The sequence below is a fragment of the Zonotrichia leucophrys genome, chromosome 3 (genome assembly GCF_028769735.1).
Source record: "Zonotrichia leucophrys gambelii isolate GWCS_2022_RI chromosome 3, RI_Zleu_2.0, whole genome shotgun sequence".
Lineage (NCBI taxonomy): Eukaryota > Metazoa > Chordata > Aves > Passeriformes > Passerellidae > Zonotrichia > Zonotrichia leucophrys.
Window position 1 is genome coordinate 33,243,701 of NC_088172.1, and position 55,804 is coordinate 33,299,504.

A 55,804-nucleotide genomic window follows, 5' to 3' on the forward strand; every position below is an offset into this window, starting at 1 on the left:
TTGCATATTTGAAGATAACTTGCAGTGGTTGGAATGTACTTTAAGCACCAAAATGTACTTTAAGTACCAAAAAGATTTGGAGTACTCAGAGATTGTGAGAAGTGTTTGCAGCGGATTGGCATCTGGGAACAAATGGAATTTTTTGTTATCATGGAAGATATCAAGATTATTTCCAACCCTTAGTAGACTCCTGTGAAGTCTGGTTACAGAGCATACAAATATGTATGCAAATAGATATTTCTATTTATATATATATATGTATGTATATATGGATTAGAGGTGCACTCTTCATGGGAATGCTGAGGTGGCAGCACGTTACTGCTTTTCCCAAGATCTCCAAAGAGTGCTGTGCCTGCCTCTTGTGCAGTGATGAGGGAAGTTTTCCTCTTCAAGGAACAGGGAAACTTATTTCACAGGTACATGGCTTTGTTCAGCTGCACCCCTATTCTCTTCCCCTCAGGTGAATGCTCCATCAGCCTGTTTGGCTGGAATGACCTTCCCTTAACCTTTCTGGCTGAAACTATTCTCTTGAACATGGAATAATTAAGTGTAGATATCTGCTTGCATTGCTACAATAAATAATTATAAATCTGCATTCCCATCCAGCATTCCTTTTCTCAGTGCTGCCATAATGCCATTTACATTTGGATTGTTTTTCACCAATATACCAGTATCATCCCCAGTATTAAATTATCATCTAGCAGCAGAGGTTATTCCCTTTCCTGCTGATTTTAAATGCACAAAGAAAAAAACCCTCTTTATAATTGTGCTGAGAAGCCAGTGTCATTAAAGCCATACAGAGCCTGCACTTTGGTAAGATCTAAATCTAACCTTGCTCAGCAGAGAGGAAAGGAAGAAGAAACAGAAATCATCACCCATCTGCTGGGTGGGGGTGAAGTTCACAGATGCCCCTGTTCTCCCAGCTTATCTCAACTACACATCACACCTCTTCTTGTTTTTTCATGCATTTTCCTTTATGAGCACCAACAGATTGTAATTCAACACATTTCTGTAAAAAAAATAGACATTATGGCAGAGATAATATGCAGTACACATGGGAGTTAATTAATTACATATTTTTCCAAATATTTCTCTGGGGTAATCTCAGGATTTTTTTGTTTTCAGAACTTAAAGCCTGGGTAATGTGAAGGTTCTGTGGCGCCTGTATCCTTAGAGACTTTTGAAAATCTGTCTGGAAAAATCCTGTAGGCAATCTTGTCTAGATCTGAAGCTGGCCCTGCTCTTTGCAGGGCTCAGGTTGAAATCTCCAGTGCTTGTTACCAAGAGCTTTTTGCAATAATTCTCTGGAACTCTGATTCAGAAATTGACATCTGAAGACAAAAGTCATGCCTCCATATAAAGTATGCTCTGTTATATCACAAAGACCCTGGAATACCTTTGATTGGTTTATTTCCCCAAAAAGGGGAGGAAAGCCCCTTGGAATGTGAATTGCAGCCGTTGCATCTGTATTGTTGTAAAGCCCATTGTAACACACGAGGAAGGACAAACAGTAGCATTTTACCAGATGTGATTACACAGACAACTTTATTATTTGCAGTTAACTGTACAGGAAGGACAAATGTAATTATTCATCCATTATGAGGTTTCTTTTGCTTTTTATATTTTCTTGCACATAATGTCTGGCAAGTTGTAAGTAGCACCAATTTTCCAACCTCTTCTACGCTTTCCAAGTTAAGATTCTTCACCCCTGCATTCACAGAGGGTTCAAGTGGTGTTACTCAAGACTGACTTCAACAGAAAGGGAGAGTAACTGCAGCAGCCTTCTCAGGTGCACACAGATAATCCAAGTGTCATTTTCCCCTGAAGAGTGAAAACTTTTCCCTGGGAAGGGTGTTTCTGTGGATGACATACCACTCCCTGAATGAACACACAGAGCACCACAGCACATGCAGGAAAATAAATGTGGTGGATATACTCTGGATGGGAGAAACCTCTGACCAAGAGTGACCATGGTGCAGGAATCAACTTGTTTCTTTTGTTCCCTCCCTACAGAAGATGTTTCTTATCAGGCAGTCGGGGGATGAATGGAAATAAAATGACAGGGAATGGGTATGTGAGCTGTTTTCCTAAAAGCAGCCAAAGTAATTTATTATATGAAATTTAGAAGATAAAAAAAGACAGTCAGAGGAAGCCAGAGGTTTTTTAACAGCAATTGCAAATCTTTTCTTTCCTTGCCCACATGTCTCAGTAGAGAACAGAGCACATTTTAACAGCTCCCTCATTAAAGATGGTTGTTCAATGCAGAGAGAAGGTTATGCAAGTCAGGGCAGATGTGAAGCGTCGTGCAGCTCTGAGAAGGAATACTTTGGAGCTACACTTTCATTGTGTGATTTCTTCATGAAAAAACCCCAAAAGCAAAACTTCAGAATACTGAAATAAAACATCTGATCTTGTTCTACCTGAAGAAGCTATAATGGAGAGTCAAAATTTAAATTAAATAATCCCAGGGAGCTTGGAAATGAAGCATCAAAATTGCAAGGTGAAAAGTTTCTGAACCACAGGAGCTAGCCAGAACTTGTTGCGTTCCTGAGTGATAAACACAAAGTTCAGCTGGTCTTTCATGGAAAAAATATAGTAAATTTCCCTCCTGGGGGTTATATTTGCCCAGCCTTTTCAGGCTGCATTATCACTCACTGTAATCTATTTAACTTCCATTCATGAGTCACTCTGACACTACACTGCTTTGCAGCTCTGTAAACAATACAAAAACTGAGCTCCTAGCTACAAATAAGAAAGGAATTTTGAATATAATGTTTTTAATCAATGAAACATATTGACACATGACTATACTGTTGTCAGTCATACTTCCATTTAAGTTAAAAGGAATAAGAGCAAGCCAATATTTGATAATTATTTCACAAATGTACTGCATAATCTCTGAAGACTAAGTCCTAACAGATATTAAACAAAGTGATTCTACATAGTGATTCTATGATTTGCAGCACCTTTAATAATTTGCTACGATAAAACTTCCAATGAAAAAAATGTATACTAACATAATAAAACACACTTTAAAGGTAAGCATAGTGTATATAGTATATGAGAAGGTAATATATACTTTATTAAAAATGTTTTGCCATTATTTAAAGTTAGAAATAAAAGAGTCATGTAACATTCATTCATGTTACAGATTCAATATTATTATAAGCAATAAATAACAATAATAATATATTATTAAAGTTAAGGCAACAAGGAAGAACAACAGTCTAAACTGAGAATTAAATGAAGGCACATTTATATACTATAAAGTTGGAATGTGCATTTGAGAGTGGCAAGCTCCCATCATTGAGCTCCTACCCCAGTGGGCAGTGAAGTCTTTTTAAAAGATGTAGTCCAGATCCCCAGTCCTGGGGTGTGAGACTTCCAGAAAGAAACAAAACTATCCAAAAGTAGATTTGGTCTGAACTCAGAGTCTGATCTCCAGGGCTGTCCCCTGTGCTCCTGCAGGAGATGCCAGCCTCTCCCTGCACTCAAAGACAAGCAGGCACAGGGATCCCATGGCTCCTTCCACACCTGGGCTCTGCACTGCTCTTCTTGGTGCACAATTCCTGGGAAAATGCCTGCTTGATTGGAAAATACCTGCTTGATTTCAACAAAACTTACCCAAGTAACCCTGGCTTTGCAGAATGCTCAGGCATATTTGGCTGGTAATGGTTTTTCTGTGTCAGTAACAAAGTGACAAATCACAACAGTGCATTGTTTTGCCAAAGGAAAAGGTTTAGGAAAAAACCATGAAAATTTTGCCCAGGTGCTGTGTCTATAGGAGCACCCAAGGCTATTTTTTGCACCAAGAGAATGCATTTGAACTTCCTTCCTAGTGCCCAGATGGGTCCTTGCACGCAACCTGCTGGGTTCCTCCTGCAGTTCTAGGTAGGCAAGTTATTTATTACTTCCTCTCCTGAACTGCTGGGAGCCTGATTATACACTGCTGATGTTTGCTTTCTCAGTTCAACACTTGGCTGCACTTCCAAAAGAGGTCCTGTTTGTTAATGGTCAAAACGATCTCTGTGTCAGTCTCTATTCACAGCTAGAAACAATGCAGCAGTGGGGTAGAGATCTCTTGACATGAAATGTGACAGTGACCTTGGAAGTCCTGCCTCAATCCTGCCTTCACATGTACCATAAAATGCAGTATCCTTCATAACTGTTACACAATATATAAAATAAAGCAGTCTAGACATTGTCAGAGCACTATTAATGGTACACCTTGCACCTTTACTCTCTGAGGTCCTAAAAACCACCACTCTGCAAACCTGTGCTGACTGAATGTCACGGACCAAGCCCATCAGCAGCTGATTATCCCACTAACCCAGACAAACAGCAGGTTAGCAATAAATAATAAATAATAGGCTGTTATTTGCTGTTGTGACATCAGATGTCATTTCTAGAGCAGCTCACCCCTTGCCATGCTCAGTGTGTTAGATGAAAGGAGGAGGAGAAGGAGGACAAAGAGCTCCCAGCTCTGCTTCCAGTGCTGAGGCAAGGAGCCCTCCTGGGAACTGTGAGGCTTCTCCAGGCTGGAGGAAGGTCTGGACCATATCATAACAGCTCATAGGCCATGAAATTTTACACAGAGGGTGTGTGTGATTCACTCCTGGGTATTGCCATACCCCCAGTGCAATCTCACCGGAGACTGCAAAAGGAGAAGGCTCAGGGAAGGAGATGAGCACTTCATAAAATCCCATGGATGACAACACTCATGGATCAGTTCCAGAAGGCTTTGAAGGAAGCACTTGGGCTGCCTGGAGCCTGGTGCTTGCCTGTCTTTCCAGGCAGGTTTTGCAACTTCCTGGGAACCAAGTTCTGCCAAGGCTGGATGGTTCCTGACATCCACTCTGGGCGCCCTTTGGGCTGTGTTTTTGCAAACTGGCCTGGCTGCAGCACAGGCACCCCAGGGGCCTGAACCCCACTGGGATTAGACAAAGATTCATTATTTGTCACAAGAAATAGCATAAAATGTGATCTCAGGTCTGCCATCTCCCTCCCTTCTTCTGCATGGTGGTTTGGAAGCCCAGGCTGGAGCAATCTCCTGTGTATTTATCCCCTTCTGCCCCAAATCCCACAGCTGCTCATGCAGAGCCCCCAGGGCCCCTTGCCTGCCCAAACCTTCCTGTTGCTCACTCCTTGGACCACAGAAACTCTGCTGGGGAACCAGCTCCTGCCCTGGGGCACCACCCGTCCTCATGGCTGAGATCCCAGCATGAGCAGGGGTGGAGCAGTGGTCCCAGAAAACTCTGCCTTACTGGGATGTGCCTCAAGCTGGTGCTGAAGAGATGGAATTAGACTCATAGAATAATCTGAGCTGATAAGGAGCCACAAGGATTATCTAGTCCAGCTCCTGGCCCTGCACAGGGCCAACACAAGAGTCACACCATGTCCTGAGAGAGTTGTCCAAACTCTTCTTGAACTCTGGAAGTTCAAATCCCTCTGAGTTGTGGAAGGATGGAAGTACATGAAAAAATAAATTTATTTCCTCTTTGCTGCCTTACTAAAAGTGTCTGGGCAAACATTTCACCCCTCAGGCTTGTTGTCACTCTTTTCTGAAATTCTGAGCCTTCCCACCTGCTGAACACTCATCTATCTGCTGGCACACCACAGATTGAAGGCACATCTTTTTCTGCTTGCGCATATTGAGGGGGAAAATTCCATTTGTTGAAAGATGCTTATTGAAAGATGTTTAACTGAGTTTTGTGAAAGAAAAACCTCTTCCAAACAATGCTGCTGGAAAGGTGAGCCTTGCATTTATTATGGAAGATACAAGGGCAGATAAGCAAGCCCAGCATGTGTTTAGCAATCTGGCCGCTAAAGCAAAGTACAAATAAAAAGTCCCTCAACAGCCACCACAGAAGCCAGTGGACTGCCTTTTTTAAAAAAGAAAATCTATCTTTGCCTTAAAAATTCCCTCAATGCTCCCTTGATCCCTCTGGCTTCAGGTGGCTGGCAATGCTCCTGAGCTCCTGGGCCAGGATGGAAGTGTCCTGGCTCCCAGGGGAAGGAGGGGCGGAGGGGACTCCAGTGGGAGCCTGTGCGACCCCCCAGCTGCTGCCCCACCATCACAGCAAGGGACAGGGCACTGCAGTGCTCCCTGACCTGCTCTAGCACGGACTCAGCTTTCATGAATCCAGGCACTGAATGAAAGGATGGCTCTGGGGCTTTGTGTTCCCAGCATTTATCCCTGGTGTGCTTGTCCTCTGCCAAGGCATGGAACAAGTGTGCTCACCCCAGTTTCTTCATCATGTCTGTAGGCTGGAAATAATTTACACTTAATATTTTTTTAAATCCCCAATTTCATATTGTCCTAGTTTTGGCCAAGCCATGAGGAGGGTGGAGCCTGGAGCTGTGTGGGCACCTCTGGGCTGTTATTCTGCACCACTCACATCACTGAAGGGGGTAGAACTATGGAATTCTCACTTCCAACAAGAAGGGGTGATGGCTTGCAGTGAGGAAGGAAAAGGTCCATGCAGAGGGTCTTGGGGACAATTTTTTTCTTGTCTCAGGAGCTATTTGGCACAGGCTCAGGTCAGTGAGTCAGTGACAATATTTTCTGTGTGAAAATAGCTCTCTTTTTGTATACTTTTGTTATTAATATTGTTGCTGTTGCTGTCACTGTTTGTTTTCTTATCCTATTGCTGTTTCTAGTGAATTGTCCTGAGCTCAGCTCAGAATTTTTACCTTTTGTCTGTCTCTGTCTTGGGATGGGAGAAGGGAGCAGCTCCATGGGGCTCAATTTCCAGCTTAAACCATGATGCACATTTACAAGTTTCTTCAATTTTAAAACCACTTCACAGAGTGTACCCAGGTTTTGCCTCTCTCTTCAATCTCCATTAATAAATAAAATCAGCCAGGGACCATTTGCTTGCTCTGGGGCAGAGCAGCCCAGTACAGCTCCCATGCACATGGCTGAGCTCTGTTCCTGCCCCATCCACTCTGGCTGAGGCAGAACCAACAACAGGGGAAAAAATCATCATCCTGTGGTGTTCCCTGGCTGGCTCAGGGTGCTGTTGGAACAGTGCTAGGCAGTACCAGCCAGCAGTGATGGGCTCCATGCTAACAGCTGGACATGCTTGTCATGTGTGCCTGTGGCTGAACCCCCACTCCAGCCTCATTTTATGGACCAGTATAGATGTACCTGGGGAGAATTCATTCATTCATCCCAGTTTTGTTCTCTAAATACTGATGCCTTCTGTAGCATATGCTCCTAAATAGCATGGATGGGAAAAAAGAGTTGACAATTTTATTTAATTTATATAATGATTTATCTCATTAATTTTCAACTCAGGAACTTCATGGCTGTGGCCGAGCAGGGTGTCAAGCTGTGCAAACGTGGCCTGTAAAAGCTTAAGAACTGCATGTGCAAAGGTGAGAAAGTCAGAAGAAATACAGAGGCAGATGGCTCAGGGGACAGAGCACACTCAGAGTACAAGGTCGAGGAAAACCTGACAAAACAAAAATAATTCCGAAATGTAACACCCACACAGCCACTCATGCTTACACCATAGAGAATCATAGACAATTTTAAAAATTTTCCTAAGTGATCTTGTCAACATCCTGGAGAATGAGAAAGTTAATCTGCATCCTCCCATGGTCAAGGACCACAAGGGTTTCTTCAACAGGACTAGATAAATGTGATACATTTTCAGGAAGAAATAAAGCCCCCAAAGACCATCACTTTGCTATTTATTCTTCACTAACACCTGGATGTCTTGGATCGCTTCAGCCACGGTGTGAATGGGAGTGTGGTTTTCCAGGCAATCCCTGCACAGCCAAAGCCCAAGGGCAGGTTCCTATGGTGACTGAGCACTGTAAAGCTTTTTGCCTGGCTCTTAGGAAGTGCTTTGCAAAGGAGGAATGAAACACTACTCTGCTTAAAACCTTTTCCACAGGATTTATTCACCTGTGGCCTGGAAAGCAATTAACCAGCTGCATTGCTCCTGGGGCAAGTGATAGGCACTTGCAGCCTTGAGTGTGTCTCTATCAGTTCTTAGGTGTAACCATTTTTAGGACTCAGGAATTGCTAGAGCTGAAACCTTGGAGATGTCTGCATAATTCTTTTCCACAAAAAAGATGGCCTTATTGAACTTATTATTATGGATGACATCTCACATGGCAAATACATAAGTAGATGTATACATTTGATGTCATCCATAATAAGGATGTATGTATTTGCCATGTATACAAATGTATACATGGCAAATACATACATCCTTATTATGGATGACATCTCACATGGCAAATACATTGTACACTGGTGGTAAAGCAGGTATTAATGTAGTTTATTTAATTTTCTAGCAAAAACAATGAAGAGTCAGGTTACACTTCACGTAATTCACAATGTATGCCATTGAATTCTGAGCTCTGTGCAAGTGAAAAAAATTACCATTTCTAACCTGGTCATACTAGTTTGAACTGCAAGATGTCAGTATTTTAGCCTCAGAATTCAACATTAAACTTTTCATTTATCAGCTAAAATGAGGGTTACCACATCTGCCAGAGGAGGTGAGAGATGAGTTTCCCCTGTGGGTTCCCCAGGAATCGCACACCCTGTCAAACTCCTGCTTTCCAGGAGGATGCTCAGGAGCCATCTGGAGACTGCAGGAGCTCCGTGTGCTGCCCTAAGCTGCCACAAACACATCACTCCTGGTCGATCACTGCTGTCACAGGCCGTGTCACCTCCGGGTGCCAAACACTGCAGGACCCACCTGGGGCCGGCACTGCCCCTCTGTTTGCAGCTGCTGCTGCTGCTGCACACAAACGTGCCCGCAGGTTCTCGCTGACCTTTCCAAATCGCTCCTGTCACTCCCTGTTAGGAGTCTTCTGAGCACTGACAGGAAAAACAAGTCACCCTGTGAGCAGCGGGACTAATTGGTCGTTTCCTGTGCTCGGAGCGTTCCTTACAAAGCTCTTTCTCTCTTCATTCAGTTCTCTAACACGGGCTGAACTCGGCAGCCTCTCCCTCAGTCAGGCACTAATGGACTCTGCTTTCTTTTCCTATTTCTGTGAAACCCGTGGAAAATAAAGACCTTTGCAACAGCTTCCTCCTGTGCTAACAGTCCTGTGAATGAAGGGTTTGTGTAGGTGTTGTACCTGACTCAGCTTATCAACACCGGCTTATCACAAATGTCAGGGTCTCTTCCCTAGGAAGAGAGTATTGCTTAATCATGGTCATTTGATCCATTTTGCCATACTTCTAATCTTGGTCAGTGTAGGAGGACCTCTCAAAGGTCTCCTGTACCTAACAAGCACACACAGTGTTCTTCTAATGTCAGCAGCCAGGAGTGCATGGAAGAGCTGCTAAATGTACTAGAATCCTGAAATGGTTACAGATGTCCTGCAAATTATTGCTGCTGAAATTTGATTGCGTGTAAATCTATTTTGCACATAGAATCACAGAATGGTTTGGGTTGGCTGTAATGAGATCTAGTTACACACAGATACTCTCCTGTCATTGGCAGGGACACCTTCCACTATCTTCCACTACCTCAGGTTGCTCAAAGCCCCATCCAGCCTGGCCTTGAACACTTTTATGGATAGGGCATCCACAGCTCCTCTGCACAACGCATTCCAGTGTTTCCTTACAGGAAAGAATTTCTTCTTAACATCTAACCTAAACCTACCCTCTCTCAGTGTAAAGCCATGCCCCCTTGTCCAATCACTCCACACCCTTGTAAAAGGTCCCTCTTCAGCTCTCTTGAAGCCCTTTTTGGTACTGGAAGGTGCTCTAAGATCTCCCCAGGGCCTTCTCCTTGCTGGTTATTTTGACATGCTTACAGTCCAGCTGGCTCTTCCCCCTGGACTGCCTTTCTATCAGGAGGGCAGGCACACATGAAGATCCATCAGCCGGCTTTTGCCTCCTGAGTTCTGTTCTCTGGGAAGGAAAGAAAAGCCCAGGCTTCAGCAATTCAGACATTCAGAACTGGTGTTGTATTTCACCATGATTCTTGCTCCTGAAGGATTTTGGGCAGCCCTTTGGCCTTCCTCCCTTGCATAAGCAGAACCATGCAAGAACAACAGGAACTTGAGAACCTGCACAGGACAGGCTCCTTCAGCCTGAGCTCTGTGGACTTCAAAAGCCACATGGTGACATTGACCACAGGACAGACAGACAGACAGGAAATTCCACCAACCACAGTGGCTGCTGGCATGAGGTCCTGCTCCTGCCCCCTCAGCAGATTCCTTCCTGCCTGTTGCTGATTCACCACCACCAGTTGCTCACATCTTCATGCACTCTCCTGCCTGGTGGCCCTGGGAAGCCACTCCAGAGGAGGAGCTCCATCCTGAACTTCAGTTATTGTTTTTTCTTTTTCCTTTAGTCACATACTCTTTGTTTTGCAAACGTTATTGTAAAACTATTTCACTTTTTAGCAACAAAATCGTCAAGTACTGGCAGATGCTGGTGGTATGGGATGTTTCCCAACAAGTGAGCATCAGCTATGTCTGAATGGGGTCAGACCTCACACCACAGGTGATGCTCCCTGGGTACATGAAACAGCACAAGGCTTCAACCAAAGAAGCCAAAGGAAAAGCACTGCAAGCAGAGTATGACTGATCTCTGAGAAAGAAATGTTGCATTTCTTTCTCTTGGTTCTGGCCTGTCACAATTGATATTTAGTAATTTCTTAAGAAAAGAAAATGACATTTGGTTCAGGTTTAGTAAGTTCCATGAAAATTTTGTCCTGGTGTTTATACCTTCAACTGTGTATTTATAAGATCTTCCTTGTTATCTATGTGTCTCATGTAAGCACCAGTCAGAGTTTAGCTGAACTTCTTTGTAAACATAAATATGATTTTCAATCCCCTCACAAACTTTCATTCTCTGAGGTCACACAGGATGGGGCTCCTGAGAGATGCCTCATTCTGGACAAAGCCATCCATCCCTAGGGATGACCAAGCACCTCAGCAGTGATGCAGGCAGGAGGCAGGGCAGGAGGATAACTCCACCAAAACCCAGCTGCTGGTTTCACCCTGACCACAGATGTGGGACTGATAACTGAAGAATAATCCTTGTAGAAATAGGCACTCATGGCCTTTTTTGCTTCAGAAAAAAAGATTTAGGATTGAGCACAGATTTAGGATTATATTTAGGATTGAGCACCGATTCTATCAAACAAATTTATTTTAGCAGGTATGTGCATCCATACAGAGTTTTGCTGTAAGATTGTAAAAACTTTCCAGCCTTCTCTCTACCAACTTTTCAATCACTACAGTAAGGCAACATTTTTTTCCCTTAATAGAGAAAGATATTAAAATACAGTTGATGACCTTGGTGGAGAACAGCATTCCCACATGCAAGATCCAAAGTGGATTAGTTGTGTGTCAGAGAATCACAGAATATCAGGTTGGGAGGGACCTGAATGTTCATCTGGTCCAACCTTTCTTGGCAAAAGCCTGGTCTAGGCAAGATGTCCCTCTACTCTGTTGAGCCAAATCTCAGAAGTGTCCAGTGCTGAGGAACTCACCACTTCCCTGGGGAGATTATTCCCATGGCTTGCCTAGACTGTAACACATCAGCCTCTCTATGAGGAGGCTGTGGGAAACTGTATCAAAAGCCTCTGAGAAATCTAGGTAAACAATGTCCACTGCTCTCCCCACATCAACCAGGCAGGTTACTTTATTGTAGAAGGCAATCAGGTTTGTCAAGCACGATTTGCCTGTGGTGAATCTGTGCTGGCTTTGCCCAATCATGTTTCATCTGACTTGTGATAGCCCCCAGGAGGATTCACTCCATAACTTTCCCAGGGACTGAAGTAAGACTGATAGGCCTCTAATTTCCTGGGTCCTTCTTTAAGCCTTTCTTGAAGATGGGGGTGACCTAAACCTTCTTCTAGTCTTTTGGGATGTCCTTCAATTTTCATGACTTCTCAAAGATCACAGACCTCAACCCTGACATCAGCCAGGTCTCTGCACACCCTCAGGTGGATGTTGCCAGGGTCCATCCATGTGCAGAGGCCAAGCTCCTGTAATTGTTCACAGACCAGCCCTTCCTTCGCCACCTGTGGGCCTGTGCTTGCCTCAGCCTGGATTTTTGTTCTGAAGGTGAGGGTCCAGCAGTGCTGGTAAAGACAGGAGTGAAGAAAGTGTTGAGAACCTCTGTTTTTCCAGCGTTATTGGTGACTAATTCAGCTTTCCTGTTGGACAGCAGGCCAACATTTTCTGTCTGTTTCCTCTTCTTGTTTAAATACATGGAGAACTCTTTCTTGCAGGTTTTGACAGCAGCTTCTCTTGTCCATGGGCAGTCTGTCCCCATGCTGCTAATAGGAAGTGCAAAGAACAGCCCAGCCCTCAGAATGTGACCATGCTCTTTCTCTTGCAGGGGCAAGAGGCACATGGGATTTAGAGACCCTCAGCTCTGCCACCATCTCCAGACTGCAGGGACCAGCCTTCAGTTGCTTTTCTTTACTGTGTAGTGCCAGAACTTCTGAAAACATGTATTAGTTCTCTGTAATAAACAAGAGAATATTTGGGTCCAATATTGTCATTAGGATTCAAGTGGTGAGGGAAGGCAGGGGGACAGGAAAAAGTTTAAACATTCCTGAAACTTCAGCATGCTTTTCAGCCCCCCTTGAGTCCTTGTGTACCTGAAGAAAACCACAGCACAGAAGGTTGTGCAGCTGCCTCTGGAGGGGAAATGCCAGCAGTGTGAAGATTGCACCATGGTGTTTCTCATTGCTTCTCCTCATTTAACGTGGATGAAAGCAGGGGAAAGGAGCTGGAGGACTGATGGGAAGACAAGCAAACTTCTCAAGAGGCAGTGCTGAGATAACATGCAAAGTGCCCTAACTGGCCAAGTGATTGTGTTGTGCAGGATTTAGTTTCCCATTTATGAAACTGGGGATCAGTGTAGGAACCCTCTGCATGGAATAATTTCAGTTTTTTGGGGTTTTTTTCCTGTAAGTTGTTTCCTAGATTAATATTAATGCCTCCATGCTCGAGGAGAAGTTAAAGTTTGTGCTGCCTCATGCAGAGAAAACATGAGGAGCCCCAGGTAACCTTCTATTCCTGCAGGTAGGGAAGGGGAGGCAAGGTCTGAAATGTGCTACTGGGGTAGCAGGAACACAAGCTGGAGCAGGCACTAGAGGCAGTGGGGCTTGGTAAGGAGGGAAATGAGCTCAATGCATAGAAAACACACCCTTTCCCAGAATAATACAACTTCTCTCAGTATGGTATTATGTAAGTTCCTACCCCAGCCTAAATTCCCTTTCCAGGCAGGAGCCAGGGTGAGGACATGGCTTCAGAAATCCTAATGGAATCACAGAAACTGGCTGAGGATTCCCAGCTTCAGTTCCCAAACACAGGGACATCACTTTCAGAAACACCAGGGAGCTGGACTGCCTTGTTCCCAGTGCCCAGTTCTCCTTGATATATTCAACAGGCATCTAAAGGAACCTCACTTCTTTATGTGAAAGGGACTTTGTTGGTTGCTGACTTGCAATGGGACATGTGACACAGGCCTGAAGCAAATCAGTAAACACAAAATTTTCTCTTGAGAAGTCAAGGGTGGGGCAGAGGACATGGTAATTACATGTTCTCCGTGAGTGCTGCTTTTCTGTGTTTGCTCAAAGCAGCTTTGGAGAAAGCATTCCTAATTGTGTATTTCTCATTTGCATTGCCTTTTTGTTCCCCTCAAAAAACAAATAATCCCTTTAAGAAGGTTTGTCATCCTTTGCATGGAATCCAACAGCAGTGAGGGGACAACAGAACACATGGCTGGTGGTGATGATCTGGGATGCTCTCCTGGAAACTTTGACTTGTGTCAATCCCAGCAATATTCAGAGGCCAAAGCTCTATGCAGAGTGGCTCTAACAAGTCACATGTTCCTAGGAGTATGCTGCTGTCCTTTTTCTCCTTCTTCTCTAAGCTCTCCAGCTTTACTACCTCTGAGAAGGTGTGAAGAGCAGGACTTGGAAACTGAATGCAGGATCTATACTTTGCTGAGAACTATGCAGAATGGGAAATGTTGAGAGAAGGACAACAGTGATGAATGGGGACATCCTGTTGAGCAAAAAGCAAGGCAACTTGCCACAGTGTTTAGTTCTCATCTTGGCAATGAGCAAGGGTGCCCTTGCTCCTCCCAGACCAAAAGCTTCTAGCCCTAAGTCATCTTTTGACATCATCTGCTTAGCCTCAGGTAGCACTGGAATCCTTTGGCTTATCACTGAAACCCCTTCCCCTGCCTGGACCTGCTGGTTTGGAGACAATGGCTGACTTGGCTCTACCTGCAAGACCTCTGTCCACCATGGCCCATGGAAGTGGAGAAGGTAGGGGAGTGCCAGAGGAAAAGCGACAATGCACCTCAACAGCAAAATGAACGTGCCCATGAGCAGTCTGTTGCACAATTCTGGAGCAAAATGGAACAGAAACCCACCTCTTTGGAAAGCAGCAGCAGCCTCAAAGGGCTCAGTGTTTGGCTGTGATTTTCCCATAGATGTGTTTTTACAGCTGTGGTTAATGTGTGACTAATCTTCACTGTGCAGTAACCACACGACCACTCCTTGGAGCGGCGCGAGCGCACGGCGGCTTTGGGTCAGAAGTAGAGATGGTAACATCTGAAAAGAATCCTTAAAGCTGACAACACTGCTGAGCAGGGCTCTAATCATTTATGTCATCCCTGAGAAACTTGCAGCCAGGCTCCAATGTGTGTATATATATATATATATATATATCTGTATGAAAAAAGACAAACCATCTCCTAAGAACAATAAACAGTTCAAAGGCTTGTGTTCTCAGGCAGCTGCTATCAAACATTAACTGCACTGTTTGAGCAGGAAGAACAGACTCAAACAGCACTTTCAAGAGCATTTGCAAACTCTCTTTTCCTCCAGTAGTACTCTTATAGCAATAATAATAATCAAGTCACATCTACAGTCTGAACAAAAGGTAGGTAATATTGCTCTGAAACAGCCATATTCATATTTTTCTCTGTGCCACCCTGAGAACAATAAAATTCCTAAAAGTTCTTGAACCATTGCTCTGTATTAAGAAGACTGAACACTCAACTGTTTCATCAAGCTATTCATAAAGGCAGCTTGAGGCCTGCATGTTCTGAATGAGGAATGACATCAGGGCTGTGTGCTGCATGTGGCTGCACATACAGTCCCACTCTCTTTGTGCCAGTCCCTGAAGGGCTGCCAGGCCCAGGTGTCCATTCAGGTGGGCTTTGAAGGCCTCTGACCATGACTGGCATGACTGCTGATTGCCTGCAAAGTCAGCTTTTCAGATCTTCTCCAGGTATGGACAGATAAGCAATTAGGTGGGCCATCTGCTCCCTTGTTTAGATACGTGCCAACTTTTTTTTTTTTTTTTTTTCTTTATTTTGAGGGATTCTAGTCTGGTTGAGGGCGTTGTTAAAATACAGCAATGTTCTTTAATGGCCTTTTGAAATTATATTTCAGACTCAATTCTGATTGGCTTGATTTTGTTCTGCACAGACATCCCAAGCTTCAACACTTTTAAGCTTTCCTCAGCTAAGGTTTTGTGTAAGGCAGTGTGTGTGTGTGTGTGTGTGTCTGCTAGAATAATAAACTCTGTGATTCCTTGTGGTCACACAGTGTCCCACACTGGCACCCAGCACATCCCTAAGCACAGCAGCAGGCTCATGAACAGCATGTGCTCATGCTAAGGGGGCATCCGGAGAAGCAGCCCCTTGCTCTCAGCATGTACTACTTCCAAATCTGATGGGAGTCAGGTGCCAGAAGGAAGAGGGATCTTATGCACAACCTGCATTTCTCAGCTCCTGCTGAGTTTCTGCTGGCACTCAAACCCTGTCCATTCAGGAGGAGATGCAACCTGGTTTGCCACATGAAGGAGCAGCTGTCCAGTCTCCTAAGGCACATGTTCTTAGGCTTTGTTTAGAGGGAGAAATGCACTGGTGGCATCAGGATAAGTTTCTTCCAGGCTGTCCCACTCCTTTCCTCAATGTCCCTGCCCTCACCTCAGTCACTTCAGCAGCCCCAGCTCTGTGTACAGGAGGAATCCAGCTGGTTCCTGCTTATGGCTTCCAGAGGTAAGGCAGGTGAGATAGGTTTTCGTGGTGGATTTTTCGAGGCTTGGAGGTTTGTGATTGTTTTTCTCTGCATGCTATTTTCAAATGCATTTCATATTAGAGGGGTACCACATTTTGGGGACCCCTGGCCTTGTGGCACATTTTAAGCATACCACTCTCTCCCACACAGGTTCTCAGGGGCCAGGAATGCTTTGATGGTTGGCTCAGGCAAGTAGGGGTTTATGCTGAGGACATTTTTATACAACAGTGTTACGTGGCTTTGGTTAAACTGGAACAGCTGTGCTCTGGGGCCTAGGATGTGTCCAAATCCTAATATTTATTTTTAAATCACACCTATTTATCCTTTGCTCTATGTCATTTTAAAGTAGCATTTTTTACTTTTAAAAGCACTTAATATTTTCTGACTTTTTAAAGTTTAGTGATTCAGTGATTTCCCTTCCCTTGTTCCTATTTTAATTTCTCATTAGCACATAGTTGTGTGTCCATGCAGATGCATACACGTAATCACATGTACATGTATACGTGTGTGTGCACAAAGCAGAGTACATTGGTACAAATGACCCTCTGTTATCATCTCAAAGAATGCTCCAGAAAGCTGTCCATCTGCTTTTCCATGCTGAAGGAGGAGAGTAATAAACCAGAGTAAATTTAAAAAACAAACCAAACCAACCAAACAACTAAAAAGAAAAAAAAAAAAAAAACACCACCAACAAAAAAACACCCAAAAAACAACTGGCTAAGAAAGAGGAAGGGTTTTTAACTGGTCCCTGTGCTCTTTGCACAGACTATTGGCTGAAAGACATCCTACTGGCTCAGGAACATTTTATACTGTAATTTTCCTGAGCATCTGGCTGTATATTCAGTACATTTGGATCTTTCCCCTTCACCATTAATGGAATGATTCTCCAAGTTTTAAATTTTTTTTAATGTTTGTACTTGCCAATTAATTTTTTTCCTTTCTTCTTGTTCCCATATTATTCTTTTGCCTAACTTGCTCATCACCATCCCTGATACTGACCTTTACCACGACAAGCATGCATACAGCAACAGTACAACCTGTCAGCCTGTGTTTTCCTGAGCTGGACAAACAAAATACCATTAGTTTACTGTGGGAAAAGACTCTGTTCTCCCACATAATCTTAATGTTTTTCTTCTGTTCCTTGCCAACATGAGTTAACCCCAGACCATGTAGGTGATGGTAAGCAAAGGGCTTGCCAGTTCTTTGTATAATGATACCCATGATGCCAACAATTCCCTCTACTTGCTGGAAGTATTTGCTGGCTACTACATCCTGTATTATTTTTTCCTTTCTTACAGCTACATAATTACACATAATTATTCTAAAATTGACTAATTCACCTAGCCTTTTCTTCCCCTTTTATTCCCAGGTTAGAGCAGAAATTCCTTTTGTTTTCCCCTTCATGCCTGACCTTATCATGTTGAAGTTGACCCTAAATGTTACTTGTCAGAATATTAATGTATCCTTCATACTCTAAACTGTCTAGGGTGCCCAAATTCCCAACAGCAAATGTAATTCTGTGTATTTCCTTCTATGTCAGACAGTATTTAGAAAGATGTCCCCAAAATGAGGTCTTTTCTCCCTGCTAACTCTCTGCCTTGCATAGTCTGCTGTTCCTTAGCTGACTTCTCACCACTTTACAATTCTTCCACTAATCCCTAGCTTCCTCCTTTTGATTATTCATTTTCTGTGTGGCACTGATAAATTGCTTTGGTGAAATTCAATTAGAAAAGATTGCCTTTGACTGAAAAAAACCTGCAATCAAAAAGCAAGATATCAGATTAGTCAGGCACAAACTACTTTTGGTGAATCTATTTTTTGCTGTATATGATCCTCCTACCTTTTAATTTCTCTGTCCATCAGATCCTTTTGTAAGACCCTGCATACTGCTGAGGCTGCACCTTTTCCTTTCCTCTTTCCTTAGTGAAGACACTGCGTTTCATTTTCTGCAGTAAAATTGCTGTCCTCTAACTTGACAAACTTATTAAAAATTCTGTCCATCAGGCTTGCAGTTTTATGACCTAAACACTGCCCCAGAATGTTAAGTAACTATTTGGTTTTGAGCCTCTACCTTACCTCTTGCATATTTAAAAGCCTGGATTTTTTGTTGTTTCGCAGCTCTCAAATGGAGCGAATTTCACCCTGCACCTTCATTCCACTACTCATTTTCATCAACATACACACTAGTCCTGATGAAGACTCAGATAAGGCATTTATGAAATGCCTGACATAGTTTTTCTTCTCAGCACCCCTGTAGAGTGGTCCTCTTTTTTCTCCTGTTCTCTATTTCAATTACAAGATTACACAGCCTTTTAGATTTGCTTTAGCTTCCTTTATAGGCTCTAATACAACCTGACAAAGTGAGAATTGTGAAAAGTCCTCCTTCTCTCATAGTTTGCCTTCTTTGACATTCAGTGCATTTACACCCTCCAGCTCATTTTTCCAGAACAAAGAAGGGGTCAAATTTTTCTGCCAGCCACATTCTTTGCATCTCACTTGTGAACAAGAGCAAATGTGATAATTGCTCCAGCATGGATGAAGAAGAAAGTCAGGAAGCACAGTGAACAGAAATGTGACTCAGGAAAACCCAGGCAAACCTGTGCCAAAGCAGGAGGCAGACCAGCCCTCCTGTAAATAATTCTCTCTTGGTACAACAAAATTTCTCTGAAGTGCACACTGAGGATCAGACAAGTGTTGCACTTGCAAGGATTTTCACACAGGAATTTCTCACTTCCCTTAGCACTTCATTTTATTCCCTCCCTGCTGCTTTAACTTCAGATATTATCACTGACTAGAAAAGGGGAAGCAAAAGTCTTGGTAGCCCCTAAGGAAGCGAATTCACAGCTGGTAGGGCCCTGCAATGCAGACCAGCCAACTCTGATCTTACACAAGTCTAGCCAGTTTAAGGACTGGCAAAGTTGGCATGAAGTTAAAAAGCACTTTTCAGCTGTATTTAACTATGGAAACAAGTCTTCTAAATTCAACCCTTCAATCCTTTTGCCTGGATTCAAAACTTTCTGATTTCCAAGATTCCTCCAAATGTTTAGGTTTTTTCTGTAAACATAGCCCCCCATAGTTCCAGTGGAAGCACACTAAAAATACAGTGGCCAGTTTACAGAACAAAAAATAAGTTTCTTGCAGTTCAAAACATTTACAAAGTAAATAATTGCAAAGCTGCAGTAAGATCCACCCAGACAGACGGCAGCTCCTGATTTCCCTCCTTTGTGAAGGGAATAATTTTCCTCTACTCCTGCAATGCTCCATCTCCTCCCACACAAGCCATAGCACCCCAGAGTAATTGATGTTGCACAGCAGAATGCTGAGGACAGGCCTGCTCTGTTCTCCTTCCTTGGGGGTACAATCTCCAATTCATCTTGGAAAGCCAGTTTTAGGGAAGGCTTGGGGCTGCCCTCCTACAGTCCTCAGTGCTCTCAAACTCCTGAGGGCAGAAGATGAGGAGGTGGAGGAAGCCCTGTGGAAGATTTGAAACTTTTGTCACCATTTGGGGATGGTGACATTCTGCACAAGGAGAGGTCCCAAAATCAGCATGAAATGTTGCAGGGCTCTAACAAAGCCATTTCATTCTGCTCTCCACTGGAGCCCATTTGTATCCCACACCAGTGCCTCCAGCCAGAGCAGCTCACTGCAACCAGGACACTCAGGGCAGGCAGGGTGGGAGAGAAGGCAGGCCACATTCTGACCCTTCCAGTGCTGAACTGAATCTCTGTGTTTCTAGCCCCAAAATTCACAGTTCTGTAACCCAAATTCCTTAAAGACATAGGCAGTCTTAAAAACAACGTCTACTTTTTGATGTATTATATACAACAATGTTCACAGACAGACTGTGTCAGACACATTCTTGCCAAAATGCCATTTATTGCAGTATACCTTTACATGGCATAGAGATAACCCAATGTTGCATCTTCTGTCAGAACTCATATTTCATTTGTACCACTTAAATAACACAGAATGTCATGTTTGTTTCACAAACTGTCAGTTAAGACTACCAAAATATACAGTTTTTTTCCTTTCCCCCTAACAAGGTTGTGAGGTACAACTGATTTTTTCTACTTTATCTTCCTGTGCTTTACAAGAACCTTTTCATAGATAGACCTATCAAACATTTCTACATTCCTATACAAAGCAAAGAATTACAGCTGAAATTAACACCATCTGGTCATTGCATTAACCTATAAAAATTCATTCAGTAAAAAAAAAAAAAAAAAAAAACCCAAAATAAAAAAAACAACTGAAAACAGAACAACCCTAACAAAAAACCATAACGGTTGTTGCAGTTTTACTTAAAAAAACAGCCAGCTACACATATGCACAAGTTTTCCATGTGCATAAAGAAGAGTTTGGAACCATTTTGGGGTTTTTTTCTTATGTTTGCAGCAAAGGCACCAATTTTAGCTGCATGGCAGCTCAGGAGTGTTTTATACTTCATTTAAATTACACAGGTTTTTAAGTTTGTCTGTTAACGTGCAACATTTGTACCAATTGTTGCAATATTGTCCAATGTACTCTGATCATTCCCTCTGGCTCGACAGTACAAATATTTACATCAGTTGTAAACACTCCTCCACCCACCCCATACCTTCTGCACTGAGTGACGAGGAACTGAAGTGGCAAGAAGCTACCCAAAGGCAGAGCAGAAGTAAGGCTTGTACAGAACACCACACTTGTGTTCGCACAGTTTGAGATGCTCTGGAGAACTCCAGACCCCCAATGAGGCCCCAGTGCCTGACATCTGACAGCACACTCACCACACACAGCTTCAGGCATCCAGACTGTGCTCAGGGGGTGCTTTTCTGCCCTTACTAGACTGACATCCCTGGAGGGGCTTCTCTCCAAAGTGCAGGAACAGCTCCCAAGGAGCCGCTCCGGAGTAGCGAGAGTCAAGCACACCCACTGTTGCATCTGTTTAAGGCCACCTACACTCAGCCTTCCCCAGGCTCATTTCAGATGCTTCTCTACTCCTTAGCTGCAGCCATGAGGTGCTGCTTCCCACCTCCCAGCCCTGTGTGCCACGGCACCCTGTGGCACAGAGGGCAGAGCGCGTTCCGAGACAGCCACAGTGACCGGCTACAACACGGCCCTGGTCACCTGCTACTGCCCGGGGTGAGATCAGACAGCAGGACAGCCACCCTCCACTCAGCACCTAGGAAAGGGAATGTCTGAGATGAGACTGCTTGGAAAAATCTACTTCTTACCTAAGCCTTGAGAGAGAGAGAGAGAGAGGGTAGTGGGACAGCCCAACACTATTGGCAAAATTAGCTTTCCGCTTAGTTTTGGGGTTCTTGGGGTTTGTTTTTTGCTAGTGTATGTACCAGCTGCTTAGGAGCTGGCTCTGAGTATGGGATAATGCTTCCAAAATATAAGTTATTTCAAACCACGTGACAGTCATTTGTTTACCCTGCCCCTCACACCTCCTTTTGGCAGAGATCAAGTTCAGCTTGATGTTTCATAGGCATTAAGTGCTCCAAATACAGCTGTCAGAAAGAGCTAGAGGATAGCAGTGTACCAAATGTCTGCCCAGCACAGCCACTTGTTACACTCAAAACACATCTATGAGTTAAATAGGAAGGACCCCTGCTATACAGAATGTGAGCACTGGTAATTGGTTATTCTTGCTAGCCCTTTCCCTAAATATCAAGAGTTTTATATATACAGTGCTCCCTTATCTTCTCCCCACCGCCTGTCCCAGCAGTCTTTAGATAAACCAAGGTGAGTTTAGGAACTTGCAGTTCCAATTCTGTTTAAAAAAAAAAACAAAAAAAAACAAAAAACCCAAGTTGTGCAAGAAAGCAGGGAATGTTCAATGAATCCAGATCTACTTTGTAGTTTAAAAATTTCCAATGGCAAAGTGGTTAAGGGCAAATAACCCAATGATCATATGGCTTAAGTTTAATGCAAAGCACACTAGGAGGTCCACGTGCAGGGAGAGAAGAGTCCAAGAAAGATGGAATAAGAAGTGTCCTGAAGATCAGTGTTTATGCATAGAATTCCTCTTGTTTGTGTGGTTTTTGGTATCCTCCATTAGACTGTTTTGGTTCATCCAGTGAATAGCTGCCTTCATCTTTTTTCTTCATTCTGTACAGCATAAATGCAACTAGAAACACTGCAAACACCAAGCCTACAAGTCCTCCAGCAATAACACCTGGAAGGGGAGAAAAAGACAGATTACTCTAGATGCCATACCAGATGGTGCTACTATGATTTTAAGTTCCAGATTGTTCCCTACCTGTCCCTGGCTTAATGACTTCAATTAATGTGTCCTTCTGTCCCCTCCCAAACCAAGCACCTGCTCAAATACAGCAGCCAGTCCTAGGGACATGGATCTCCCACTGGGCCATGCTGCACAGCACACAAGGCTATGGCGCTCAACCCTGGTAATTTGACTGAGGCAGCAACAGAGAAATTTTACTGTAACTTTTCAGAGGGGTGAAGGAAGAGGTTTAAACAAAGTTGCAGATAAAGCAGCCACTGCTAACTGCTATTAGCAGACTAATACTTGCCCCTGTTAGGGTTTTGACATCACAGAATCATCACCCTCATTTCAGAGGTCTAACATAAAAGGTTGGCATCCTTGCTCAGAGACGTATTTGCGCAACCGCAGCTTCTGCTGCCAGGAGACTCCAAGAATCTGCTTTTACCGACTAGAAATCCAAAATATTTGGTACCTCCAAGAACTTCTTTTCTGTCCATAATCCCTGAGGCTCCTGCTGCTTTGGCATTCCTCTCAGAGTCAGCCAGTACTTCTGAGTTCTGGGTGGGGAGAAATTCCTCGTCTTTAGTCAAGATGAAGTCTCCCTGTTGAGACATACAGGGCAGGTTATTCATGTTTCTCATCATGTCTGTCCACCAACATAATCCATTAAACCAATCACTGGTTTTGACTAATTAACACCCATTCCCACCAAACCAACTTAGTACATGCTACTAAAGACTACATCTCCCTGCAAAGGGTGTCAGAACTTTTAGTCCTCACCGGGTCTCCAGAGCCAACTTCAGAAACCTCCTCATGTGTAGGAGCGACATCCCCCGGAGCTGTGGCCGCAGCAGTGGCAGCCACCTCGCCCTCACCATGGACAGTAGAGTGGGGCTCAGGGACATCCTTGGTGTCTGGCACATCAGAGCTGGGGATTTGAGGCTCAAGCTCATGGACCACAGCAGGGGCTTCTGAAGGAGTCACATGAACCACGGAAGGAAAGTGAGCAGTGGGACTTCTCACTGTTGTTGTGACTACATGGCTTGTTGGTTTCCCATCAGGTGAGCCCAGGATGGATAATTCGTCCCTCACAGCTACAACTGGTTTCTCTGTCACTGGATTACTGGTTGCAGAAGGAGACACTGCTTCCTTTTCAGTTCTGCTCTCAATCCCATGAAATGGCTGTTCACTGAAATCCACTGATGCTGCCACTATTGAGGAATTAGTTGATTCTCCTGGGATTTTCCAGGTGCGAGACTGATCAGTCAGGGGACCTGCCAAACAACCAAAAAAAATATTATCCTTGGCCAGTTTAGAGGCCTATTAATAGTATCTTCAGGACACTGGTCTAAGGAGGATGCTTAACCTTCATAGTCAATTTTCATAATAACCAAAGTTCAGTTTGTAATTCTTCATCCTTTTCAGTGGAATAAGGAAGGGACAGACCAATGTGGTATTCAGCAATACTTTGTTAGTCATCTGCTTCTCCCCAGGGCAAAAGTGCCTGTTTGTGGTGAGGTTGACAAGAGAAATCTGCTTTCAGTACATTGGTTCCTCAGGGTAGATATCTGAGTCTTTTTCCATAAACACTTTTATTTGATTTAGAGCAGTCACACCTTCAGTCTCAATCGCATTTGGAACTGATTTCAGGGTCTTAATTTCTGCAGAGTATAATCTAAAATACAAACTTGTGGCTGGAAGGAAGCAGAAGCATAGCATGCTTCAGCTTTCAATAGCCTGCTCTTTTCTCACTAGCATCCCCTCAACTTTAGTACTGAACACCAAGGGTCTCTCTCATGCAGTTTAACAATCATTTTTATAGACTTTCCTCCCTACCCTAAATCCCCCTTATCACTTATAAAAACCTATGGTCCATGGGCATGCACATCTGATGACAGATAAAGTTTGTACTTGACACATGTTGGTAGGCTGGGGTTTACACACCTTCAAACATTATCCCCTCCCTGCTCATAAAGGGCTTTATTATGATCTCTCTTCCCCATGAGTGAAGAATCACTCCAGTTTCATAACATTCTTCACACATCTCACATTAGCAGTCACATGGAGTCTACCTCTGCTTCCTCTCAAGTCTCCTACAGCTCATTTTCTACTAATTGTTAGAATCTCAAGGAATACAAGACTAATAGGTTAGGCCTTTTCTCTGTTCCCAGCTCTCATATTCTGGGGGGTGTGTGTGTGTGTGGATTCCTCTCTCTACCGTTCTTCTGAAATCTCAAGTGCCACATTCTAGAAGGATCCAGCACTACCAGCACAAGTGCTAATAACTCACCTGCACCTGAACCTGAGAATGCATCTTCCTCATCACCAGATGAATCAAGGTCTTCAGGGGGAAGGTTCAGATTTGTAGTTTGCTTTAAAGAGAAGAGCAAAAGCATTTGTCAGTGATGAGATTGAAGTGATCAGGTTGCTTGCACAGAGTCTTTTAGGGGTTCCTAGAGGTCACACAAAATTTTTTGTTCAGACTGCATTTTTTCTTCTTCCCTCATTCCAGTTCCCCTCCCCAGAAAAGTAGCTTGGGTGTTGGAAAGGTCAGTCTTGCTGTCTCCTTTCTCTGCACTGCTTCCAGGCTGCAGTTGCTTTGGGAAAGAAGAAAGCAAGGAATCCATTCAGTGTTGCATCCTGGGAGCAGGCAATGCCCACCAGCCTGTTCCAGGTGCTGACTGTGCCATCCCTATCTACCAACCCACTCCATCTGGAAAACACTGCATTAATTCTAAGGAGCAGAAGGGAAGGCAAAATAGTTTGTCTTCTTTCCCTTTATCACTCAAATACTGTTCACACATCTGAAACCAAAGCACCTAGCTTTGGTCTGAGCTAGCTAGGAGGAGAATCCAAGTCCCTTTTTACTATGTGTGGGCACTCAAAATAAGTCCAGAGATAGAAGCCAGCCTTCACTGCTGGAGAATAAGCCCTGAGCTTTCTCCAGTTACACTCCAAGGAATGCACTACCCAGCACTGAAATTCAGTTGCTGAAACAAGAGGCCAAACCCCTGTTCTATGGCACTTGTTTGACAGAGCATAGAACACTCAAAGCTATTCAGGATCTCCAAAGACAACAACACTCTTTCAGTGTTTACTAATTACAGAATGATTATTTCATGCATCTCATTGGCCTGTGCTGTACACACTTACTGCTCCTATCACTACAACATGCCTGACTCTCAGCTCATGACGAGCCTCAGGTTTATTTCTGCAGGGCTACCATTACCTAACCAGTCATTTTCCCTTCTCAAATTTCAAACCAAAACCCTCTAAAAGTCACTTCTTCCAAATTTCATCTTTTTTACACCCAACTACATTCCCTCTTTCCACAAATTTTGACTTCTATCCCATCCTCAAGTCACTTTTGTCACCCCTTTCCAGCACTGCCATCTGCAAGTTTAGATGTCACATTGACTCATCCAAGCTGTGGGATCCCTATGATCCCAAGAAGTGCAAAGTCTCATTTTATTATGTAAAAAAAGGACACATATTCTTGGCACCAGGCCCACTGTATCTCTCTAGCTTGCATTAACACAGTGTCACTTTAAAATGAATATGACATTCATCCTCATCCCAGGGAGAAGTTAGCCAGCACCATTATGTACTGTCAAAACAATCCAGCCCTGTAGTTGTCACTTTATTACCCACAGTGGATGTGTTTATTGGTCCTATCTCCTTGTTATTCTTAAGATACCAGGTTTATATAGCTTTCTCTTCCATCCTTAATACTTTATCCATTCCCCACATTTCCACAGAACTAGTTTCCAAGGTGGTTAACTAGCCCATTAGATTCTACCTCTCTGAAGACAAGTAACCAAGGTGCCATCAATTTTTTTAGCTCTCTTCTTCCCTACTGAAAATAAATCCCTAAAGCACTATTCCTTAAGCTTCTGCAAGCATATTTCTAGAGTGAATTGCCCTTCGATCTCTTGCTTAGCAGCAAGTCATGAGGTAATTTTGACTTTTAGATTTGTCCCTGCTTGTTTGCACTGAGCTTTTGCACCCTTCCACAGAAAGTAGGTCAGATAAGTACTTCCCATGTATTTTCCTTCTTGTGTCCAAGGGTGGTGACTCACACGGGCTGATCTCACTTCACTTCAAATATTAAAGAGTACGAACTGTTGGTGCATAAAGAATAAAGAAAGAACTGCCAGGCTGCCCAACTCAGTTCCCTCATGTGCCCTTCCCAGTACCTTCAGAAGATAAGTGAGGCCTTAGAAATGGCACTGTTTTTGTTGATGGGGGGTTGGAGACCATTTTTCTCTCTCACTTCTCACACCAGCAGTGGCAAGCACAACCCTTTGTTCTTTCATTCAGCCTGGATGAGTGCAAAAGGGGAATGTGCTGCTAAAGGTGGGGGTTGCATTCTCCTCCCAGTGGGAAAACTTCCTGGAAGCAGGTAGAAACCAAACTCTCCAGCTTTTTATTGAAGTAAGGCACTGCCAATAGAGTTGAAGATTGTATCACCATACACATTCAGCTAGGATCACGGCTGCCTTCTCCCCAAATCTGAATATTCAGGGGTAGCTCACAGAGATTCCCGACACCTGGACAGACTGATCACCTGCAGACCTCAACAATCCTCCTGAAAGGATCACAGACTGCCAAGAAATAAAATGGCAACTCTAGATCTTGACTATTGACCCTGCACCCCTTCGCCTTGAGGGGTTTAATAGGTGTGTCTTGTTCAGTTGCACCACATTTTCTTTGCCCTTAAGGAATGTGTCCAGCCAGCCTACCCTTAACACCTCCCCTCACACCTGAGCTCTGAGCCTCTTCCCAGGCTGCTGCAAGCTCTGCTTCTCCACAGCCTTTGTAATGTACCCACTGGAGTCCTAGTTAGATTCCTGTATCAGAGCAGGGATAGTGAGGTCCTCCTCAGAGGAGAGAAACCCAGGGCAGCTCAGTCTAAACCAAGGGACACCCAAGGTGTTGCAGGGCAGAGCTGTCCAGCAGCTGCTCAGCACCCATTCTCCAAACACGACCCACCAACCCCTGAGGGTGGCTGCTGCACGTAAGAATAACAGAAAACATGAATCAGGATCAGCAAAGCCTGCTTTCCACAGATTTATATGAGAACTTAGTGAAGTTACATGTCCCCAAGGGTCCTGTCCCCTTGTCCCAGCTGCTCCTCTGGGCATTGTGGCACCTCCCTTTAACCAGGCAGCTTGAGGCTTGGGATCTGTAGGGGGACTTTCTTTGGCCCAAATACTCAAGAGAAGTACAGGATTAAGCACATGTGGATAGCAGTCAGAATATCCACAAAGTGCTATAATTATGTGACATACTCCAATTTCATGACACACAAGCATTAAGGAACATTTGCCCAATTTATGTAACTGTATGGTTATATAAGGACTACATTTCTTGCTCCATAAATTACAGCTTCAGTGGGCATAAAAGATGGTAACCTCCCCGCAAAACACAAGTACTGCAGAAAGGCCATGCTTCTATGATGATCTGCTGCTGAAGGATTTCAGACACAGCAAGGTTAGAAAACACTGACTCAGGACAGCATTGGAAGGGACTGAACTAATTTGGGTTTGCATCAGGAAGACAGACTGTGCTGTTCAAAGAACAAACACCTCATGGTCAAGGTTTTTCAATGACCTTTTACTGAAGCTGACTTACACCAATGGGAAAGGTTTTGATTAGCTAAGAGGATTAGGGGCACCGAACACTGGGTTATGCTATCATACAAAAGAGCTGAAAATAATTCCAGCCTAAAACAAGCTTACTTTACCTTTCAGAGAGTGGATCTCTGATGGTACCTCATGTAGTCTAGTCAAAAAATCTTTCCATTCTTATTGAGCACCTACATCATGTTGCTTTTTACCATTTTACAAGCTTGTATGGTTTTGTTAGCAGTTCAGACAAGTGGTTGGAAATACTTGTCCAGTCCTTTTGATTTGCTGTCACTGAATTCAGCTGCATGTGAGGGCTAAAATTTTTAACAGTATTTTTGATATGCTTTAACCAGTTCTTATCAACCAGTGGAAGACCCTCTTCCACAAGGATCAAAGCAGCCTGTTTAGGGAAAACCCTGGGGTGACTGTTAGCTTCTGCTCTTGCTGAGCACTGCATTGTTGCAGAACAATAGTTATTCAGTTCTGCTGGGACAACCAGAAAGCTGCTTAGTGGCATCTTCAATTTAATCAACAATGGGCCAGGCTTTCACAACTCATTAGCAATATTATTGGATCCAGAAGGCTGACATAGTCCAGAATTTTTTCCTTTTTTAAAGTATCATTTTTAACTATTCTTCAGTCTTCATCTTGGTCAGAGTCTCAAAGCATGGGTCCTTCTGGGCTTATCCCATCAGCTGCTACAGAGCTCCCTCCTGCTACAGCAGAGATCTGAAGCACTCTCTCATGATGAGGGGGAGATTTGTAGTTGATTAGTTGATCTAACCCTGCCCCAACTGAGAACCACATTTATTTAATTTGATACATGCAAAAGGAAAGAGCTTTTCTCAAATTGCTCTTTGAGGTAAGCAAAACCACTGGCATTGCCACAAGCTGCTACAAGCCCTTAACTAGATTAAGGATGATTTGTATCCAACTCTTCTTAATCCAGTTAGTGATCTGCAGTGTCAAAAACACTTGAAATCCTCCATTATCTGAATAAAGCTGTTAAATTTGCACATTTATTTCCCCTAATAAATCCTTCTACTCAGCTGAAAAAGAATGAACTGTAGTGAGCTCTCCCACCTCAAACAGCTCCCTAACCATCCTGTGAGAATTGCAACTGCATGGGAAGGAAAACCAATAGTCTGCTCTTGTTTAAGAGATATACAAGAGTAAGACAAACATTTGCCCTGTGAATTGGCTACAATAGAGCATCTAGAAGAATACTTTCAAAGGATTTGAACAATTAATTCTATATAAACTCAAACAGAAAGGTTTGTCTTTCACCTTTTCCCATACACAGAAATGCTATGTGAGGCACAGCAGCACGAAGAGCTTCTAACCTCAATGTAATATTGGTATTAGTGTGGGGGGAAGACAAAACCACCTGCTGAAGGAAACTTTAGCTTTGTTAAACCTTGATATTCTGCAGTTAATAGCCCATGCACAATTAACTCCTATCCCAGATGTTCATGGTCAGAAGACAGCTTCAATGGTTAAGGCGGAAAAAAAATTAAGAAGAAAACCAGCCAACAACCAAAAAACCTCACAACCAACTATATAAAACCCACCAGCAGCATCCTCACCTATCCCCCTTCTTTTACAGATATACAGGCTCTGGAATTAAGTTGGCCATTCAGACCTTTAACAGTCAGCCATAAATTCTGGAATAGCAGAAAAAGAGCTGATGCTTTTATATGGCAAGTCAAGAGTGAAGCTTGCATGCAAGCCTGTTACACCAGAACTCAGCAGCAGTGTGGCACCACCTCACCTAAATTTTCTTGCAGTTGTTTCTCCTGCTACTCCACTGCTCAAAATAAACCCTGGTGCTCCCTGGTGATCGTGTAGGTTAATGAAGTATTTCTCCTCCTAGAGTAGCCAAAGATGCAGACTAACAGCACAGGCCAAAGACAGCCACCAGCCACCCCACACAGTTCAAAGGCTGGACAGCCTAGATTTAAGCAGTATCTTATCCCTGGCTAGTGTTCCATTCAAGGGCTTCTGTGACAACAGCAGTGTTGGAACTTTATGGTCCCTTCCAACCCAAACCCTTCTATGATTCTACAAACCAAGTCACCAGCACTTCTCACTTCCTAGTGCCCTCCCTGTTTCAGATGGTGGTGTTCTCCTGAGCCCTCAACAACCTTTTGATGTGTATCAACAAGCTTCAGCATCCCCATCCTTCCATCCATCAACCTGCCACAAGGCCTCCAGCAAGGCTGGAGAATGGCTCAGAGGGTGCTCCTTCCAAAGAGAAGCAAGTGGAAAGCAAAGGGAGCTCTTTTGCTCAGCAAGGCAAGCACCATTTTAGCAGAAAGAGGTAAGCAAGCCAGTTAATCTGGCTGCTTGTCTATCAGACCATTATTAGTGTAAAGAAATATGGAAAATCTTGGTCAATTGCATTCTTCCTGGTGTCCTCTTCTATTTTTGCCTGGTGACTTGAGAGAAGAACTATCTTTGAGGGAGTGTGTTTGAACTCCCTGATCACACAGTAGTTTCCTCTTGGCACTCAGCTCTCAAAGGCAGCAAAACACCTTCCAGTAGCTGCTCAAAACAGGATGAGAGTTCTTAGGATCTTAGGATGGAGAAAAAAACCAGACTGTAGAGTGCCCACTGTTCACTAGGCTGTGATGCTCCTTTTCTTCCAGCTGTAGGAGCATACCCTGATCCCCTGCACAAGATGCAGTGGCCAAGGAAGAGCATCCAGCTACTCCACGGGCACAGCAGCCAGTGTCCCAATGCTTCCAGAGGCTCCACACTATTGCCCAATCAGCTTTACATTTTCTCCTTAGAGTGACAGGGCAACTTTTGTAATTAAGTAGGGCAGAAACACAGTAATCAACATGCCAAGAACAAAAACCAGCCTGTCGCCACCAGGTTAAGTTTCACACTGCACAGCAGGGCCCTTTTAACTCCCACCTCCCACAAGAGCATGTCACTTCATGCTTCCTGGACTATCCCCTGCACGTCTGTTTGTGCCCTTTCATGGTGAACCAGATCAGGGAACTGCTCTTGTTAAACTAAACAAAAGGAACAAGAAAAAGCAAAAGAAAAAGAAAAACAAACAAAAAAAACAAACAAACAAAACAAAAAAAACAAACCTCACCCCTTCCCCAAAAAAAATAAAACCACCAACAAATCCAAACCAAAAAAAAAAAAGTAAGAAGAGGATTAAATATCATGCAAAGAATTTTCCAGCAGGACCAGTTTCCCAATCCTACTCAGTGCATGAATGCCCAAGTGTTTGTGTTGGCACAGGGCAGAGCGTGGCAGCCAGGGCTGCTTAAGCATTCACACAGGCTCACAGCCTGCACTCTGGGATGCTGACACTCATTCCCCAGCCCGCCATGCATTATGGAAATGCACATCACCAGACTGCAGGCAACACGCAAATCAGAGCCTGACTCAGAGGGCCACACAGGTTCATACAAAAATGAGCAGGGACAGGGGCTGTAGGGAGGGTTCTGCAGTGTCTGCTCATGGATCATGTTTGTTCCAAGGTCTGACAGCAGTGCTTCTGAGTTCTCCCAGTCCTCCTGGGAGCAGGAATACACAGTAGCAAAGGCTACACAGATGTTTTGCTCAAACTAGAGCAGTTCTGCTTTCATCCTGGGCCACCTGAACTTTACAGGAGGCCCAGTGCACTTGCCATTTATTCCTGGACAAAGAGTACACTGAACATCCTTCATCAGAGAGGGCTGAGCAAAGCTGGAGTAGCTGCAGTCCCAGAGGGCTATGGATTCCTCAGCAGGGGAAGCACATGGCCATGCCCATGGCAGCAGGGACAGCACAGCAGCAGTGCATGGGAGCCCTCTGTGCCAGCAGTGCACAGAGCACTGTGCCAGCTCTGATGCAGAAGAGCTCACCTGCCTCTCAAGTCCCTCTCAGCCAGCTCCACCAGAAGCCTGTTCAGTCCCTCAGCAAGAAGTGAGTTGCAGCCTGTGCTCCTGCTTTTTCACCTGGACTATGTATCAGACAAGGAAGTTACTACACACACTGCTTTCACCCACACCAATCTGCTCCTTCCAGTCAAGCAATGCAGCCCAGGCCAAAGACTGAATTTCACCACAGACCAACACATGCACAGACGTGGCCACAACAGGCACACAGCTTAACTCTGTATCACTGACAGGCTGTCACAATATGGCCAAAAGTGGGGTCCCTTTTGTCTCCCACATTCAAGGCAGCCCGTGCTTTGAAGATGCAGTCTAATGAGAAAGCTCATTTCCCTGCAGCTAATCTCATGAGAAGCAGCCAGTTCAGTTTTATGTTATAAACCACTTTTCTTTAAAGATCCTTCCCTGCAGCTCTTTAACATACTTGATAGTTCAGGCATTTGTTTCTTGAGCTAGCAAAAGAAAGCCACAGCCAATATATAAGCTCAAAGGGTTGTGCAAAGTAGGTGCAGCTCACTGAGGCCATCCATCCTGGGAAATTAATTTCAATCTACTTAAGCTGGCTTGAGAGATGAGCACTGAGCTGCCTAAGTCAAGACTAGGCAAACCTAGCTTGTCTTAAAACCCTCTGATTGAAAGTCACCAGCACTTCCTACTTCCTAGTGTAGCAAAACCAGCAGGGAAGAGTCACTCTTACAGCAAAAACCACTTCATCTGCTTGTTTAGAAAGGAACAGACCAGGAATTGCTTGGTTTCAGCAGAGGCTAGAGGTGGGCCACCCATTCCTGAAGCCTGTCAAAGTAAGGCTAAAGAGAGGAGCATGCTGACAAGAAGAAAATCTTTATGAAATGGAAACCTGTCCAGCAGAGGACTCCAGCAGCCCAAACCTACACATTACCCACACTGGACTGGTAACTACAGCACAGATAAATGCAACCCTCTTGCCAGCAGAAGAAACTAGAAGTGACAGGATCTAAATACCTGCTGCCTCTTCCTCCTGCACACATGCAGCCCCTGCTGTGGAGTTCAGGTGAGAAAGAGCAACTCACCTCACACAAGGTATCAGCAGCCACAGCCACTTTAAATAAGAGACTGGACTTTGCAGTGCTGCCTCCTGCACATATAAACACACTGAGCTTATGTCTTCAGCATTCTTTGCCAATTATTCCCAACCAGCTGACCTGTGGTGGAGGCAAATTCCTTTCCTTGCCCCATCTCTTGACAGCACTCACCCTGTTCAGCGATCAGCACCGAGGACTGTCACTGCAGTTAAACTTGCTGCAGAACCAGAGTTCCTCACAAGTGCACCAGTGGGCTTCAGACTGCCTGGCTGCTCCTTGGCAGCAGTGTGGGCTGGGGAAGCCAGGCTCCTTTCTCCACACACCTCAGAAACCACCCAGCTCCCAGCGAAGCAGCCATTGGCATTACAGTCCTGAGACTGCTGAATGGAGCCTGGGGCTGGGTTTGAGGCAAGAGCTGCAGGTGGTGAGTGCCCCCATTTGTTCCTTTTGGGACTGGCTTGTCCCAGCAGCCCTGTGTGCTCCAAATGCTCAGTGAGGGGCTGTGGGCCACGTGCCAGAACACCGAGGGGCTCGGGCCTGCATGAGGGGCCTGGTCGGGACCCACACCCGGGGGCTCAGCCCTGCGTGAGGGGCCCGGCCCCACAGCCCGGATGAGGACCTGGCCCTGCATGAGCGATCCGACCCTGCATAAGGGATCTGGCCCAGCCCCACACTCAGGGGCACAGCCCTGCATGAGGGACCTGGCCCTGCATGGGCGATCCGGCCCTGCGTGAGGGGCCTGGCCAAGCCCCACACCCGGGGGCTCAGCCCTGCACGAGAGACCCGGCCCCTCACGCTCCTCCTGGCCAGGCCGTGGCTGCAGGACAGAGCACAAGCCTGCAGCACACCAGTGTGGGGACATGGCAGAGGCAGCTCAGGGATTTTGGTCCCACGGGAGCACAGCTTGCTGTTGTCATCTTCAACGAGTCAGCTCAGGAAGTCCCAGCTCAGAAATCAGAGGTGCAGCTACAGCAAAGCAAGATGTGGTCTGTGGCATCTCAAGTCCTTAAATTAGAGTGGTGGCACCCTGTGCATCACTGATGCCTCTCAGCAGCACCAGAGCACCTAGGGAAGCCTGTTTCCTGGAGACAATGCTGTGCAATTTGGTTGGTGGAACTACCACCCATTTCAAATGAGCTCCATGGCAGCTTTAATGTGATCAGCAAACTACCACAAGCAGTGCTACAGCTGCACAAGTGCTCTGACCTGAGCAGACATGGTCCCAGAAAGTCAAAACCCATCTCATCACAATGCTACACAGTATTCTGAGGGGGAAAGACATTGTTCTGCTTCACCTGAGGAAGAGAAGCCAACACGCAGCCAGGAACAACTGTCAGACAAGGGAAAATGCAACAGCCTTCAGTGTCCAGACACAAGGATAGGAAAAGACTCAGGTTCTTATTTCAAGAGTTTCCTTCTTCTCCACCCTGAAGTCCAGCAATTACCTAATGTGAGATATGCCAAGGAGCCAGGAGACCAGGCTCTAAGATTTCTTGAAGGATCACAGAAACATTTTCAGTCTACTACTGATATGTACAAGTTTCTAATTTGAGCAAATTGCTTGCAGTGCTACATTAAATTAGTGAAATCCAAGTTTCAGATAAAAATCCCTAGTGTACCAAACTCAAAAGCTTGTACTTAGGGCAGGACTTGTGGCTCCCAGCAGTTAGGATGTTGTTTAAACCTCAGCAGAAAGATGAACTTGCAACCCAGTAGTATCAAAGGTCTCAGCTAAAGCCATTGGTAAACTTAAGTAAGACTACTTAAACTTACAAATGCTTGGCCTTACAACAACAAAAAAGCTGACCAGGTGTTCCAATTAGTGACAGAGTTACAGTGGAACTGCCCAGATAATGTTTTATAAGAGGATGTATTCTGCAGCAACCGGATATGGACAGGACAACAAAAGTTACCTTCTGTTTGCTCACACCTCAGTGACAGAAACACCTGCCAGCTGCAAGGCCTGCTGCTATCAAACTCTGCTTTATCTTCCCTGCTGATCTGCTCACAGTCTAACTTATACAACTTACATCAGCTCCTTTGATCATGACAACATCCCAAGCCTCAACAACCCAAGACAAAGCCTCTTTGATTGCTTTTGTGAAAATTCCACATTTTCTTCAGAGAGGTGCACAATGAAGTCTCCAAGGCTTGTGAAATTAGTTTTTGCTACTGTCCTAGGGTGACAGGACCTAAGCCAGGACAGCTAACAATCTGTATTTTCCATACATGCATCCCAGACATGTTTTCCCTTGGATTGCTGCATTTCAATATAAATCTAAAACTCAACTTCTCAGTTGCAGCATCACCACCAGCCCTTTCAACCACAGCCCCCACTGAAGAGCTGATGGATCAGGGGACTGGAAGCACCCAGAAGGAGCAGCATGGCTTGAACAGGCACCAATGCAATCTCTCTCTCCCATGTGCACACCAGGTGGCAGGACCAGGGACATCCCAAAACCTGACTGCTTGGTGCTGTTGCTTGTCAGTCTGGTACAGAAGACCTTGACTATTTGCAAGGGAGCTAGAGAAGTGAAACTTAGGCAGCAAAATGAGTCAAGAGTTGGCATTCCACAGCACCCTTCTGATTTGGTCACAGCTAAGCTCCAACCAGTTCTAAGTGACTCTGTTCTCGCTCAGCAGGGCTCACAGCAGCCAGCACCAGTCTGCTAGGAATGAACTCATGAGTTGCAATCGACAGCCAGTGGCTGGACTCACACAGACCATGCAGGCAGCTTTACATTTGGGTTTGACCCAATGCAAGGCAGTTCCTGCCTCTTGGCAGGTCTTACACTAGCACACAGTGGATTCAATGATCCTTGTGGAACTCCAACTCAGTATATTCTATGATTCTTGGTGTTATTTTTATGTTTGTTTCTATGGCTCACCATTGCCAGCTTAGATCTGATGAAATCAAGTCTCTCTACATTATGAGGCATGCTATCACATTGTCTTATCCACAGGATCTCAGTGTTGACTAAGCCAAGGTTATTTAGAATGCAGAAGTCATCCCTGTAAAAGATGCAGTTACACTGCCATGACTAAGCCATTCACAAGGACTGAAACATCTCCACCTGAAGCAGGAGGCACATCTCAGATCAGAAATACCATGTTCCCCTATCCCAAGAGTCTTCTCAAAGAGGCACTTTCACCATTACCCCCTTCCTTCCACAACAGTCGTAGCAGCTCCTGCAGAAAAGCACCATGCAAGTGTGGTGGGTGCTGCTGGTCTCCTTGGAACAAACAGCAACAGCTCAGATGGTTTTTGGGCACAGGCGGGACCACATTCCACTGAGTTATTCTAAGGTGGAACACAGTTCAGACTGCATGCATTCCCTCTGAGAGGCATTCATGCTCACAAGCACTGGAGCACACACAGCCAGGGATCTACCCACATGAAATGGCACAGACCAAGCTCACAGCACTCCTTCCTAGGACACTAATGGTCTCTGTGCTCAGGTTTACAAAAGCACTGCTAATCCTGCACATGCTACAAAGTTCTGACAGCAGTTGCCCCAATCACAGTTAAATTATGCAACACCTCAGTGAGATTATGAGAGCTGACTGGTGTACATCCATGCTGAGTCACGAGGGTGTTGAAGTATCATTCCAGTGATGAAGCACCAAATGAAATCCTCCCACCAGAAACAGTCTTAAAAAACCCTGGTGCTGCAATGGTGCTCCAGTCACCTACTGCTCCAGTAATCTAATTAATGGACATTAAGCATTTCTTGACCAAACATCTACTGGATTAAACTGATTCTGACCCAGTCACCCAGTTACACTGTTTCACACCACAGCTGTACAGCAGAGCCCTGAATGAGGGACTGTTACAAGGTGAGATAAATCAGAGCTTCCTTTTGATCTCAGCTGTTATCCAAGCCTCATCTCCTGCTGTCATTTTTGGGTGTACAGCTTGTTCACTGTCTTCCCCATGGCCTTCTTTCAGGGCAGCCACCAAATCAGGTGGGGAGGTTAGAGTTTAGTGGGAGATGCCACCATGTTTGTGCACTTGGGATGCTCTCCTGCCTCATATGGGCAACTGTAAGACTCCAAGCTGTGATTTGGACATCCCTGTGTTTTACACATCTGTACTGTGAAGAGACAAGAACCACTTCTGTTCCATTAGACCACTAATGCCACTGCTGACAGATTGACAGGCACCACAACGAGTCAATAAAACAGTGCAAAAATTGCAAGGCAAGGTGAATGCTTTACTACCAAGTTACTCCTAGCACAGCATGTCCCCTAGTTCAGACCAGTTTCTGTCAAGAGGTGCCATCAGTATAACCAAGATGTGATATAATGACAGATCAAACTTGTAAGACACTGTTCAAACATCACTAAGTTGAAGATATTTCATATTTATGAATAAATGTCTGGATCTACTCTGTGACCACCAATTCTAGCCAGCACATTATCCCTCTGAATAAAGCAGAGCACAAAATGCTGAAGGACCACATTATGGGCCAAGTCTAAAAGCATAGGCTGAACCACTGGCATGTACCAGCACCATCACAACAACACTGAATGCTGTCCCAGGTGTGTAGTATTCAGCTCACAATTTTCAACTCTTGGATTACACAGGACTTCTCACACAACTGTACTTGCTCAGCTCTCTGAATTATCCAAAACAGGTTCAGTTTCCAAGAGAAGAGTTGTGATCCTCTATTGTGAACTTTCACTTTCTTTTACTGGATACTGCAGTTTTCTCAACTTCATAATATTCTGGGCCTGCAGCCAGAGACCCACTGGCTACATCATACTAGTAAATTAAATAATATCAGAGAACATCCCCAGGCACTAGAACACCACCAATAGCATCATATTATTAGAATGATTTATGGCATAGTTTTGAGCCTTGCCAAGCAGTATGCCCCCAAATAAGCACAGGAAGGTTCTCAGCAGGCAGTCTGCTGAGGGGGGTGCATTACAGAATAGGCCAGACAATGAGATTTCCTACACAATTGTGGCTCTAGTGTTTAAGTTGGTCACAAGACACCTTGTGTCAAACGTGCTTTACTGTACTGGGTTTGCATGGTAGGATTTTGGTAGCAGGGGACCTAAAGGAGTGGCTTCTCTTACAAGACAAAAGCTCCCCCATGCCTGACAGAGCCAGTGCCAGCCAGCCAGGACAGACCCACTGGCCAAGGCTGAGACCATCAGTGACAGCAGCAGTGCCTCTGGGATAACACAGTCAAGAAGGGGAAAAAGTTATTACACAGGAGTAATTGCAGTCAGAGAAGAGAGGAGTGAGAATATGCAAGAGTAGCAACCCTGCAGACCCCAAGGCCAGTGAAGAAGGAGGGACGGGAGGAGCTCCAGGCCCCAGAGCAGAGATTCCTCTGCAGCCCCTGGTGCAGCTGTGCTCCTGAAGCCCATGGAGGCCCACAGTGGAGCAGAGATCCACCTGCAGCCCTTGGAGGATCCCACAACAGAGCAAGGGGACACCCAAAGGAGGCTGTAACCCCATGGGAAGCCCATTCTGGAAGAAGCTCCTGGCAGGACCTGTAGCCCCCATTGAGAGAGAAGCCCACAGCAGACAAAGTTTGCTGGCAGGACATGTCACCCTGTGGGGAACCCAAGCTGGAGCAGCCTGTTCCTGAAGGACTGCACCCCATGGAAGGGATCCTGACTGGAGCAGTGATTTAGACCTGCAGCCCATGGGAAGGACTCACACTGGAGAAGTCTGTAGAAACAAACCCTTTGCAAGGGACCCCACCCTGGAGCAGGGGAACACTGCGAGGAGTCCTCCCCCTGATGAGGAGCAGCAGAGGCAACGTGTGATGAAATAATCACAGCCTCCATTCCCCACCCCCTTGAATTCCTGGGGGGAAAAGCTGGAGAATCTGGATTAAAATTAAGCCAAAAAAAGGCAGGGGAAAAGGGGCACAAGGTGTTTTCAAATGTGGGTTTACTTCTCGTTATCCTACTCTGAGTTGATTGGTAATAAACTAAATTCATTTCCCCAAGCTGAGTCCATTTTGCCTGTGATGGTCACTGGTGAGGGACCTCTCCCTGTCCTTATCTCGACCCACAAGTCTTTTGTTGCATTTTCTCTCCCTGCCCAGCTGAGAAGGGCAGTGACAGCGCAGCTTTGGTGGGCACCTGGTGCCCTGCCAGGGTCAACTCACCACATTTACTTACAAGCACCAGTGTAGGAACATTTGGTGAATCTTTTTAACCCCTTCTGGCTGCATGCTGGGTCTAGGGGGGAGGGTACACTGAGCATTTAACACTCTTGAGCTACCAGAGTAATAACTTCTAATTATTCATAATCACATCTTCCAGCTTGTGTAGAAAGAAGCTCACCAGTGTTTCACAGCTCAGTGCAACTACAGATGCAGACTGGGGAACTTTCTGCAGGTTAAACACACTTCAGAGGAAGCCGGTGCTGCTGCAGGATTAAGCCAGCAGCTTTCTTCTGCAGGCCATGAGTCAGTCGATGTGAGAGCACGATAGCACAGCACTCCTTGCCACTGCCCAGACATGCCAGAGTCAGCCTCTTTTGTTCCGTGCTTTGTTCACTGATGGGAAAGTAGTCACGATCTAGATGATTCCTCCATTAGGACAGAAAGAGATTTAGAAGTCAAAGCTGTCTAGCTGCAGGCTGTTGGGCAAGTTTCGATGCAAGCCTCACCACCACTTTCCACTGCATGGAGGTGCCACTCACACACTGCTAGAGCCAGTGAGGTGGACAAATCTCATTTGTCCATGAAATCTGCTGGTGTGAGTCTCTGTCACAGTTTCATAAGCAACAGAGCACAGCAAGTGAGTGAAGAATATCACACATATTAGCATCTGCGTTAGATGCGAATTCAGGCAAGCTTTGTGGTTCCTCTACTTTGGGCTTTACCCATCAGCCTCCTGACTGAAGAAAGCCTGGACTCTGTCCCTAAAGAAGATCTCTATTAGCTGGTCAATGGGTAACACATTCTCTCCTCTGCAGATGCTTTCAGCAGAGACTGATGTTTTGGTAGATCAACAGGCTGCTCTAAGCTCCTGTGCTGTGCAGAGCATAGGTATCAAATCTCCCAGATCACCATGCTCGGGCCAGGGCACACAGCCTCCAAACTCTGCTGTCAGCTGGATAACAAGTAGCATGTGACAGCCATAGATGTCTCTCTCTACAAATATATACCTATATTTGTATTTCTCCTCTCTTCTGGTCTCAAAGCATAGGAAAAGACAACATGGGATGGGACAATGGGATCCTGTTCTGGGACAGGAAAGAGCCAGGTAGTCTCTTCCTACAGCACTGTAGCTGCCAGCTCTGATCCCCAGAGAATACACAAAGGCTTCCAAGCAGCACAGCCACAGCAGCACTGCTGCTATGACATGGAGCTTCACAAGAGCTCTCATCTGGAACTTGTTACATTAATCACCACTTGCTCTCTAGAAAGCAGACTGGCTCCACTCACCCCTGCCCACCTCTGGCTTCAATCTACAGCCTGCTCCTCCAGTAATCCCTATATGAGCAAGGGGCTGGACTGGAGCTGCTGCCTGCCTCTGACCAGGATGTGTACAGCCACCAGCATTAGGAACTAATTAGCAAGAGCTTTCCTGTGTACAGCACAGGACAATCACGGTCTGCAGTGCCGCCCAAAAAGCATTCGGCACACTCCCCTTCCAAGTGGAACAGAGTTCAAGTTTCCTTACATTTAAAAGGGGCAACAAGCTCCTCATCACATGGCAGAGGCAGACAAAGAGCAAGCCCCAGTCTCCAGCTATGGTTTGTGCGTGCTCAGGTGATGGAGCCAGTGCACTCTGAGGAGTTGTTGTGTGAACTGGCTGTACTCTGCAGAAGGTTGCCTGACAGGAGTGTGTACCTGGGACTGCCCACAGCCAAAAATCAAGACTGTCAGCCTTTGCGTCTATGAGTGGCAATCAAGACATTGACATTACTGCACAGGCAGTGTAGAAAAGCTACACAGTGAGTATGACAACACAGAGCCCTCATGCATGGCAGGATATCCGTGAGTCGTTTAAGCTGGTTGGCAGGCAGTTTCCTATGTTATATCAGCACCCTTGATTTAGTCAGGAGTCATTCTGAGGGCAATCCAGAAGACCTTTCCGTTATTAGAAAAGCCTGAACACCAAGACACAAAATGAGTTGACACTAAGGAGAACCGTGAGGCAAAAACATGGGCTATGGAGAAGATAGTTCTGCCAGAGAGCAGAGCAGCAAGACACAGAGGTGAAGCAGCAAGAGTTCTTCAACTGAAAATACCCCAAGGAGTTTCTAACTAGAAGCCTAGCAGGGAAAGCCATGACTTACAACACCTCCATGACTCAGTTGTTACTGCAGCTCCAGTGACTCAACGGGAAGTTCTATTGCCAACTCCATCCAAATCCCACTAACACACTGGTTCCCATCCAGCAGAGCAAGCCTCACTGGTGAGACTGGTCTCAGCAGCAAGATACAAACATTACAGTGGAGCATGGCAAGGAGCCCAAGCTAACAGACTCCATTGGACCCATGCCGGTTCCACAAGACCCAGAACGCCGACTGCAGCCAAGCACTGCTTGAGAAACAGAGAGCTTGGGAAACCACCACATTAGCAGATGTTGCCCCACAAGAGTTGCTTGTAGGAGGTCCAAATGTTATCTCACCTTGAGGTGACGCTTCACAGAGCAGTAACTTTTCCATGAGCATCCCCACAGCAGAAAGGGCACTGTCCCAAGTTTCTAGGCAGGCCAGATAAGGCTCATGGCTGTGGTACACCAGTAGCCAGCAGAGCAGCAGCTCAGGTGAAGCACACTTGTCAGCGCTAACTTAGAGACCTGTCAGCAAAGCTGACACTCAGCACTCCAAAGGAGGCACCACATGCCTTCTGCATTTAAGAATATCTTCTCAACTCAGAAATGAGCCTATAAGAAACATCAGAAGACCTTGCACTCTTGGTCAAAACAACTTCCCCACTGTAAGTTCACTGCCTATATCAAAGTCTACAGAGTAACAAAAGCTCCTCTCATCTAATCCACAAATAAACAGTGTCTTTAAATATTACAATGCTCTGATGCTTACCCAACAGCTCACAACCATCCCCCCCAAATACAACCACTTATGTTTCTGCTCATATATATTCTGCTCACTTCAGAGTGCTGAGATGGGACCCAGCTATAATCCCTAATTTCTTCCACATTCTTTAGCAGAGCAAAACTACAGTTACACTAGAACAGAAGGGAGCTGCTGTTCTAGCCAGCAGCTGATGCTCCCCACTGCTTTGTTAGTTCTGTCCAGTCTGTTTGTTTATGGAGAGAATTACTATTAATTTCCACAGATAAAAAGTCCATCACTTTGAGCTAAATGGCTCTAGATAAAGGCACCAGAGTAAAGGTGCTGTGCTCCTCTTATAGGCAACTTGAGATCTAGCCAATAAGGCCTTGACAAAGCAACTCACCTCGGAGCAGACGTGCAGGGGCTGGTCAGATAATCGCAGTCTTTGGCTCCACTGATTACATCGCCTTGACTCTAATGAGGGCTTAAGCGCCCAGCGCACACAGACACCTACATTTAGGTGCTTCAGCAGCAGCTGAACGCTGTCCTGAGGGACAGTGCCATTTGAACATAGCAAGCCCATCAATCTTCAGCTGTCAAGGAGTGCTGTATTAGACGTCTTCTACTCTTTATTATCTCAAAGCTATTAGGATGAAAACACTAACGCTGCAACGCTGAAGCACTGCAATTTTATAATTGGCAGCACCTACTCGGGAAAAGGCCCTATGTTCTCTCTCCCAAGAAGCTCCCTCCTCCCTGTAAGGAGGGCCTAAAACCCCAGCTCCTCAGATGCCAGAAACAAGTGGGGAATGTCTCTCTCAAGGGTATTAGTATGGTTCTCGGACACAGGAATCCCTTCAAACAAGGTTAGGACAGAGTGCTGGTATACAGGCCACCTGGAGACAGCTGAGTGCAGGCAATGCAAAACACATACTTAAAATGGACCTATTTTGCTGCTAAAACAGCAGCCTACATTTCAGGTTTGTGCACTAACTTAATTTTAGAAGGCTTACAGATTTCTTGCACTTGCTGTAACTTGTCTCAGGTTGTTAGAGAGGATTGTTTGTTTCCAGAAATTTCAGAGTGCTGCCATTAAAACGTTAGCTCTTCTCACCGCTTGAAACTGAGAGAAACCTGAAACAAATACTACAAAACTGCACTAGAGCCCCTTTACACCATACAAACCCCAGATCATTTGCTGCTGCTCTACTCAGAGCTGACCAGATAGAGCAGTCACCATTTCACCAGGAGGTTGCCACCAGCAAGTCAGTGTTCAGATGGAGAAGCTCTGTTTACAGTGCTAGATGAATATTGTGATACTGTTCTGTGCATACTGTAGAAAAGAAGTGTTGCCTCCTTATCCATTGCCTGCATGTTTAACAAGCAAGCTGGACTACCCAATTTCTTCTAACTAGTTTATGTTCAGATATGACATCATCCTTGGAAAAAGGTTTGGCCTGCTCTGGTAAGCTTCTGACAACCACCAGCATGCACCTACACCAGACAAAACAATCAGAACCCTCCTCCTCTCACCATAGGGGCTGGATTGCCCACTGCCCTCCTGCAGCAGGATCAGTTGGCTTCTGGGCAGTGTTATACCTTGTAAAAGTTTCTATTTTAGAGAATAACAAGGTTAAACTCTTAAAGTGGTAAGCCTTCTCATTTAAAGGAAGTCCATGTCTCCATCATAATAACAGAGCACAATTACTCTCATAAAGAGTGTTTTAAGCAACAAAGTGTCACCTTGAAGGAGACCAGGAACCTCCCCAGTCATTCCTGCAGGTAAGAGTACTCAGGAAGAGAACAACTATTGTTTGGCCAGTTTCTTGCTCCTGTTTATCATTCCAATGACAATATGAGCCAAGTTACACAGCAAGAGCCAAGGGCCAAGCCATGTGCCAGCAGCAGTGGCATCCATCCCGACAATCAGACCACCAAGAACCAACACAACCATGGCAATGCCCACAGCACTGCAGTCTGGCAGATTCAAAGTACTGTGCAAGGCCACTCTGCTTCAACACAAGAGGTTTTCAAACACTCAATCCAAAACCGTAATTATTTTGCATTGAGTGGGTGGGAAAGGCAGATTAGTCCCTGTCACTGACATTCTGACATGGGGGAAAAAGCCATGTGATCACCAGAAGGGAAACAGCCTCAGTGCTGAGTCACCCTGGAGAGCCCCCAGGACCTCTGCTCCTCCATGTGCTCCCCCTTGAAAGGCCAGCCAGGCCTGAGCATCTCACAGGCACAGGAGAACTCCAGACAAGCATTTACTTCATGTCCTTCTCATTTCTAGTAAGGAATATTTATCACAGGGGAATTTTATCCAAATAGAGTAGAGAGGCTGCAAATTAAGTGCAGTTTCCCCACTTCATTAAGCAGAAGCTTACTCAGAAGTTGAGAGCAGAGCCTTCCTTCCATGGAACAGTGCTGCCTACACTCACATGTTTGTAATTTTTAGCCATCTCATAACGACTCACTGCCATGTGGGCCAGGAGGGTCCACGCTCAGAACTACAGGCAAAGTTCACAGACAGAATGGTACAGCAAAACCAGAGGTATTTTGAGCAGCTCAGATCCCACTGTGCACTTTGTTCTGCCACTCCTTATCCGACTGGTGCTGCAGCTTACCCCTAAGCAAGTTCTAAATCAATCATTTCAGAAAGAAGAAACACCACTAGTTTTACTTTGATGGCCACGCCTGCTCAAACTATCTCATGCTCCACTTTTTTCTCCTAACTCCTCCAAAGGGGATGAGTTATCATCACAACCGCTGCACACTCGGGTCTGGTGAAGGACCACAAGGGAAGCAAAGAAGCATGTCCCACATCTCAGAAGAAAGGGACGGGACTGGGGCTTTGTGGCCCTCGAGGCGCGGCCACAAGATCTCCTGCCCCGCACCCTCCGACCGCACACGGGGCTCGACACCGCCCAGGCTGCGAGCACAGACCTGAAGCAGCGAGCACAGCACTTCACGGGGCTGGGTTTCCGCGGAAAGGCTCTCGCCGGCGGGGCGGGAGCAGCAGCAGCAGGAGCAGAGCCATGCCCTGTCCGCGGATGACACCTGGCGGCTGCTGCTGCTGCGGGAGCAGGGCGCCCCACGGCTGCGGGCTGCCCCGAGAGCTGCTCCGGGACACGGCAGCCGGGACGGGCCTCGCTGCCGCGGGGTCACCACGCTCCGGGGAGCGCCGGCACCGGCGCGGCCGTGCGCCCAGCCGGGCAGCACCGGCACCTTTGCTTCAGCGGCAGAAAGCAGAGTCCGGGATACCCTGCCCTGGGCTGGGGCTCTCGGGCACAAAGACGGCGGGGAGCCACCGACCCGCGCTCCCCGGGGCTGCGCCGGGGCACGGCAGGAGCGCCGCAGCTCCAGGAGCCCCCCGTGACTTGGCCACAGCCGAACCACAAAGGGCCACATGCCAGCGCTCCCCGGACCCGCCGCTCACCGCCGCCGGGGCGCGACACGCCGGAGGGGCGGCGGCAGCATCCGAACCCCCCCCGGCCCTCCGGGGCGCACCGAGGGGTCCCGCGGCCGGGGGGGTGCGGGCAGCGCCGCCCGCCCGCCCCGCGGCGCCCCGGGGCGGAGCCGCCGGCAGGTCGGGAGCCGCCGCGGCGGGTCTGGTTTGAATTAAGGCTGCCGGGGCAGCCGGGCTGGGGCCCGCCGCCAGCACAAAGGCCACCGCAGCCCTCCGCCCCGGCACGGCTGGGCACCGCTGCGATCCCCTACAGGAGCCCGTCGAAGCGGGGAGCCGGGCGGTCCCCCCAGCCCGGCCCGGCCCGGCCCACCCTGCCCCGCCGCCCTGGCCCCGGCACCCGGCCCCGCTCCGCACCCGGGCCCCGCCGCCCCACGTGCGCCGCGCCCGCCCCGCTCCCTCGGCTCACCGGGACAGCAGCCTGGAAGCAAAGGGCCACCAGCCACAGGAGCACCACGTTTATCATCCTTCCTCTTCGCCGGGCCTCGGGAGCGCGCAGCCTGCCCCTGCTTCCCGCCGTCTCCAACGCCGCTCTTGCTCCGCTCCTCTTAGAATTGTTTTAAGTAGCTGCGGGTTCGCTCCCTTTTCTGTTTCTTGTTTCTTGTTTTATTTCCCTCCTTTTCCCTCTTCGCACGCAACCGAACCAGCCTCCCAGCAGCACTCTGCGACGGCGAGGAGTTGAACTCTGTCTTTTAATGAACCCACTGCAACAACCTTCACCTTACGGCCACCCCCCGGCCGGCCCCGCCTCCGCTCCCCTCCCCTCGGCTCGGCTCGGCTCAGCTCAGCCCGGCTCCCCAGCCCAGCCCAGCCCGGCCCGGCCGGCACGCCCTGCCCGCCGCCCGCCCCCGCTTCCTGCCGCGCTACCTGCGCCCGTACCCCCTCCCCGGCCGTTCCCCCGGCAGCCGCCGCTTCCCTTCCACTGCATTCCCAGATTTCCTCTCTGGCAGAGGCATTGCTCCCGCTGAGCTTCCTTCCCTCTCGCTAAAAATAATAATTCAAAATAATAATAATAATAATAATAATGATACTGTTACAAGCCCTCCCTTCCCGTTTCACTGTGGGAAAAGCCCGGGGGCGCTCGGCTGTCTCCCCCCGGCGCCGCTCCGGAGAGAGGGGCGGGAGCGCTCCCCGGTGGCCCCACACCCAGGGCAACCTTCCTAGCTGCCGGTCACCTCCAGCGGGGGCTTCTCCCCCAGAAAATTCGTGTTTGGGGACGAGAGGTGTCTTCCCTCCTGCTGGCGGGTCCCCGGGGCCGGCCCCATAGCCTCTGCCCGTGCCTTCGTGCACACGTTTTTCTGCTGCTCGGAACGGGATTTCTGGCAGCGTAAAACGCTGCGAGAGGTTTGCGGCATAAAATGCCGCTTTGAAAGAAGCGCCCTCCTGCAACTCGCCCTTTTTTTTCTGGAGTTAAAAGCGACTTCAGTGCTGCTGCGGCTTGGTCTTCGCACGTCCCACCGAGGATGGCAAAAATGAGACAACAACCATCCAGCAAAAACACACCGCAGGACGAATTGTATCACCCTTCCACGGGGTCAGGGCTGGAGTTCCTGTTCCAGTCCATTCATTTGTCTTGTTTCATTTTCTCTGCTTGTGCCAGCACATGTTGAAATGTTTGCTATAAACAATGCAGCTGAATGTGTGTGTGCAAATATTATTTAGAAGAAAAAAAAAGAAAGCAGTTTTTAGGAACTTTTACAGCTGCTGGAAGCTGTAGCAGCACACACTGGCCACATGGCCAATGGGCACAGCACGGCCATGGCACAGCTGGATGGATGAGGGATGTGGTTAAGGCTGCAGCCATTGGGCTCTGCTGCCCTGGAGCTGCTGGGGAGAGGGGTAACCAAAAAAGAGCCTTAACTGGTGTTTCTTGGTTGCTCTGGAGGCTCTCAGTGGGTGTTGGTCAATCTGTGCCAGACCCAGGATCCCTTCCCACAGCTGTGCCCCAAAGGCTTTATAGCCCTAACTGGATATTCAATGTGGCTAAAACTGTTGAGATTTTATCACGTCTTTAATTACCTTGCTTTCTTTCCCTCTCTCTTAAATTACTCATGCAGCTCCTACCACCCTGCCTTTCCCTCACGTGAGCCGTGGCCACCAGGTTCTTCTTCCTGCCATGTCTGGGACCTGGTGCCACCAGAACACTGGACATGAGACTTTTGGGACAGGGCTTGGGTCAGAGGTGCTTGGTGCTGGGCCTGCAGAGCACGAGGCTGAAAACATCACCCAGACTTGATGGGTGGGTGGTGACACGGTCATTACTGGGAATCAGGAAATGCATGCTGGGCACAGCCAGCCTTCTCAGCAGATTTTGATGGATCAGGGGTCATTTTGGCCAAGGCTGCATCTGGTGGACCCTGGCAGCACAGTGGAGGGAGGGAACACTTCCAGAGCACTCCTGGGAGCAGTGGCAAGCAGTACTGGGGTTGAGTGGCGCTGGGTTTCATGCCAACATGGGCCTGTATGTGTCCTCAATCAAATAGGACTGTGGTGCTTCTTGTTGGATTGGCCAGAAAAGGTTTAGAGCATGATTGGGATGTTCTGGTCGGGATCTGTGAATGGGGTGAGAGAAGAACAATGCAGCGTTTGGAAGCCAAGTGTTTTCAGTGACATTCCCGTGCCCTCTGCTTGATCATTGAAGCATGTTAAGTATTGTGGTTTCAGTCAAAAGAACTCCATGCTGAAAAGCCAGATGAGACTTGTATGGAGAGGAGTTTCTTGGCAGCCTGGAGCTCAGGGGATCATAGGAGCTGGTTGCCTCTGCCCAGTACAGTGGAGCTGTGGGGATTTCCCAGAATTGGATCAAGGGCTTCCAGCAGTGTAGCCCAATTGAACTCAGTTTCCTTGGGGAAAAGGAGCTGGTTTGAGCTGTGTGCTGCCATGGGAAGAGAGGAAACACAGCCATGGGAGGAATCCTGCTCACTGCTTCTGCTACCACCAGAGGCGAGCTGGGAGCAGGGATGGCAACCGCTGCTGTTGGGCAACCACCACCCTTCTGCACTGGGCTCTGGAGCAGAGGCCATTGTCCCCTGCCCTGATGAATGTGAGTGTCACACAGCAGCAGGAGCTGCCTGCCTGGCTTGCCAGGTGCCAGAGCCACCCACAGTAGCGTGTAAGGATGTTACTCTGTGTCCTCACCTCAAGCTGCACGTCAGCAGCAGTGCAGCCTGCAGAGCAGGTGACTGATGGATGACTCCTGAAGCCTGGTGCCATGTGTCCTTAGATGGCTCATTAATGGTCTGTGACCAGGTGGGGTAGGGTTAGAAAAAGGGTTAGATTCTGCTTTGAGTTCCTTAACAAAGGCTGGACTGTACCTGTGGCATCAAGCTGGACAGACTCACACATCACTTCTTAATGATTTCATCAGCTGACAAACTTGTTTAAGTAAGCTACAGCCTGACATCTTGGGATGGAGAAGAGAAATATATTCCCTAGCACACAGTGGGAGGTTAGAGTATGCGCAAGTATTGAGATTGCTGTAAGTGTCCAGGCTGCCCACCTGCTGGGCTTGACAGCTCACTGCTCACATGTGCTATTTCTGGTTGGGCTTCATGTGGCTGGCTTCTGAGGTGATGGTTGCCATTTTCTCTGTTGTTGTTTTTGTGACAGAGAAAGAAGTCTGGTTTTCCCCCTATGTGGTAGCTCAGTTGGCTAAAGGGGATTTGTACGAACAGGAAACCGACAGCTCTTGTGTGTGTTTCACTTCTCAGGTATAACATGTAAGCAAAGCTTTAGGTGAAACCCTGAATTTCTGTGGTGATTGCTAAACAGAACAGAGAGGAAAGAGGGTGCCTCTGGACACATGAGGCAGTAACAGGATGTTAAATATATTTAGTTAAATGCATTCAGATTCAGTCTGCCCTAGAAACTTATTGGAGTGAGGTGGGAGATGCACCCAAAAAAAGGGGATGGTATCTGGGAAGGGCAAAGTACTGTCACTGACAGTGCCTTTGACATCAGGGTTTCCCATGCATGGTGCCCAGAATGGTGAGCTGACAAGAAGCTTTGATCAGTGAGCTAATACCTGCAGATGGAAGAGGAAGGATTGTCCTGACAGGAGTAGGTTAGGACAGTGTGGTGGTGACCTATTTGGAGACTGTGTAGACCAGGAAGATTTGCAAAGTTTCATTTGCTGCTAGCCTGGAGCTTCTCTTCTTCCCCTTTCAAGTTCCTCAGGCCAGTGCCTTTATTATCCATGGCCCACACCACATCCTTCTCTTTCTAACTCTTTGCAGTAACAAAGGAGCAATCTGCCCAGCCATTAAACCAATACAAGCATTAAGAACGAGTCTGAAGAGGAAGCAAGCTGGATCTTCAGCCTCAGATTACCGAGAGCTTGTCTGCCAGAGTGCAACATTTGTTGTCCAGCCATTGTGCTACTCATCTTCTGGGTCCCCAGACACAGGGGCCACTGCTCACCAGGCCATTTCTCTTCGTTCAGGCTGGTGGCACCAAATACAACTAGCTCTTCCTAACTCCTTGGTGCCTTGGCAAATCCTGTGCATTTTGGTTTGGATGTCCTTTTGCACTGATGTAGAAATAATTGATTCTGACCCTTTCACATGCAGCTGTGACTTCAGCAGGATCACCTGAACGCACCCAGTTTGCTTGCACAGTGATATCTGATTTTGCCTGTTCTGTCCAGCCGCCTTTGCAGTGAGTCAGACACCTCTGAGCAATTCCATCTCCTCCTGGCTTGCACTCCTAGGAAGTGAGAGACTGGAGGAGACTCCCTGTGGCCCACCCTAAGGTGTGGAGTGTGCAGTTAGCCTGAGGCCATGTCTGCTCTGATCTCCTTTCTTCTCCTGGTGCAATGCTCTGATGGAAAGGACGACCTTGCTTACTTGGACAAGAATAAATCTTCTTGTAAAAAATCAGAGGTTGGGGTTTATTTCCACTTAAACAATGCAAAGGGTTATGGTCCAAGTGTTTGGGTAGCTGTGGTGTTGGCTTTATAGTTGCTAATTGAATCAACTTGGCCGCCTCTCCCAAGAGTTTGCTGACCTTTTTCTTTCTCCTCTATCGCTTTTCCCTTTGTTCTGCTAGTGAGAACTTCTGTGTGGACACTGAAAATTATATATAAATATGTCTGTGCCACTAACCAAATAATTCTTGACCTAATTAAGCAGACCTTCCTTTGGCAAAAGCTCAGCTGGCAGTGGCATGCCACTTTTGTGATAGTTTTCATAAACAGCTGTAATAAAAGCAGCTGCATTGCTTTGATGCTGCATGTGAGGGCCTGGTAGGATCCTGCATGCTCATTCCAGAGAGCCTCAGAGCTGGATTTTGGGGGCTGGTGCATAAAAACCTATGGAGGGGTTTCCCATTAGCCTGGAGTTACATGGGTGTTGCCCACAAGAAAAGACTGACTTGTTCTCTCTTAATGAGGCCTTTTCCTGTACTACTGGATGCTGCTTTCACTGTTCAACAATTTTCGCCCACCACTTTTAGAGCTTGTGGACTAGGCAGGTATTTCTGAAAGCGCTCAGCTGAATAACCACTTTTTTTGTTGTTCTTTCCCTTGCCCAGAGAGATGCTCTGCTGCCTTTCTGTGATGCTCTCACCCATAGTCAGCTCAGGGCAGCTCACTCACGGTGACTCATGCTGGCTTGCAGTGCGTGATCCCTCGACCTCTGTGACCCTAAATAATTTGAGCACAGAATGGGATTTGCCCTGGCATGAAAATGAGCATGGAGAGAAGGGTATCATGGCTCCTAGGAGCATACAGGCAGGCAGTGCTGGGAGCTTTGGGGCAACGGCAGGCAGCACAGGGAGGACAGAGCTGCCCTCTTTCCACAGTACCCCCTGCTTGGTACCTGCTGCCTTCCCCTGTGGCAGTCACCCCACTCCTCCAGGGGAGCTTTCCATTGATCCTGTGGTCCCCCTGGGGACAGGAGCTTTCTTCATGTGTTCAGTGGGGAAGTGCCGAGAAGAAGTTTTGCAGATTGCCTGAGTTGCACACCCTCTGACCATGAGAGAAGTTGGGCCCTGTACAGCTGCCTGCCACCCTGCAAAATAGGAACTGTGATTCTTGGTGCTTTTATAGTACCTCAATAAGTGAAAATAAAATATGTGTATTTTTAATCCCACAGCTGGCTCTGGCAGTGTCACAGAGACCCATTATTTGCTGGGGGAGATGAGGACTCCAGATCAAATGAGGTATAATCTCTTGTCAAAGGCCTCCTGTATCTTCTCTGTATCCCTTTATTGTCCTGATTTGTGATAGAGGCTTATGCTCTATCTTATGATAGGTTATACTTGAATAACTTGCACAAAACTTTAATAAAAGTTCTCCTTGTGGAATGTGGTCCCTGTTCCTCTCTGACCATACCCAATATAGAACGTACCCTTGAAGTTAGCTATCAGTTTCTGCACAAACTAGAGCAGTACTGCTCGTTAAAAAGTTCCAAATGAAGGGAAAAATGAAAGTGTTTTAGCCAAAATATGGAAGTATTCAGTCCACATGAAACATGTTGACTATAAGTTTCAAGACTGTCACCTTTAAACAGCCAAGTGTCTTGAGTTAGGTGTTTCTGCTGCATGGAGAATTTGAGTAAGCACGTCCAACTTCAGGAATTCTGCCAAAGCAGGTTTAATACTCCTACGTATGCAAAAAAGCTGGTCTTGGGAGAAGCAGATGCTGCAGCAGAGCAGTTGTGAGAGCAGGGCTAGGCTGCATGAGAGATTTTAGTTCCATTTCAGTAACAGCTGATTAGAACAGATATTTGGAACATTGTAAAAAATACTGTTGTTTTTTTATGTATTCATCAAGCTGAGGTGATCTGGACCCCGGACTGGCTGGAGGTCTTTGAGGAACGATGGCTCTGAGGCCAGCCACAGGTTTGACCATTTCCTCTTGCCACCAGTGGTGACTAAGTGGTGAAATTGATACGACACAACGTACAGGTTTTCTTCCTGATTAACCAAACGGATGCATCTCGCTGCGATTATCACCCTTCATTTAGCATTTCAGGGCCGCTTACCCCATCCCGCAGGCATGGGCAGCCCTGGCTGAGCCCTGAGTGCCGTCACTCCTGGCCGACCCCTCCAGGCGGTGCAAGCGCCTCCCGGCCCTGGCTGTCAGAGCATTGATTCACCACCGCTCCCACCCATCCTGTCTCATCCCTCGCCCGGGCCCTTCCCAGGCATTCACTGGGAGAGCGCCTTTCCCCAGCTCCCGGGGGTGGGGATGCCCTTGCCCCGGGTGGATCGGTGCTGCAGGGGTGGTGCAGGTGCACGGCTGAGGCACAGACCGGGCTGCGCTCCCGTGTCTGCCCGCCAGCACCTTCCTGGGGCTGAGCCACCTCCATGGGAGCATCTGCCCCGCTGGGCACGGGCACAGGAGGAGGGCAGGGGCACAGCAGGAGCTGGAGGGAAGGACGGGAGCAGGGGCTGTAACCCTGGCTGGGCAGTGTTGGGTCCTGCACTGCTGACCCAAATATCTGTGGGGAAGAGAAAGCTGTGGGTTTACCAGGGGTTTCAGCTTAGTGTGGAATGTGTGCCTGGTGCCTGCTTCACTCTGACAGCACTGACTTTGGGCGAACAAAGATATTTGCAACAGGAAGTGAACACAGATATTTTAATAGCCTCAAATTTTATTCTGTTTCCATTTTTTAGTTTGGTTTCTTTTAAGGAGACTGCGAAATTACCTATACTTCACAGGCAGGCTTGGAATGAAGGTTTTGCAATGCATAAAGTGTCTTTTTACTATTATTACTATATTTTGTACTTTTTAAAAGCATCATTTGGTTTTCAAGGTGCTCCATCTGCCTTCTCCCTCCCTTCTCCCGTTATTTGTAATCCAAAAAGTCCTTATGGTTGTTTATTGCACTGTGGTTGCAAAAGTTTTGTGTGTGTGTGTAGATGTAGATCCTTTATTTTGCCACCTCTCATCCCATTCCATTATTCAGTATAAAGTTGTTCTCACTCCCATTCCCAACAAACTCTTTGGGCCTAGTCCTGCCTTCTCTTCCCTCCCTCCCTTCTCTTCCTCCTCCTTTTAACCATTGATTTATAAAATGTTGCTTACTGATTTCTGGTATGTTCTAGGTGAAGAGACCAGCTGTGTATATTAAGGTGTCCAGTGCCATCTAAGACTTTCTGCTGGAATAGAAGGTTTGGCTGAGGCAAGCTCCTAGGGAATGTTTCCCTGCCTTGCCCAGGTGTCTTGGATGATCAAGGGTTCCTCCAATGGCACCAGATCCCTTAGTATGCAAAGGGATTTGTTCCCAGTGGATGAGTCTGCCTAGGAGCATCCACATTTAAACAGATTTGGTTTTAAACTGGGATGGTACTTTTCCCATAGCCTCGCTGGTGGGGTGTAGCTGCATGGCCCCGTGGGGGTATCCCTTCTGCAAGTGGCCAGTGAGGGCTGTGCAGCACTTCACAGAAATGTGGGTCACCTTGAACACCCTGATCAGACCTCTGGACTTTTGCTTCCCTGCATGTGAAGGGGGTGGCACATGGGGAAGGGCTGCATGATAGACCCCTTCCCTGCAGGATGTGAACTTGTATGACTCCCAAACTGGGATGAATAATCAAACTCTTAGTTCTCATGAGACACATGATGTTTCAAGGAAACAGGAGACATCATGTGAGTTTTAGAGTATTTAAGATGGTGAGCTTTCATACAAAAAGGCTTTTTAAAAGCCAAATGGCTCTATTGAAAGAGATCAGTGTATAGATTGGATCTCTGATAGGGCTGAACTCTGTTCCATTCATCCCACCGCTCCATGCAAGGGGTTGGACTCTGAGATTTGCACTGAGTTTGCCCATCCTCAGCTCCTCAGCCCAGCTTCAGCCCTCTCATTCTTGCTTACTGAGTGATTGCTGTGGTTGTTGTACCAGCCTCTGGATCCAGTTCCCACACTGGTGCGGAGCAAGAAACAGCATCTAGGCAGACCCAGGCGAAGGGGCTGAATCCTTCTCCAAGATCCAGCCTGTATGAACAGATGGCCTCCCAAAACCTCTCCTCCTGAATTGATCCTGTGCAGGGAAGAATGGAAATACTTTCTGATGTTGTATTTTAGCTGTCTCAGAGAAAGGGAGATAAGGTTTATACAGGGGAGGAAAGAGAAGTCTTCATTCCCACCAGGGAACCTTTAATTTTTGATCCTCCAGTTTAGACAGGGAATGGGGTGCCTATATTTGGGAGAAGAGAATATAGCTGTGAAATGTGCTGTCATCATCTCCCTTGCTAGCCAGTGCTTTCTGCCACCACCTGCGTGTGTTCCCTTGCTGAAACACTTCCCTTCTTAGTTCCCATTAGCCCTCAGTAAGCAGTTGTATGTCTTTGGGGATCTTTACTTTGGGACCTGACACCTGCAACTGTTCTGCTTCCCCAGCACTGAGGGAAGCCCTTTGACAGGAGCAGACAGTGGCCTCACAGCCTGAGAAGGCACAGCCAACATCACCTGTAAGGAGAGGGAGCTCAGCAGGCTTGGCCAATGCCCCCCAGTGCCCACGAGTGACACTCCTCTGTGGCACTCAGGAACTGGGGCAGCTCTGCTGCTGTGGGTACGACCTGCAGCCGGTACTGAGAGCGAGTGTTTGTGAAGCTGCAGCGTGTGAACCTGCCCTGTGATCAGCAGACAAGCACGCAGCCTTCCCCCAGCCTCCAGCACCTGCGCACGGCTGTGCTGGGGCAGGGCTGCCTCGCTCCCCGAGGCTGGGCTGGGAAACCATCCAGCAGCCAGGCTGAGGAAGGGCTGCGGTGCTGCGCGGCTGCCAGGAAATCTGAGCCCTCCAGGCAGGTCTGAAGCTCAAACGAAGCTCATTAGGGCTCAGCTATGTGAGGGGTTTCTCCCCGCCCAGCCGATGTTCTTGCACACCAGCTGTGTCACCTGCAATGCGCCCCGGCTCTTGTTGGCAGTTCTGGGGAGTTCGGGGTCGGGTAGGCACTGTGCAAGCAGAAGAGCAAGAGACAGAAGGCCTCCTGTGCCCAGAGTACTGATGCTGGTGAGAAGCCGAACGTTTTATTCCAATGTTTGTTCTTATTAATGAAAGAAAGAGGGTCTTTAGAATAGGTCTTCCTGCATTTCAGCTGCCTTTTATAAAGCCTCTGGAAAGTTTCCAGTCTGATAATGATGGGGGAATGCTGCTCCCGAAATATATTTTGCATTAAGTGAGTCTGGGAGAATCGAGGTGGAGACAAGGATCTCAGGTGCAGAACTTCCAACTCCCACCTGCGTGCTTTAGGAGTCATGCTCCATCTTGTGCTCTTTGTGATGCAATGAATGGTTGGAGCTGTGCTAAAAGCCCAGCCCAAATTCAGGAGTAGAAAGTAAACCCGCCCAGCTCCTTGTGGTTAGGAAAGTGCCTGTGAAGTGAGGGAGGTGGGTTCAAAACCCTGAGGCTGGTAATGGAAACTAATTCAAGCATCTCGTTTGCTGGGCAAGTTCCCTAACCACAGAGCAAACCTGCAGAAGGAGCAGGCTCCGTCCAATGGAGGAAACGCCCGTGCACCTCCTCACTGAGGAGCACCAGCAGCTCAGGTA

The 55,804-nt window shown here is 46.8% G+C and overlaps 1 protein-coding gene across 1 annotated transcript; it reads right to left on the reverse strand.

Moving 5' to 3' along the window:
• Positions 1-21,838: 21,838 nt before the first annotated feature.
• SDC1 (syndecan 1) lies at positions 21,839-46,002 on the reverse strand. Its single transcript, XM_064706867.1, has 5 exons — positions 45,718-46,002; positions 24,542-24,623; positions 23,032-23,525; positions 22,724-22,853; positions 21,839-22,200 (listed from the first exon to the last, which is right to left on the reverse strand). The coding sequence occupies exons 1-5, from the start codon at positions 45,772-45,774 to the stop codon at positions 22,034-22,036; spliced, it is 930 nt and encodes a 309-aa protein (XP_064562937.1). The 5' UTR covers positions 45,775-46,002; the 3' UTR covers positions 21,839-22,033.
• Positions 46,003-55,804: the final 9,802 nt, after the last annotated feature.

What these genes read in the sequence shown, in the direction of transcription:
- SDC1 (XM_064706867.1), bottom strand. Translation starts at nt 45,774, where the DNA reads ATGATAAACGTGGTGCTCCTGTGGCTGGTGGCCCTTTGCTTCCAGGCT. An exon ending in GCTTCCAGGCTGCTGTCCCG is followed by an intron (nt 24,624 to 45,717) that starts GTGAGCCGAGGG and finishes TTCTCTTTAAAG; the next exon opens with CAAACTACAAATCTGAACCT. An exon ending in ATTCTCAGGTTCAGGTGCAG is followed by an intron (nt 23,526 to 24,541) that starts GTGAGTTATTAG and finishes GTTGTTTGGCAG; the next exon opens with GTCCCCTGACTGATCAGTCT.